Below are 62,237 nucleotides of genomic sequence, written 5' to 3' on the forward strand. Positions count from 1 at the left end.
AAAAATTTCACATTTACTATATATGGATGATTTGAAACTCTATGGAAAGTCAGAAATAGAAATCCAATCATTGACAAACACAGTCCGAGTATTCAGCACCGATATTTCAATGCAGTTTGGCATGGAAAAATGCGCCACTGTATCCATAAAAAGGGGCAAAATCACTGCATCTGAGGGAATTGAAATGCCCAATGGCCAATTAATTAAATGCAAAGAAAATGAAGCCTACAAATACTTAGGCATTCTGCAGTTGGATAACATCAAGCATGGAGAAGTAAAAACTATTGTCAGGCGAGAGTACACCAACAGAGTTAGGAAAATTTTGAAATCTAAATTGAATGGTGGAAATACAATCAAGGCCATAAATACCTGGGCAATACCAGTTATAAGATACACAGCTGGTATAGTTAACTGGACACAAGCTGATTTGGACCTTTTGGACCGAAAAACCAGGAAACTAATGACAATGCACTACAGTTTACATCCACGTGGTGATACTGATAGATTGTACCTGCCCCGAAAATCAGGTGGCAGAGGATTATTACAAGTGAAGCAAACAGTTGAAGAAGAAAAACATGCACTGGCTGATTATTTAAAAGAAAGTCAAGAACATCTATTAATCGAAGTAAAGAACAAAAATCTACTGAAGGCCCAACAGACAAAACAAGAATACAGAAAAGATGTGATAAAATCAAGAATGGAGAGTTGGCAGAACAAAGCACTGCATGGCCAATTTCTGGAAAAAATAAAAGATAAAGTGGACAGTGAACAAACTTGGTTATGGCTAACAACAGGTACATTAAAGAAAGAAACAGAGTCACTAATCCTGGCTGCGCAAGAACAAGCTATCCGCACAAATGCCATTAAGGCCAAAATCGAAAAATCCTCTGATGATGCCAAATGCAGACTTTGCAAAGAAGCTGATGAAACTGTTGATCACATACTCAGCTGCTGTAAAAAAATTGCGCAGACTGATTATAAATTGCGGCACAATTCAGTAGCACAAATGATCCATTGGAATTTGTGCAAAAATTATAATATTAAAACAGCAACAAACTGGTGGGAACATCAGCCTGAAAAAGTCACCGAAAATCAGATGGTCAAGATCTTGTGGGATTTCCGTATACAAACAGACAAAATACTGGCGCATAATACACCAGACATCACACTGGTTGAGAAAAATAAGGTCACAATCATAGACATCGCAATACCAGGTGATAGCAGGGTCGCCGAGAAGGAACATGAAAAAATCGCAAGATACCAGGACTTAAAAATTGAAATTCAACGACTATGGCACAAACCAGCAGTGGTAATTCCAGTGGTAATTGGCACACTGGGTGCTATTCCAAAAGCACTGGAATTACATTTAAAACAGTTAAAAATTGACAAAATCACCATCAGTCAAATGCAAAAAGCCGCACTGCTTGGATCTGTACGCATATTACGAAAATACGTTACGACGTCCTAGGCCCCTGGGTGGGGCCCGACTAGTAACCAATGCCAAATCCGGCGAAACAACTGGCCGCTGTGATACAATTGTACAACAACAACAATAATAATAATAATAATTATTATACAATTGTATCATAGCGGCCAGTTGTTTCACCGGATTTGGCATTGGTTACTAGTCAGGCCCCACCCAGGGGCCTAGGACATCGTAACGTAATTTTCCTAATATGCGTGCAGATCCAAGCAGTGCGGCTTTTTGCATTTGACTGATGGTGATTTTGTCAATTTTTAACTGTTTTAAATGTAATTCCAGTGCTTTTGGAATAGCACCCCTTGTGCCAATTACCACTGGAATTACCACTGCTGGTTTGTGCCATAGTCGTTGAATTTCAATTTTTAAGTCCTGGTATTTTTATTGTTGTTGTTGTTGTTGTTGTTGTTGTTGTTGTTGTTGTATAATCCAAAGGGAATGGTAATCTTCCTTACATGGGTGCCATTCAGTATTCATATCCAATTATACTCATCATAACACTAAACATTGTATACATTAGTAACGTTATCATTTATTTATTTAAGCTATATCTATTATCAATAAATTTCACTGTTTAATTAGTTTTAAATTATATTCTTTCATCTATCAACCTGTATCTTTCCAATAACAAAACAATCTCATACCTTCTGCCATTTGTGGTGCCAATCCTCTAATCATCTTCTTGATCAGCTTTGTATGGACTTCTCTTAGCAGCTCCTTGCTTGTAAGATCTCTCATATAATCTTGATGCCCTCTTTCTGCTTCCTTATTCAGCTTACCTTTGATTGTCAGTAGTGTTATCAATGCTTTTGCTAATAGAATTTTTCTCTTTAAATCCATAGATTCTTTAGTTTTTTCTTCTTCTGTATCTTGCCCTCTGGAATTCATTTCCTCTCCATTTAATTCCTCTTTCAGTATTCCATTCTTTCCATTTTCAAGACAAACCAATCACTATAAATATCATCAGGTTTAATCTCTTTATATTCATTTTCCACTTTGATTTTTTTAGTTTCAACCACCCCGTTTTGCATTTGATAAACATCCTCAATTTCATCATATTTTATTGTTATGTGCTCTAAGTATTCCAGTTTTTTCTCTATTCTTTCATATATATTTGATAATTTCTGTATTTCTGAAAGTATCTTTTGCAAACTTGAGACTTTTATTTTCTTTTAAAATTGTGCCATTCTAACAAAAACAGCTGCTCTGTGTTTAATCCCACCACTTGATTCATCTATTCTCCAATTTAGATTAATTTAAAGTTTTTATAGGCAGTCTCTTTTTAAAACAGTAAAAGTTCCTTACCAGCTGGAAACACTTTCTCTTTCTGTATCCTCCCGTTTTGGAGCCACCCGGACTTTGTCAGCCTTGGCTGGATTTTTTTTCTCTCTCTCTCTCTCTCTCTTTCTTTCTTTCTTTCTTTTTTCTTTCTTTACCTCCCTTCCCTTCCCTCTTTCTCCCTTCCCTCCCTCTCTATATCCCTCTTTCTTATTTTCTCCCTTCCCTCCCTCTGTCCCTCCCTTCCTGTGAAGAACCCCAGAAGGTCTTTGGTAGGAGGAAGAAAAGCCAGACATTTTGAAACTGAGAACATGCCGGTTGATCATCTGACATTCTTAGAGCTTGACTATTGATTACATTAGTCTGAGCAAGGATAGTTAGCCACACTTTCAATAAGCCCTCAATTCAAGCTCCATGCCAGAGATCTTTAAACTTGGCAACTTTAAGACTTTTGGACTTCAACTCCCAGAATTTTCCAGCCAGCAGAGCTAATTTATGGGAATTGAAGTCCACAAGTCTTAAAGTTGCCAAGTTTGAAGGCCTCTGCTCCATGCACTTGGGAATCCTCAAAATGGTGAGTGTTAAGTAAGCTCCCCATTGGGAGAGCAAGTACGTTCAGCGAAGCGTTGTGAGAGTTGTGTTGGAGAACACACAAACCAGCATACAGAGACACTGCAGTTTAAATAGGCTTTTACTTTCATGGAAATAGAGGTATCAGAGTCCATCAAACAGTCCAAGTCATACACGGATAATTCAGTCAGTCATCAATGTCTTTCAGTTAAGGGATAATCCAAATAACATAGTCCAATAACATTAATCAGTTCAGTACACAAAGTTTGCTAGCAGTTGCAAAACTCACAATAACTCATGGCACTCAGATCAGATCAGCCCAGCATCTAACAAACAGAGAGAGAACTAACAGGCATTCTGGCTCCCTCTTATGGCCGATTGAGGAATACAGCACCAATCACATTTTACAGTATGTTTTAAAGAAACAGTTACAACATTGTTACATGATTTATATATTGCCAACCCAACTGTTAGATTATATTCCTAACGTTCTCCCCTTTGGGTAGGACAATATATAAATCTTACAATCTTAATCCATATTCTTCGCAACAATGTTTATGCTTTATATTACCTTGGGCTTTAGTAAAATGACCTGCGATGTTGTCTTCAGACATACAATACTCCAGTGAAACTAATTTACTATTCACACATTCAGATATCTTATATCTGTGTGTTTTGACCTAGTTTTTACAGCAAGATTGGATGGCATCTGAATTGCTGCTTGATTGTCTTCATAAACAACAATAGGCTATCGTATGTCATTTCCCATATCCAGCAGGAGTTGTTTATAACACACCAAATCTGTACATACTAATGACAGATATGAGAATTCAGCCTCCATAATCGATAGACTTAAATGTTTTTGTCTAACAGACCGCCATCCAATTAGTGATTTCTGTGTAGACACATCTGTAGCAAAACTTGCATCAGCATATGCGCTCAAGCTCAGATCATCTCTAGGTTCTAAATACAATGCATAATGCCTTGTTTGCTTAAGATATCTTAGTATCCTTTTAGCAGCTTGCCAGTGCCTTTCAGTAGGTTCAGCATTAAACCTGGCTAATTGATTTACACTAAATTCTATGTCAGGCCTTGATGAATTACAGATAAGATAAACTACCAATTAATGATTAAGAAATACTTTTATCAAACATAGGGCTTTTTACATCATCATCATGGCTAAATTCCAGTCCTATTGGAGTTTTAGCTGATTTACATAGTTCCATCCTGAATGTTCTGAGTAGCTGGTTAATCTTCTCAGTTTGTGAGATTTTGTATCTTCCCCTAGTTTTATCTATCTTTAAACCAAGATAATGCCTAATCTCACCGAGATGTTTTATACTGAACTTTGTTTTTAACACTGTTATAATACTCATAACTTCTTGCTCAGTTTTCGTGATTAATGCTATGTCATCAGTGAACAATAGCAACAATGAAATCACACCATTACTTTCTTTCTTAAACAAACATGGATCAGCCATGCCAGCTTTAAAACCTATTTTTGCTAATTCCTTCACTATGCATTGATCCATTCATAGCCTGATTGCTTTAAGCCATAAAGATTCTTTTTTAACTTCCAGCAATCAGTGTTATTACCAGTGTTTAACCCTAAAGGCTCCTTTAAATATATAGTATGTTGCAACGGTGCATGGAGATATGCCGCCTCAACTTCTAAATGATTCACTACAGTCTAGCTGCCCAAACTAATGATACACGTAATGTTGTAGCCTTTAGACTAGGTGCAAATACCTCACCATAGTCATTGCCTGACTGATCAAACCCTTGTGCTACCAATCTGGCTTTATGGGTAACAGTCCCATCTACACTTGTTTTAATCTCGTAGATCTATTTACATCCTATGGCATGTTTACCTGGGGGTAACCTTACATTTTCATAACTTCTAAGTTTGTAAAGATTTCAGTTCCTTTTCCATTGCAGTTTTCCAAACTATCTGCTCCTCCTTAGGATACAGGGTTAGTTCATGATAAGTAGCAAGAACTTTATCTACTTGACATGCTATAGTAGCTTGATATCTGTCAGGAGATTGTGTTATATGGGTTGAATGTCTAGGCAACTCAGGGCTCACCAGTGGACTCTCCTGTTTCACCTGCTCCCATTCTTCTAGTTCCTTCTGTACCTGCACTTCCTCTTTAATCACTGGTTTTGCTATTTCATCACTAGGGACTACCTGGGTGTCGATAATTACATCATCTATTGGTTCTAATTTATTCCACCCCATGTGTTCTAGAAACCTAGCACTCACGCTACAATGAACCTTAGTTGTGCCCTTCTGCCAAAATCTAAACGATCTATGGTTGGCCTCGTAACCTACAAAAAAGTTGAGCTCTTTTCTGCCCTTTCAGTCTCACTTGTGATAGTATATGCACCCATGCCAGAGCTCCAAATATGTGTAGATAACTTAAATCAGGTTTTCTGCCATGCCACCGAGTGAATGGCAATTCACCAGTTGTTGTATTCACCACGTTATTTAAAACATGGTTACTACACATCATAGCTTCACCCCACAGTGTTTCCAGCAAACCTGAATCAGCTATCATAGTTCGAGTCATGGCCTGTAATGTTTACCCCCTTCGTTCTACAAACAAGTTATGTTGTGGCCTATAAGGAGCAGAACATTTGTGCTCAATTCCAGCTGTTCTCAACATCGTTTGGAATTTATAATTCGTAAACTCCATCCTATTATCAGTAACTACAGTGATAACCTTGGCTTTCAACTTTCTTTCCTCAAACCTCAGCCAATTAAAGAAATGCTGGAATGTTTCTGTTTTGTTTTTCATTAGGTAACAGAAACCGTATCTTGAATAATGATCCATGATACTCAAAACATAACAGGCACCTCCCAAACTGGGTTTCTTAGGTCCTATTAAATCAGCAAAAACAACCTCCAGAGGTTCCTTTGTTTTAAAACCATTCAGTCTGTTTGCAGGAATAACTTTGCTCTTCTCCTGATTGCAAACATTGCAGTTTAAATATTTACTGCATGGTTTTAGTTTTACTCCTTCTGCCAACTTAATAGTTTGTTGCAGTGTCTTGAAATTAATGTGCCCCATACGTCTATGTAGTAAATGTATACATTCGTCATGTGGTTTCACATTATCATAAACTGAGTTAGCTATCTGGCCATCCGGTATAACGTATAAACCATTTGTTAATTTGGCAGTAAGCCTATTACCTTCTTTTTCAATTATACAGTTATTTCCCCTAAAGGTTACTACATAGCCAATATTAACTAGTGCCCTTACTGATAATAAATTAAATTTCAGTTTAGGTACATATAACATTGGTACCTTCTCCTTTAGGAATGAACAACATGCATTACCTTCACCAGCCGCCTTCACCTTCCATCCATTTGCCAAACATACATGTGCCTTGCTCGTGGTCATTTTTACAAATCTTTTTCTATCTCTAGCAATGCACTGTGATGCTCCACTATCAACAACCCACAAATCATGGTTTACTGGTGCATTGCTAGACATAGCCAAAGTAGACATAGCTAAGTTGACATTAGCATTTTTTCTAGCTCTTCCGGCATTCTGTTGTTTTGCCTTTTTACAGAATCTAGCTATATGTCTTTTAGCCCCACAAGAGAAACATTTTCGAACAGTATAGGCAGTAGAAGTTGACTCCTCATGTTGTGGTGGTTTCTCTCTCAGTTGTTCTCTTTCCATCCTTCTTCTTGACTCTTCCAACAGTCGTGCAGTAATGTCAGTCAATGTTAATTCATTTCGGGTTAGGACTTCAAGAGAAGATACAAAAACATCATAACTCTCATCCAGTGAGGAGAGTATGATATAAACTTGATGTAGCTCAGAGAAAATTAATTCTTTTTCATGTAACTCCTGAAAAATCCTTTTCATAAAGGTTAAATGAGCTAACATATCTCCACCTCTCAGAAGATGCGCCCTAAACAGTTTGCGTGTAAGATGTGCACCTACAGTGTCACGCACATAAATCCTTTTCAAATTATCCCATCTTGCAGCAGAATTTTCTCCACGAATGTGTACTAATTGTTGGTCGTTCAGTGATAGACCAATAATACACAATGCCCGTTCGTTGCATCACTGAAAATCTGCTATCCTCTTGGCATCATCATCGTTATCTGGATTCCAAGCAGTTACATCTGGTGGATTCTGTACAGCATCCCATAAACCTTCCCTACGCAGGAGTAGACTACATTTCATAGACCAGGAAACATAATTTGTTCCATCCAACCGGGTTATCATCGATAGGCTTGTTGATGGGTTGCTCGCCATTTTCTCCAGGATAGTAACAATCATTAATGAAAAGAGCTCTCTGTATGTGGTATTGCGTATCAACACCCACTCCCATTTAGCTACATCTGGTACACTCTGGGCCCATAACCAGTGTTAGGTAAGCTTCCCATTGGGAGAGCAAGTACGTTCAGCAAAGCGTTGTGAGAGTTGTGTTGGAAAACACACAAACCAGCATACAGAAACACTGCAGTTTAAATAGGCTTTTACTTTCATGGAAAGAGAGGTATCAGAGTCCATCAAACAGTCCAAGTCATACACGGATAATTGAGTCAGTCATCAATGTCTTTCAGTTAAGGGATAATCCAAATAACATAGTCCAGTAACATTAATCAGTTCAGTTCACAAACTTTGCTAGCAGTTGCAAAACTCACAATAGCTCATGGCACTCAGATCAGATCAGCCCAGCATCTAACAAACAGAGAGAGAACTAACAGGCATTCTGGCTCCCTCTTATGGCCGATTGAGGAATACAGCAATCAATCACATTTTACAGTATGATTTAAAGAAACAGTTACAACATTGTTACATGATTTATATATTGCCAACCCAACTGTTAGATTATATTCCTAACAGTGAGGATTTTTTTCTTCCTTGAAGCCCCCCCGCCCCCCGCAGCCAATTTTTGCTCCCAAGGGACTACAGAGAGACTTGCTAGGTACCCCTCATGCCCTATTTTGGGCCTGAAGGCCCCCTGAAGCCAAAATGGGGCTCCTGGGGATCCTGGAAGGAGCAGGGGAGGGTAAGGTTGCAAGCCTGGTGGGACAATGGGAGGGGGGATGCAGCAAGCTCCAGGGGGTGTGTGTGTGTGTCTATTGAGACTTACTTGTAGACAGGAGGAGGCAGCTCAGTTGGGGTGTAGGGCAGGCACCATGTGGCAGCTTAGGCAGGCAAACCGCCCGGGAGGTGAGGAGTGACTAGGTGGGGTGGGTGGGCAGGGCCAGCAACTAGGGAACCGGTTCAGTGGTGTGGCAGGCCTGGGTCTTGGCTGGTTCCAGTGACAGGCACCAAGTTACTACCTATTTGGCCAAGCCAGTCCAAACTGATAGGAACCCACCTCTGCTGCAGAGGACTAGGAATTCCTTTGATGCCTATCCTTTTGTATTTTATTCTGTCTACTCTTTGTTTATATGATTTCTTCCCACATGCATTTGTTTTCTACTCTTGAATTACAGTACCATAAAATATAAGAGTTGGAAGGGTCCTTAGAGACCAATCCCTTCCCCCTGCAGGAATGTACCGATCCATCTAAACACCTTCAGGGGAAGAAGGCCATTGACTTCACTGTTGAGTAATTTACTACAGGAAATTCTTCTGATGTCAAATCAAATCTACGTCCTCATAATTTTAATTCTTTCTTGTTGTTCCTGGAGTAATTTTGAATGATTCTGCTGTATGACAGTGTTCAGATATTAAAGACCACTAGATTTAGATTTAGATTTTAGATTTTAGATTTTATTAATATTTGTAGGCCGCCCTTTTCCCTGAGGGGACTCAGGGCGGCTCACATAAAATCGGGGAGGGGGAATACAGACGTTAAGATAGGGATATATAATAAAATAGTCAACAACATACATTCATCATTCGGGAGGGGTAACTATCCTTGTCCCCAGGCCTGACGGGCGAGCCAGTTCTTAAGGGCTATGCGGAAGGCCTGGACGGTGGAGAGGGTGTGAATCTCTACGGGGAGCTCGTTCCAAAGGGTCGGGGCTACTACTGAGAAGGCCCTCCTCCTTGTAGTTGCCAGCCGACACTGGCTGGCCGATGGGATGCAGAGGAGGCCTAATCTATGTGATCTTATTGGTCGCAGGGATGTAATTGGCAGAAGGCGGTCTCTCAAGTATCCAGATCCACTGCCATGTAGGGCTTTATGGGTGACTAATAGCACCTTGAAGCGCATCCGGAGATCAACAGGTAGCCAGCGCAGCTCGCGGAGGATAGGTGTTATGCGGGTGAACCGAGGTGCACCCACAATCACTCGCGCGGCCGCGTTCTGTACTAGCTGAAGTCGCCGGATGCTCTTCAAGGGCAGCCCCATGTAGAGCACATTGCAGTATTCCAGCCTAGAGGTCACAAGGGCCCAGGTGACTGTTGTGAGAGCCTCCCGATTCAGGTAGGGTCGCAACTGGCGCACCAGGCGAACCTGGGCGAATGCCCCCCTGGTCACAGCCATTAAATGGTGGTCAAACGATAGCTGTGGATCCAGGAGGACTCCTAAGTTGCGAACCCTCTCTGAGGGGTATAGAATTTGACCCCCCAGCCTGAGTGATGGAATATTGGTCGAATCTTTGGGAGGGAAACACAACAGCCACTCGGTCTTTTCTGGGTTGAGTACAAGCTTGTTAACCCTCATCCAGTCCATAACAGCTTCAAGGCCCCGGTTCATCACGTCTGCCGCTTCATTGAGTTGGCACGGGGCGGACAGATACAATTGAGTATCGTCCGCATATTGATGGTATCTAATCCCGTGCCTGCGAATGATCTCTCCCAGCGGTTTCATGTAGATGTTGAATAGTAGGGGGGATAAGACCGAGCCCTGAGGCACCCCATAAGTTAGGGGCCTAGGGGACGATCTCTGCCCCCCCACTAACACCGACTGCGACCTGTCCGAGAGGTAGGAGGAGAACCACCGCAACACGGTGCCTCCCACTCCCACCTCCCGCAGTCGTCGCAGAAGGATACCATGGTCGATGGTATCGAAAGCCGCTGAGAGGTCAAGGAGGACCAGGATGGAGGAGTGTCCTCCATCTCTGGCTCTCCAGAGATCATCGATCAATGCGACCAAAGCGGTTTCTGTGCTGTAACCGGGTCTGAAGCCTGACTGGAAGGGGTCTAGATAGTTTGCTTCCTCCAAGGACCGCTGGAGCTGGAAGGCCACCACCTTCTCGACAACCTTCCCCAGGAAGGGGAGGTTGGAAACTGGACGATAGTTATTAAGGATAGCTGGATCCAAAGATGGCTTCTTCAGGAGGGGTCTCACCACCGCCGCTTTCAGTGCGGCGGGGAAGTTCCCCTCCCGAAGCGAGGCGGTCACAACCGCCTGGATCCAGCCTCGTGTCACCTCACTGCAGTTAGTAACCAGCCATGAGGGACACGGATCCAGTACACAGGTGGAGGTACTTACAGCCCTCATGGCCTTGTCCACATCCCCGGGGGTAACGTCCTGAAACTCAACCCAGAGCTGTTCTAGTTGGTCCTCCTGTGCCTCGGCTGGAACTGCGGGGGTGGAGTCCAAGTCCGACCGAAACCGAGCAATTTTGTCCGCTAAGAATTGGGCATAATCTTCAGCTCTGCCCAGCAAGGGTTCCCCCGCTTCCCTTTTATTCAATAGGGAGCGGGTTATCCTAAACAGGGCGGCTGGGCGAGACTCAGCGGACGCAACCAAGGTGGCTATGTGAGATCTTTTTGCAGCCCTAAGTGCCCTGGTGTATTCCTTGGTGCAGGTGGTTACCATTGCTCGGTTCGATTCGGACTTATCGGACCTCCAACGGTGCTCTAGGCATCTCCTCCGGCGCTTCATCTCCCGGAGTTCCTCGGTGAACCAAGGAGGTCTCCGGGATCCGCCGCCTCGGAGGGGCCGCAGTGGCGCAATCCGGTCGAGGGTCTCCGATGCTGCCGAGTGCCACGCAGCAACCAGAGTCTCTACCGGACTGTGGGCGAAAGTGTCAGGAATAACCCCAAGCTCTGTCTGGAACCTTGACGGTTCCATAAGGCGCCTGGGGCGGAACCACCTGGTCGGTTCCTCCTCCCTACAGTGGGGGTTTGGCCTCCGGAAGTCGAGCCTCAGTAGGCAGTGGTCTGACCACGACAGGGGTATGATGTCGTTCCCCCTCAGACCAAGATCACAAATCCACTGCTCCGAGAGAAATACGAGGTCAAGCATGTGCCCCGCCGAATGGGTTGGGCCTCGAATTACTTGGGTCAAGCCCATGGCTGTCATGGAAGCCATGAACTCCTGCGCCCCCTCAGAGTTTTCACCGAGCGACGGCAAATTAAAGTCCCCCAGGACCATCAACCTAGGGAACTCAATTGCCAGCTCGGCTACCGACTCGAGGAGCGAGGGGAGGGCTGCTGCAACACTATTGGGAGGCAGGTACGTTAGCAGCAGACCCACTTGACCCTTGAGGTCCAACTTTAACAGCAAAGACTCACACCCGACAATCTCCGGAGCAGGGACCCTACGAGGAACTAACGACTCCCGTATAACAGCGGCCACACCCCCACCCCTTCCCTGGGCTCTCGGCTGGTGTAGCACCTGAAATCCTTCTGGGCACAGCTCTACAAGGGGGACTCCTCCCTCTGGGCCCAGCCAGGTTTCAGTAATACATGCCAGGTCTGCCCTCTCGTCTAAAATTAAGTCCCGGACGAGAGGAGCTTTATGTACGACAGACCTGGCATTTAGCGACAACAGCCTGAGACCAGGGTCCTGACTACTCACGCCATCTGGTCTCGGAGTGGGACTCCTAGGGCCGGAAGGAGGGATCTCTGTAATGTAGCGAACCCTCCTTCCCCGGTAATGGCCTGCCCTAAAGTCCCCGCCGTATCTGCCCCTCCCTGTTACGACCGTAATACCCCGACCCTCTCCCGTGTCTCCAGTCCCCTCAGCCACCCCCATGGCCCCCGCATCTCCCGGCAGGTCCTCCGAATCATGCATACTCATACACTCCCCCAAACAGTCCCCACGTAAAAGTTAAAAAACACAAAAATTTTACAACAATATGATCATAAAAGTGGGACATTCATTCATCTCACGCATATCTCATACATATCCCATACAAAGAGAGAAGAAAAAGATGAAAGAAACACTACCATGTCTCCCAGCGGTTTTCTTCAGTTAAAAATAACCCATGCCTCTCTCATATGTTTTCTTTCTCCAGTCCCTTTTTATCTGGGTTGCTCTCCTCTGCACACTTCCAATTAGTCACTGACCTTTCAGTGATGCAAGTTCAGAACTGGAGCAACATTTTGGGAATGGAATGGAGAGGAACAATGATTTTTCTTGATTTGATACATTAGACTTCAGGCAACTGCTTTATCTTTTTGCAAATGCATTACATGTTGAATCTTCTCCTAGTAGGATGTAGCTTCCTAGGTGCTAGACATTGCTGTTTACCTCATACTTCCTATAAAGGAATAAATTTTCTATTACAAAGCCTGCTTCAATAGACTTTGTGCAGGTTGATTCATCCTCCAAGAATTTGAAATGTGAAGTCAGGCTAAGAGTTTGTTTCTTATCCAAGTCTCACCTCTCTGTGTTCATGGTGCTCTGGGGACTGAATAGCCAAGAGTCATGCCACAGTGGGTGAAAAGCTGTCAGGCCTGCAATTATATTCCTTTTAGAATTTTGGCCTGCCACACTTTCTCTTATTTCATTATGCTGTTTCTTTAGTATAGTTGATGACAGGGGGAATAGACAGGAGTGAGATTGTGGAATGTATTGTTATCATTCTTTTCTAGAAGCTCAAGGTCATCTTTTGTCTCCGTACTTTCACACCTGACCGGAAGCAGCTGGGTATGTATGCCAGCATGGAAGAAGAAGATTGGACCATGTGATGGATTGTGGGTATGGGGACAAGATCATGAACTTTTAACTGGGTGGAATTCTGATGTCATTTCCAGTATTGGGATTAACACAGATGTGCCTAAGATGCCTGCTTTATTAAATTGGAACTTTAAGGATAGCTTTGCCTGGTGTCTGATTTAATTCTACATGATACTTGGAACGCTGACACAGTGGTGATCAGGGGTTACCCAGAGTGTAACCTTGGGTCAGAAGCTCCTTCTGACTGGAGAGACGGGGCCGAAGTCGCGACAACACAATGTGCGATCTCAATGCTCTGAGATCGCAGTCGACACTTTTGCCACTGGGGCGGTCCAAATGGATCTAAACTGTCCTGAAGAGACAGTGAACAGGAAGAATACGTCTTGCTGATCTCGGGGATATCGCAAAATCCCTGAAAGAAGCAAGTGAAGTTCTTCAAGCCAGTGATAAAAATTCCAGCCAAAGGCTGATGAGGTCGGAGCGGCCCCAAAATAGAAGGAATGAAAAGTGAAAGTGTTTCCACCTGGTGAGGAATTTTTATCATTTTAAAAGACTGCCTATAAAAACTGAAAAATTGATTTAAATTGAAGAATAGAAGAATCAAGCAGTGAAATTAAACTTCTAATGGTTCTGGACAGTGGTTATCTCACTTTTTTAAATACTATCTTTATGGATGGAATCTTTACAAGCCTTTTAAAATGGATGGATTAAGTCTTCTTTTTCTAATTTTTCTCTGTGACTCTCTGTGCTTTAAAGACCAAAGCTTTCCTGTTTCATTGCTGTGGGTATTTTTTTTAATTCATTTAAAGATTGGACTTCTTTTTCTAATTTGAAATACAAAATAGATATAAAAAAGAAACACCATAACAGTGCTACGCTGCTCGAATGCTGGGAGGTTTTGTTGATTGGAGCTTTGTGTATTCAAGCGGAACCTTCTTCTTTCTTCACGGTTTGTTTTGACAGCTCGTTACAGAGCAATAGGGGTAAGCCAGATGTCCCTTTGAAGTGTGTTTTCAACCAGAGAAGAAGGGAAAAAATGGCTTTTATGAATTCATGTTTTAACTTGAATAATCTTCCAAGAGAGAGCAGCTGTGCTTGTTAAGATGGCACATCAAGAAAATATAGAGAACGTAATCTTGCAGACAAAATTTTCAGAATTACTAAAATTATCAAATACATATGAAAGAATAGAACAAAAACTGGAATATTTGGAGCAGCTAACAGTAAAATATGATGAAAAAATTGAAGATTTATCAAATGCAAAATGAGGTGATTGAAACCCAAAAAATGTATATAAAGAGATTAAACTTGCTGATATTTATAGCAATTGGTTTGTTTTTTGAAAATGCAAAGAATGGAATATTGAAAGAGGAAATAAATGGAGAGTAAATCTATCTCAAAGGGCAAGATATAGAAGAAGAAGAAAAAATTAAAGAATTTATGGACTATGAAACCTTATCAGCAAAAATATTGATAACACAGAAATGTAAAAGCCAGGAAGTCGGACTGGGGATTTAAAATACAAGACAGATTAAGTTGAAAACTTTTTGGAATATGAGATTTGGACCCCTGGGACTTTTAAAAAGCCTTGAAGCAGATGATACAATTTAAGCTGACAAAAGAGAAAGAGAGAGAAATAGAGCGACATCGACATCTACTGGAGAAAACTGCAGAGAAACAAAAGTAATGCAAGTATGACCTTGACTGTATATTGAAGAAGCTTGTTTGTTACAATAACACTTGCTCTGGCAAATTGTTTATACAAGATAGCAGAGGCAGAGAGTGAAACACTGTAACCTTTTAACAGTTTAGCTCTTTGCACTTAGATGAAAACTAAACAGAGAAAGTAAATAGAAGCTGGGATATAGCAAAGAAGTTTCTTTTTTCCTTCCTGTTTGAACCCCTCCCCTTGGGTGATTTATGAAGCTGGGTAGTTGAATTTTGGGTCTTAGTGGGCCTATGTGGATTACAAATTTAACAAATTTACTAAATCTATCAAGAGAAGGAAGGATTTGGGTTTGAAAAACCTAAAGACTAACAAGGAATTTTTTTCTTTTTTCTTTTCTATTTTCCTCTTGTTTGGACTACATAACAGCAAGTTTGTAACTATTTGAAGATTTTGATGGTGGCTTAATTTGTGAAAATACTCTTTAAGTGGAAATTGGTTGGGGATTGATAAAATATTAGAATATTATTTGTGTTATTACTGATTATTCTTTTTAAATTTTTTGAGGATCTCAAGATTAGTTGAAATGACTGGTACTTCAAACTTAAGCAAAGTAGGGAGAAAAAAATATACCAGTGCCCTCATCAGTAGCATCAGAAGCTGCATCTAGACCAGTAAATTAAAGATCTTTGGATAGCATGTTGCAGCAAGTAAAGATGAACACAATGAATATGATGCAAGCAGAATTGAAATTAATTGTCAAAACATTTCAAGAAACCACAACAAAACATTTTAAAGACATGAATGAAAAAATGGAAAAGATGTATGATAAAATGGAGAACATTCAACAAACAATAATAAAAATGAACAAAGAATGCAGAAAATAGAAGATAATCAGAACAAACAGAGAAGAAAGTGGAAGAGATGGATGATAGACTTACACAGGCAGACAAAAATATTGAGAGAACAGTAATCATGTTGGAGATAGATAAAGCTGAATACTTCTTGAGATTCCAGAATATTGAGGAAGAAAAAGGGGGAAAACTTGAAGAGATAATGGCAGAATTGTTGGTGGATGCCTTGGACAAGCTGCTTGCTGAGATGGACAAAATATTTAGAGTATACACAAGATATACGTCAAGAAATAAACTACTTAGAGAGGTACATGTGAGATTTACTAAGAAGGCACTAAAAACAGAGACATTTCAAAAAGCAAGAGATAACCCATTGAAATATAAAGGAAGAGAAATAATAGTTCTGAAACAAGTCCCTAGGAAGAGATGGAAGAAAACAATACCAATTTCTGACAAGACAATTAATTAAGCGTTTCAGATGGTGATACTTGAAGGAATCCTGATGACCTGGATGGATCAAAGGCATAGACTGGATGCATAAAGGCATAGAGCAGTGATGGTGAATCTTTTCGGCACCAAGTGCCCAAACTGAAATATGTCTGCGCGAACACACATGCATGTGCACCCATGCCGGAGCCCTGGAAACTCAAAGACCAGCTGGCTGGTGCACATATGCACACTGGCCAGCTGGTCTTCAGGTTTCTGGGGCTCCAACACTCGCGAAGATCAGCTGGCCATCACGCATTCACACACCAGAAAAAGAAGAGCAGCTGGCAATAGTGCACGTGCAAAGAGAGGACTTTGCATGCCACATCTGGTATGTATGCCATCAGGGCTATAGAGAAAGCAAAGCAACTTTATGATGAGCAATTTGGATCATATGAAGAAAAAAGAGAGGAGATAGAAACAAGAAGAGGCATCAGGAGGAGGAAGCACAACCAAAGAAAAGAGGCATGGTTCAATATATTAAAGAAACAATAAAAGCAAGACAAATTTTTGCAGATGAAGAGGGAAGAATTTTGATGGTGGAGGTAACAATGAACTATAAGCAAATACTTTTGGTAGCAACATGCATCAAATTATAAACAAGAATTTTTTAATGAAAAACTGCATAAGAAAATTACAGAATTGTAATATGAAAATATTTGTGTGGTAGGAGATTTCAACACAATTGTAGACACAGAATTGGACTATGAAGTAGTAAAGTAAGTAAAAAAGCTAGAAAAATGCTTCCAAAATCTTTTTTTAAATATGGCGGAAGAAATAGGTATTCAAGATGCATGGAGAGAAATGAACCCTAAAATAAATCAATACTCATTTTATTGAAATAAACACCAAGAATAGATATGATATAGATGCCACTGGAATTAAAGTCAAATGTGCAAGAAATAGAAGCAAGCACTTGGGCAAATCATAATCCAATTGAAGTTAAGTGGAAAGGACCAAATAAAAGACAAGGAATTTATACAAAGTATGGAAAACGAAATTGACTTCTTTTTAAAAGAATAGAAAAGAAGAAACCTCATTACAAAATGTATGGGACACTGCAAAGGCATATATTTGGGGACTAGCTATAACATATACAGTGGGGAAAAACAAGAAAAAGAAACAAAACCAAAAGAAGAACACAAGAGACTGGGATTAGAATTAGAAAAAGAACCAAATAGGAAGATTTTAAAAAATCAAATGAAACTAATAAAACATAAAATGAATCTACTAGATAAAGAAGAATTGGCACACACAAAAAATCAAAAATGCTAAACAGAATTTTTTTGAAAATGCAAATAAACCAGAAAGATGGTTGGCATATAAATTGAAAACAGACAAAGAGGAAGAAAATTAATACACAGGCTGGTAGATGAGAAAGGAACTTTATACTACCAAAATGAGGATAAAAATAATAATTCAAAACTATTATGAAAAGCTATATGAGCAAGAGAAAGTTTCAGAAGAGAAATTAAAGAATATTTGGAAAAAACAGAACTAGCTAAAGTACCAGAAAGTGAAAGTTATGTTAAATGAATGAATATCAATGATGGAATTGTCAGAAGCGATTAAGAGACAAAAGACGTCAGGACCAGATGGGCTATCGGCAGAATTTTATAACAGCACATTATAATTAAATAATTAAAGCTATTAGTGGACTTTTTGTGAGAAACTGAAATTAAAAGTTGATTTATGCTTTGATGATTAGATATGGGATTATGAAAATTATGTAGAAAATATTAATCTTAGAGTAAGAGTTTGATATATTTTGTAATATCTGTACCCAAGAAACTTGGAAGTCACTCTTTTTTTCCTAGCCTTTTCTTTTTTTCAAATCTGTTTTTATTTGTTTATCCCTTAGCTTTGAATTTTTTGATGTATGAAGAATCAACTACTTAGCCATTATAATTCTACATTCCGTATTTACAGAAATCATATCAAAATTTAGAATGAAATGCTCTGGGAGCCATCTGATATGAGGCAGGTTCTGAGTCCCTCTAACCAAAAAATGTTTATCCATGGAAGAGAATATTTGTAGCTCACAGTTCTGCACCCCTCCCTCAAATGTTCTTTAAATTCCAGCATTCCTTTAGGAACCTCCACATGCAAACTGTGGTTACTCAACCTAAAATGAATCCTCTTTATCTGGAACATCAAAATTTGCTGTTTGCTAGGAAGATGTGTAGCTAAAAGTCAGTCTACATTTAGTGTACATCTGATTTTGGGGATATTTCTTCATAAACAAAGTGTATTTTCTGTGCAGTTCACACCCTTGCTCACTGGGTCAGTATGTCACAAAGCAAAGCACACATTTTGTAATTGTGCCTCGTTTTGGCTGGCAGAGTGCTGCAGGAAGCTGAGTGTTTTCACGTCCTGCTCACACCCACCTAGCCAGTCATTAGGGCACAGAACTGATTCTAAAGTCTCTAAAACAAGCGCATTTGCTTAAATTTTGTGTGTGTGTGTGTGTGTGTGTGTGTGTGAATGTCAGGAATAATGGAATAACAGAGTTGAAAGGGACTTCTGAGGTCTTCTAGTCCAACCCCCTGCTCAGCAGGAAAACTGAGGATGCCAAAATCTGAGTGGAGGGCCTGGGAAAAGTGTCAGAATAACAGAATAACACTTAGAAGGGACTTGGGGGGGGGGGGAACCCTATACCATTTCAAAGAAATGGCTGGCCAGTCTTTTCTTAAAAACTTCCAGTAATCGAGCACCCAGAACATCTGGAGACAAGTAGTTCCATTGGTTAGTTGTTCCCACTGTCAGGAAGTTTTAGGTTGCTTCTCTTTTGGGCAAAGCATGTGAGCCATTTCCTCTTTTCAGTGGTCCATGAAATTTATAGTATGTAGATGCAGATAATAAAGTCAGAAAAAGGTGAACAACATTTTTACAGAACTATAGATACTTTGAGGCCAGGTGTGACAAGGAGCGGCTGGGAGTGGAGGGGCTGAGTGAGGCGCCCCTTGACATGAGTGATGTCAAGTTGGCCACGCCCACCTAGTCACATGGTCATGACCATCTAGCCACGCCTACCCAATCACATGACCACCTAGCCACGTCCACCAAGCCACACACACAGAACCAGTAGTAAAAGAAATTGAATCCCACCACTGCTTTAGGCCCATCAATGTTGATAATAAAGTATTGATTGATGCAAAGTTACCAAATTTGTGGATAGAAGCAAATATTACTCTAATTCTGAAAGAAGATTCAGATTTAATGCAGATAAAAAAACTATAGGCCCATATCTTTACTGAATGCTGACTATAAAATATATGCTTCAATAATGGCAAATAAATTAAAGAGGTTTCTAAATAAATTTATACATCCAGCCCAAAATGGCCTAAGAGATAGATTAAAAACAATATGAGAATGATTTTAAATACGTCAGAATATTATGAAGCACATCCTGGAAAACAAATGTTGTTGATCTTCTTAGATGTACAGAAAGTATTTGACAATGTGAATTATCAATTTATGCTGTCACAACTAAAATGTATGTACTTTGGTGAGAGATTTATTAACATGATACAATAAACAGATGGTGATGGCAAATGGAGATATGACAGAAAATTTTAATATAAAAAAGGCACAAGGCAAGGATGCCCACTGTTGCAGAAAATGACGGGCTTAGACTTCTCAGGATACAGGAAAAGTTTATTTGGCAGCCAGGTTCAGAAAGCTAGCCCATGGCTTAGCATGCAAGTTCTGAACAACATTAATTATCGAAGCACGCATTCTTATACATTCTCAAAGCCTTGCAACACGGAAATACTTAACACATTTCTTAGTGGTTACCTTGAGGAGAAAACCTTATAAGGAGATGGGGGTATTACTTCTCCTTTTCTTTATGGAGTACATGTCATTAACTTTAATTGAACCTTGGACTTTTGACATCTTGTGGTTAGGCACTGGCTTCCTGTTCTTTTGCAAGTTGCAATACTGCCTATGTGGCTTTAATATAGAAGTAAAGGGTCTCTAAGAGGCTGTCCAGCCTGACCCAGTAGGTTTCACACTTAATGTCCAAATCTCACTTTATGTCTGCTTTACCACTATCTCCTTTACTATTTATTGACATTGGAAGTGTTAACTATAAATATTAGATAAGATATAGAAATTAAAGGTATGGAAATGAAAAAGGAACAATATAAACTACAGGCATTCGCAGATGATTTGGTCTTTATCTTGGAAGACCCACAAGAAAATGGACTTAAACTAATTAGAAAATAGAAGAATATGATGAAGTTGCAGGACTGAAAATAAATAAAGAAAAAACCAAAATAATAGTTTAAAACATTACAGACATAGAAAAAAGAACTAACAAGGAAAATAGATATATAGATAGTCAATAAAGTTAAATATTTAGGAATTCCATTAACGGCAAGGTGTATAATAATTAAATAATATTATTATATACTGGCACAACAAATTAAAATGGATTTGGAGAAGTGGAAAAATCTACAATGATCATTGATGGGAAGAGTAGCCACTATAAAAATGAATATCTTGCCAAGACTATATTTATTCCAAACAATGCCAATAAAATTGGAAAAATATTTTGAAGAATTAAATAAAACAATATTAAAATATATTTGGCAAGGGAAAAAAACAAGGATAACTTTGAAAATGTTGTAAGATTCTAAAAATAGAGGTGGTTTTGGGCTACCAGATTGGGAATGGTACTACCAAGCTTTGATACTTGAGGAGGCCAAAAAAGTGCATCGCGTTTCAGGTGGCAGGCAGTTCCAGCATGTGCTGCTACCTCAAAATGCTTTTCTTCCCAGTTCCCCAGTGCACACTGCAGAGCTGCACACCCCCTCTGCAGACTCGCCTTCTCTTTTCTCCTGGCCAGCACTGTCAGCTGGGGAAAGCAGGGAGATAAGCAAGATGACAGTGGGTTCGGGCGAGGGTGCAGGAGCTGGGTGCATCACAAGGCAGGCAGATCAGAGGCAGTCGACTGATTGCTGGATTGCCGGCTCAGCTCCTGGCCTGGGAGACGGATCTAGCCAGGAGGAATGCACACCCTGTTTTTGCAATCAGGGAGGATAAAGAGTGTTTCAGGTGCTAGACGGTTCCAGGCTACTCTGTGATCCCTATAGCTTGGAACTGCCTCTTTTTCCTCCCTGATTGCAAAAATGGCTTTTCTCAGGATGATAGATTGGGAAGTTAAAACCTGGAATGGGATACAATCAAGCTCCTGAGATCACTTTGCTGCCACCCGAAAATGCTGTTACCGCAATCTCTGCTGCCTGTGTCTCTTATGCCGTACCTCCACAGCACTCCAGCTCATGGAATGGGGCAGGCGGAAGAAAAGCAAAGATAAGCCAAGGAGCCACAAGCTAAGATTGCAGGCAGGCCAAAAAAGGGGTGAGAGAGGAAGGGGGCTGGGAGAGAGAAAATACCAAGCTTATCCTTGCTTCTCCCAAGGAACTCCCGCGCCACCTCACAAGAACACCTGGTTTCAATTTTTTGCTGCAAACATTTGGCTCATACAGAAAATAGAGGATTTAAGAGGAGGAGGAAATGGCTGTGGGAGGCAATGTTAACCAATGCATTGTTACTGTAAATGCCTTTGTACAGGAGGGGGGAACCAATTTTGCAAAGTGAGACTGAGAGAGAGCGTGCAGGGGATAACAACGCTATGGAGCTCATCCCAGGCTACAAGGCGAGAAGTGGTCTGCTGTGCCACCTTTGATGCCACCCTTCACAGGGGTCTAGTGGGGAGAGCAAGTGCCCTGCTAGAGCCCTGCGAAGGGTCTGAGCCCCTGCAGCAGGTGTCCCTCCAAGAGGGCTTCAGTGATCCTGAGCGTCACCAGTGCTGGACCAGCCTTTTCGAGCAGCCAAGTCCCTCTTCTGCCTCCATGAAAATCATCCCCCACCCCTCCCCTCCCCATGCACTCCAGTTAAATCCGCATAGGGTGATAGGGTTTGTTTTAAATGGATAAAAAAATCTGTGCTGCTCATTGTCAAAATCCGAATGGAAGTGAGGATCCCCGCTGCCTGGGACCACCAGAAAATGTGAGGCACACAGGTGGTGATGGTCTGTGGCATCCTGCAGCCTGGAGCAGCTGGTTGGGGGTATTCCACCCTTCAATCAGCTGCTCCTGCTGAATCAGGCTGCTGAACCTGGCCAGGCCATTTGCTATTTGCTGCAAGGACGCTAGCCAGATTACTACCAATGGATGCTGGTAGGCAGAGGCAGAAACTTTCCCCCCTGTTTTCCTCCCCCAAAATTAGGGTGAGTCTTATACTCCGAAAAATTTGGTAGTCGAGATGAAAGTTGGAGAGAAATTCATTGGAATGATTAGAGCAATCTGCTCAAGCCAGGTGGCAAAAATAATTCTAAATGGAGAACTAACAGAAGGATTTAATATAACTAGAGGGGTGAGACATGGATGCTCCCATCCCTCCTGTTTTTTCATTCTCTCAATAGAGCCGTTAATTATACAAATCAGGCAAAATCAGGAAATAAAGGGATTAAAATTAAAAAGGAGGAATATAAAGCCCAAGCTTTCGCAGATGATTTGGCATTTATTATAGAATACTCGTTAGAAAGCGGGGAAATATTATTACAGGAAATAAAACAATTTGGCAAGGCAGCAGGGCTCAAAATAAATAAAGAGAAAACCAAAATGTTAACCAAGAATCTTACTGAATAGACAAATTGAAGAATTGGAGGAGAAATTGGGGATTTCAAGGGCAAAAAAAATAGATATTTAGGAATATGATTAATGGTAAAATGTACAACAATAAAAGAAGACAATTACAATAGATTACTAAAACAAATACAAAAAGATTTGGATAATTGGACTAAACTACAGATATTAATTGACAGAATTTCAAGAATTAAAATGAATATATTACCTTTAATTGCTATATCTTTTCCAATAAAATTAGGCAAAAAACTTTTTGAGCAATTAAATAAAATGGTATCTAAATTTATTTGGGCAGGGGGAAAAAAACACATATAAAACTCAAACTCCTACAGGATAGCAGAAGTAAAGGAGGGTTTGCCCTCCCAGACTGGGAACTCTATTATCAAGCTGCAGCCATGACATGGCTTAATTTTCTATTGAAAAATAAAAGGATACTAACAATAAAAGGCCACGACTTCCAACTTATAAAGTTAACTCATATTTCCAGAGGCACATATTAAGAGATGCCCTGTTAGGTATCTGGGAAAAATAAAATAAAAAACATTATATGAAGATCCCAATTAGGTTATCAACGATGGAGGCAATGATCTACTCAAATACCACAGATCTCAATAAAATGGTGAGCTATTAGACAACAAAGGAGAATTAAAATCGGTCCAGGATCCAAAAAAACAAGGAATTGCAATGGAATGATGGCCTTATTTACTGCTTGTCTCCAATCTCAAAAGAGCAGTAAGAGAAAGCTATAACCCTGATTTGTGAAAAAGCAGTTTGAATTCAGGGAGTGATATGATGAAGCATGAATTTTAGAAAACACAGGTGAAGGTTTGACATTTAACCTATGGGTTTTGAGTCCAGAGGGCTTGAGCAGGTGGCTAGATTTTCCCCCTTCACTAAAATGGATGTGAACGTGGCCAGCGCATGACACATTCGGCCCGCAGGCCGGAGTTTGACAGCCCTGCTGGGTGATGGGTTTCCAATCTCTTCTTGTAAACCTCCAGTAATGGAACACCCACAACCTCTGGATGCAAGCTTCTTCACTGATTAATTCTTCTCACTGTCAGGAAATTTCTCCCTAGTTTTAGGTTGGATCTTTAATAATCTTCCATCCGTCACTTTTTGTCTTGCCCTCAGGTGCTTTGGAAAATAGATAAATCCACTTTTCTTTGTGACATCCCCTCAAAACGTTGAAATTTGATATTCTGGATATTCTTGTAGTTTACTTTATTGTCATTGTACCTCATAGAATGAAATTAAATTCTTACTAAAAAGTAAATTGCGGTCTACTTTGTCAAATGCCAAAGTCCAAGAATATTATGTCCACAGTAATAATGGGGAGCATTATAAAGGGGTACTGGAGGTACTTCATGTGATTTTGATTCTATGCCTCTGTTTATACAACCAAGTATTAGCTTTTTTGGCTGCTGCCAAACACTACTGGCTCATGTTTAACTGATCATTTTAGTACTCCAAGACCCTAAGATGGAACCTTGTGCTACCTCACTACTCATTGAGTACAGTTTGTTAGCCAGTTACAAATTCATCTGGTGGTGATGATGTCTATCCCATATCTTTCTAGTTTTCCAAGAAGTAGGTTGTCATCTACTTTGTCTAATGCCTTGTTCAAGTCCACAGCATTTTGCTAGTCTACTAATTTAGTCACTTTGTCAAAGAATAAAATAAGATTGGTGTCACCTGAACTTGACAGCAACCATCTTTCTGTTACTCAGTTGCCACCAGGGACGTGCAGTCACTAGAGGCAGGGGAGGCGTGGCCTCACCAGTCATGTGGAAAAGGAAAGAATTTTAAAGAATTTTTTAAAAAATAATTAAAGCCAAGGTAGTTGCTGCCAGATTCCAAGTCACAGTGGCTTGGAGTCTGCTTAGTGTTAACTATAGGAGGAGGCAAGAGAACTATGGGCCTCCTGTGCATAATCAATTTTTCATCCTTTAAGAGTTATGCAAGGGTTAAAAAGCAAAAAATTTCATATGCAAAGGAGGCACGTGTTCTCTCGCCTCCTGTAGAGGGCATTTTTAGAGACTTTTTAGAGTTCTCTGGGAGCAACTAGCTCTGACTCAGAGCTCTGGCAAAAGCAGAGTTGAAACCCTCTCTGAAACAGCTGGAAAAGGTCCATGTGTGGGGAGGGGGAGGAATTCAAAAAGTTTGATTGCATGCAGAACCATGTTGCCTTTTCAAACACACACACACACACACACACACACACACACACACACACAGCTGGATAAAAGTATATAAGCCCAGCTTCACTGATTATAAGTTTGAAAAGGCAACAGCTCCTTACAATCAAAGGCTCAGATCGGAAGGCAGCAGGGGAAGGGGGGGGGGTATGGCAGAGGAGCTGCTTTCAAGCCTTTGGAAAATATATCCAATCCAACTTCTGTGTTTGTGTTTGTTTGAGAGTGAGTGAGTGAGAGAGGAATCCAACTTCTCTGTGTGCGTGTGTCTGTTTGAGAGAGGGGGGAGGGAGGGAGAGAGGGAGGAAGGAGGGGGAGGAATGAAGAAAAAGAATGATAGAAAACTTATTTTGCAAGGTGGGAAAATGCTGTCACTTTAAATCAGAACTGAGCATGCCTGGCTGTGGAATTCTGGGAGTTGAAGTCCACAAGTCTAAAAAAATGGCTGCCTCACCAGCCATAAAGCTCACCGCACGTCACTGGTTGCCACACAGAATGGGAAGGGGGAAGGAGGTTGGAATGCCTTACTAGACAACAGAGAGCTTTCTAGTTACAACCAAGATAATCTCTACTGGCAACACATAAGGTTGGAGAAGGAATGCTTGGAGAGCCCATCAATTAGCTCAACTGGCCAACGTGACCTGTGACACTTGGGGTTGGGGTTATTTCCTATTTTAATTATACTGAAACCATGGGAAAGATTTAGAATTTTTTTTAAGCTGTACTGATGTGATGTACTCAATAAAGAAGATGGTTAAGAAGGATCCTAGACTTAGAGTTCTGATTGGCTTGGGTTCATTAATCAGAACTCTGACAATTACGATATTTTTCAGAGTATAAGACCCACTAAGGTTTTGCAGAGGCAAATTTTAAAAAAAGTTTTTGCACTTTGCAAATCTGCCAAAAATGGTCGGTTTTTTTGCAAAAACGGCCCAGTTTTCTTTTTTTTAAAAAGGGCACGAATAGCCCTTAGGAGGCTTATAGAGTGATCCGGGAGGGGGGGCAAATTGAGCAAAAGACGGTCTGTTTTTCACAAAAATGGACCCGTTTTTGTCAAAAAAAGGGCATGGATAGCTATTAGGAGGCTTATAGAGTATTCCTGGGGGCTGGGGGGTCATTTCTGCCCTCCCCAGCCCCCAGGAGCTCTCTGAAAGCCTCCTAAAAGCTATACACAGCCATTTTGGTGAAGGGGGTGGGGTTTTGGGAGGCAAAAATGCTGTATTCAGTGTATAAGACGCGCCCAGATTTTCAGCCTCTTTTTTGGGGGAAAAAGGTCTGTCTTATACTCCAAAAATATGGTAGTTTGGCATGATCTGTTTTTAACAAGCCCATGCTAGCTACTAGTTATAACTTTATTTGTCTCTAGATGTTCACAGATCTATTTTTTTATTATTACTTTTCCAGTATCTTCCCAGATATTGATGTTAGGCTGATTGGTCTGTAGTTTCCTGGATCTGTTCCCTCTCACTTTTTTTGAAGATGGGAACCACAGTTCTTTTCCAATTCTCTGGCAGTTCCCTGGTGTGCCAGGACTTTTAAAAGATATGATACAATGGTTTTGAGGAACATCTGTCAGCTCCTTCAGAACCCTGGAATGTAATCCTTCAGGTCCCGGAGATTTATACTAATCAAAGTCAGACATGTGTTTGTTTATCATTTTCTTGCTTATTTTAATTGTATTTCTAGTCTGTATTTTACTGTTACATTTTGATACATTGGGCTAAAGTTTCTTTTTGCATGAAGACTGATGCAAAGAATGAGTTAAGTATCTCTTTCTCTCTAATGCTTGTTACCTCCTTGCCATCTTTTCTCTTCAGTGGGCCGACTGTTTTCTTGACTTTTCCTCTATATTTCTTCAGTCTATATAAAGAAAACATTCTCAATGTTGACAATTTTGAGTGTATTGGACTTGGACTGGAATTGAGTTACTGTTCCTTTTTTTACATTTTTATTTTGCTGTTAACATATTCCAAGTTGCTCAGAAATAAAATGTTAGTAAAACCCTTTAGTATGTTATTTGTCTAAGGTTAAATACTTTAATCATAAAGCTTAAAGATAGAAGGGATGGAGGAAATAATTTCAAGTAGCAACTCTTTAGCAGCCATTTTTACACATTAACTAGGTTGGTTTAATTTAATTTGATTGAGATTTGAGTAGAGCCATGAGTTGCTTTTCCAACAGGTGAAAAACAATAAGGAAAACATTGTGCAGGAAAAGCATTTGAGCTTGAGCAGAAATGAAGCCAGTAAGCAGTGGCAACCTGGCAACATGTTGGGAGAGATCTATAAATGCTCAGCAAGAAGTGGAAGACACCTCAATGCCATGAAGGATGGGGGTTACAAGATGGTTGGCTGTACTTTAATCTGTGTTCAGATTAAAATGAAGAGTAACACTTACGGAGGGGTGGAGCACCTGAGCTTACCAGGAGCCAAAACTGCTGGGAGCTGAAATATTCGTCTTGGCAACATTGCCCTTCGTGATGCCCATACCCTTTTAAATCTTCCTCGGCAGATGTAGCTCAGAAACTTGAGTACACTGAATGGTCCTCACTGAAATTTTTCCCGAGAACAGCAAGTTTCTTTCCCAAAGATGATCTGCTGAATTCCTCTGTGATCTCTACTGCAGATTTGCCTTTTGTCTCTGGAAGGAATAAGTAGAAGAATATCCCAGAGCCAGAGAGCACGGTGGCAAAGAGAAGGAAGCAAAAGGGACCCAGACTTTCCTGGAATGGATACAATAAACAGCAACAGTCTTATTAGTGTCTGGAGTCATTGAACAAATTACCTCTTTTATCTCCATCATTCCCAAACTTCAAGCTGGAATTGCAGTCTAGTGGAGAATGGCAGTTGGACTTACCTGAACTGCATGTTTCGACGAGAAGTGTGGGAGGAGTAACCATTGGGTATTAACCTAATCTTGATTGCCTATTGGAGATTGAGGAAATCTTTGGAAGCCACACCTCCTGCTGGTCCAGTGGCTCGCCACTTTAACCGAACATCTGAACGGTATCTGAAAGGAAGCAAAAGGAAACAGCCAATACCGATTCTTCCTAGCTGTTGCTTGAACCTGGACGTGCTCAGGCCCTGCTTCACGGCGAAGGTCGCCATAACGGGCGGGAAGTGACTCCTCCCACACTTCTCGTCGAAACATGCAGTTCAGGTAAGTCCAACTGCCAGTTTCCGAAGAGAAAGTGTGGGAGGAGTAACCATTGGGACATACCAAAGTTAGTTGTCCTGGGAGGGAATGGACGGGCCTGAGCCCCCTTGCATGTCTAGGACGCCCTGAAGGACCCTCCTGCCGAAGGCAGCGTCCGCCGAGGCGTAGGCGTCCAATCTATAGTGTCTAATGAAGGGAGACGGGGAGGCCCAGGCGGCCGCTCGACAAATCTCTTCTAGGGGAGCCTGGGAAGACCAGGCGGCTGAGGTGGCAGCACTTCTAGTGGAGTGTGCTGTGATACCCTGTGGGACCTGGAGACCCCGAGCCTGATAGGCCTGAGATATGGCCGCTCTGATCCATCTGCTGATGGTGGCCGAGGAGACCTTAGCCCCACGGGTGGAAGGTTGGAAGGACACGAAGAGGGCCTCTGATCGTCGAAAGGGAGCCGTGCGTTTCAGGTAGATGCGTAGGGCTCTTCTAACATCTAACTTATGCCAGGATTTCTCCCTCTCCCCGGAGGGATGGGGACAGAAATCCGGAAGGATGATCTCTAACCCTCTGTGGAAGGGGGAGTTGATCTTGGGCATGAAAGAAGGGTCGAGTCTGAGGACGACCCTGTTCTCTAGGAAGGTGCAGAGGTCTGCTCTGCTGGAAAGGGCATTGATCTCTGAGACCCTTCTAGCTGAAGTGATGGCTACCAGAAAAACGACCTTAAGGGTCAGGAGCTGGAGGGAAACCTCCTTCAGAGGCTCAAACGGAGCCTTCGTTAGAGCCTGGAGGACTGTGGGAAGATCCCAGGAGGGGAATCGATGGACCGCTGAGGGTTTCAAATTCGCCGCCCCTTTGAGAAAACGCCTGAGAACCGGGTGTTGAGATAGGGGGGGAGCGTTCACCCCCCCTAGGACTGTGGAAAGAGCGGAGACCTGACGCCTAAGGGTGCTGGTGGCGAGGCCCTTCTGGTGACCCTCCTGGAGGAAGTCCAGAACCTGAGGAACCGAGGCAGTTGTAGGACAGATGTCTTTACCCCGGCACCAGTCTGAGAAGGCCACCCACGAGGCATTGTAGATGCGGGTGGTGGATTGTCTCCGGGATGCCTCTACCACCTTGATGACCTCCTTGGAGAACTGAGCCTGTCTCAGTTGTTCCCGCTCAAGCGCCAGACGGTCAGATGGAGCCACTCCGGGTCTGGGTGCTCTAGGGATCCCTGGTGAAGCGTCACCTCCCCTGCTGGTATCCTCCAGGGAGGAGCTGTGGGCAGGTCCACCAGATCTGCCAGCCAGGGGCGGCGCGGCCAAAAGGGAGCCACCATTATCAGATCTGCCCTCTCCGCTACCACCCTCCTCAGAACCCCGGGGATGAGGGGAAGGGGGGGAAAGGCGTAGAGAAGACCTGGTGGCCAGCTGCAGCGTAGGGCGTCCGTGTCCATGGCTCCCGGGGTCGGGAACCTCGAGACGAACTTTGGTAGCTGGGCGTTGTGCGGTGTCGCAAACAGGTCCACCGTCGGATGGCCGAACCTCTCGCAGATCCTGTGGAAGATCGAGGGATGGAGTTGCCACTCTCCATTGTCGATCGTCTCTCTGCTTAGCCAATCTGCCTGATGGTTCTCTGTTCCGGAGATGTGCTCCGCCTTGATGGACGCCAGGTGTTTCTCCGCCCAGTGACCCAGGCGCAGCGCCTCGTCGCGGAGAGCCTTGGAGTGGGTGCCTCCCTGTCTGTTCACGTGTGCCTTGGCCGCTACGTTGTCTGTCAGGACTAGGATGTGTTGACCTCTGACCATGTCCTTGAAGTGTCGGAGGGCCAGGTGGATGGCCCTGAGCTCCAACCAGTTGATGTTGTGCTTTAGATCTGTTGGAGTCCACCGACCTTGGGCGATCTGGTTCTCCAGGTGGGCCCCCCAGCCGAAGAGGCTTGCGTCGGTGGTGAGCGTCATTCTTGGTGGATCTCTGAAGAGGCAGCCTCTGTTCAGAGCTGGGGACAGCCACCAGTGGAAAGATAGCAGCACTTGGGGTGATACTTGGATCTTGAAGGTCGCGTCGCTTGTCCCGGACTTCTGATGTGGTAGCAGGAACCACTGGAGCTCCCTGGCGTACAGTCTGGCCCAGGGGATGATCCCTATGCACGAGATGAACTTTCCCAGGAGCCTGGAAAGAAGAACTACAGGGACAGAGCGTGACTTGCGAACCTCATGAATCATCTTAACGATGCTGTCCTTCCGATCCTGAGAGAGGAACACCTCCCCCGCTACAGAGTCGATAATGGACCCTAGGTGAAGCAGCCTGGTGGAGGGCACGAGGTGGCTCTTCTCCAGGTTAATGGAGAACCCCAGGGATCTGAGAGTGTCGATGGTAGTATTCAGATCCCTTGCAGCTGAAGCAGAGGACCTGGCCAGGACGAGTATGTCGTCAAGGTAACAAAATAAACGGACAGGGAGGGAACGTAGGTGACCAGCAGCTGCAGCTAGCACCTTGGTGAAAGTCCTGGGGGCTGAGGCCAACCCAAAGGGCAGGGCTCTGTATTGGAAATGGTCCCCCTCATGGGAGAACCTCAGAAACTTACGGTGTTCCGGGGCGATCCTGATATGCAGGTATGCCTCTGTAAGGTCGATGGAGGCAAGGAAGTCGCCCGGCCGGATGCCCTCCAGGATGGATCTTAGAGAAGCCATTTTGAATTTACGGTATACCACCCTGGAGTTGAGTAACTTAAGGTCCAGGATGGCTCTCCAACCCCCCGAGCTTTTGAGCACTAGGAAGAGGTTTGAATAAAATCCTGACCCTTTTTCCCCCTCTGGGACCCTCTCGATGGCCCTGATGTCGAGGAGATGTTTAATGGCCTTGGCCTTAAGGGCCCTCCTGTTTGGGTCTGAGGAGGAGGAGAAGGTGCGGAACCTACTGGGAGGAAGGGAGCGGAACTCCAGGCGAAGCCCGAGCCTTACCGTCTGGAGAACCCACTCATCCGATGTGATACGCTCCCAGGCATCCGCAAACATGGAGAGGCGACCGCCGATGGGGTGATCCGGGGGCGGATCACTTGAATCTGCGGAAGGGACGACCGCCTCCTCCACGAAAGGGCCGCTTCCCCTGGTGTTGGCCCCTGAATCTGTTCTGAAATTGTCTATCCCCCTGCCTCTGAAATCTGGGGTTTTGGTACCTCTGGCCTTGGCTGTCTCCTTCAGGTGGTCTGTAGGAGGTCCTCCTAGGGTACGGTGCATGGCGGAAATCCGACCGCTTGTTCATTGACGGGAGGATCTTCCGCTTGTTTTTATCCTCCACAAGGAGAGGCTCCAGCGCCGTCCCGAATAACTTATCCCCGGTGTAATCCACGCCGGTTAGGTGCCACTTCATTCGGGATTCCGCCTGCCAGTGACGTAGCCAGAGTAGTCGCCTAGAAACAACTGAAGAAGACATAGCACGCGACGCATACTTTACCGCGTCCAAGGTGGCGTCCGCTGAGAACTGCGTTGCCCTCAGCATCTTGGAGATGTCCTGCAGGAGTCGCACTTCAGAGGCTGGGGTCCTATCCCTCAGTTGCTCCAGCCACAGGACCGTGGACCTATTAAAAAAGGAGGCAGAGGCGGCCGCTCTGATAGCCCAGGTGATGGCCTGGAACGTCTTGCGCAGAACAATGTCTGCTCTCTTATCCTCAGGCTTGAGGCAGTTAGCGGTGTCTCCTGCTACGACCGTTGAGGAAGATGCCAAGGTTGCCACCGGGTTATCCACTTCCGGAACCTGCAAGGCTTGGGCAAAGGCTTGGTTAAGATTATAAAACCTTCTTTCATTCCCCCCTGGGGTTGGAAAAGACCCTGGCTTTACCCACTGAGATTTGAGCACCTCCATAAACATATCTGGGGTGGGGATTTCTTCCTTAGCTACGGGGGGCCTATGGAAGGGCCCTTTCTTCTTCTTGCTTTTGCCCTTGCCCGAGGACTCAGCTGCGGGTTGGGGATCCGAGGGTGGATCCAGATCAGCTGTGGCTACTGCCTTGCGTAAAAGGGAGCTGAACAAGGAGGGGGGGAAAAGTCCCGCTACGGTGGAATCCTCCTCCCCCTGGGGGACCTCATCCTCCGAAAACCCCACATCCTTTAGTTCCCCTTCCTCGAGGTCGGATGCCTCACTAGCCGTGGATGGGGAGGGAGACCTGGCTTCCCTTGCAGCCGAGGTGCTAGGGCGATCGCTCAGCCCTCTGGGGGGATCCTGGGGGGCCCTGCTCCTGGGAGCCTGTGGCTGCTGAGTTAAGCTAGAAGCCATAACCTGGGCCAAAGCTCTGGCAAACATGTCCTGAAAGCTGCTGGTTAGATCAGGCAGCTGAGGCTGAAGCTCTGGTGGTTGGGAATATTCCCTGGGTTCAGGGGATAGAGGTGCTAGGCGAGGCCGGGCTGGGCTGGCTGCTCTGCGGCCAAAGGGATCCGCTCTCGAATCCAGTAGGGGAGCAGGGGAGAGAGGAGGAGAAAGAGAGCTGTGCCTTCTCAGAGATCCCCCTGGAGAGGCTGGGGATGGAGATCTGCGTACAGCCCGGGCAGAGGCCCTGCGTGGGGAGCGAGATCTGGGGGGGGAAGGGCTGATGGTAGCCCTGTAGTCCCTGGCCGAGGCCTTGGTTGCTCTGGTTTCCCTCCTGGGGGATGGATTCCTGGGTGCACTGGCTTTGTCCCTCCTAGATGGGGATCTGCCTCTGGGAGCAGGGGAAATCGCTCTAGAGGACCCTTCCTCTGGATCCGCACCCCCCGGGGCTCTGGGCCTAGAGTTTTTGCTCCTAGTCGCCTCTGCCATTACTCACGGTTTGTTGCTCACCCACGTGCTCCTTCTGCAGCCGGCTGAAATAAATTCCCTTCCTAGGGATAGGCTCCGCCTCTCTCTGATTGCTTGCAGGCTCTGCTGCTGCCGGCAGGCAACGCCCTGAATTTCCCCCCGGATCACCGGCGGGGCAGAGCAGAAAGGAAGCCTCTTCCGGCTTCCTACGGCCTTGTGAGTGCTTTCAGTGTCGGAACACTGTTTACACACTCCCACGTGCTCCTAAAATGGCGACAATCCAAAATGGAGGCAGCTGGTGCCGTCTGGAGTCTCCTTCCTTCCTCCGGTGGAAGCCTCTTTGCAATCCTGGAAGGGTTCTGGGTTCTCCGGCTTCCCTGGGCTCCTCCAATCTTTGTCTGTAAGTTTTTCTGTGATCCTGGCCCTTCCTTGCAGGCTTCTAATCGCGCGCTCTGGCAAGCCGAGGCTTGATGAGCAGCTGGAGCACAGCAGAAGGCAGGTGAGGTCAATTTAAATTGAAATCCCTTGCTGAGGCTTTTCTTGAGAGTAAAAAAACTCCTGAATCTCGGATGGAAAGGAGAGCAGGAAAATCGCTCCAATTAGGCCGAGATTGAGGTTAAAGTGGCGAGCCACTGGACCAGCAGGAGGTGTGGCTTCCAAAGATTTCCTCAATCTCCAATAGGCAATCAAGATTAGGTTAAAACCCAATGGTTACTCCTCCCACACTTTCTCTTCGGAAACGAAACAGAAACTGCATCTAGAGAAAACTACAAGGATCTCTGGGTCATTAAAAGAGGATGGAGAAAAGGGTGCATCAGAGGAGACTGACTTTCATTTTCCTTCACCTTGGACCTGCAACTTCCTGCAAGCTTCCCCAATGGCTTTTTCCTTGCAAGCTTACCTTGCAAGCAAAGTCAAGGGGGGAACCAGCATGCATGGGAGGGAGGAAAGGATGAAGGATTATTTTTGATGCTCCCATCCAGCTTCCCACAAGGAAAGTCAATGGGAAAGCTGGCAGGAAGCCAGAAGTTGCTCCTGCTTCCCCTGCTTTCTTGTCCACTCATAGTTCTGCTGTTTCTTTACCTAGGTAGGAAATATCTCTGAAATGATGACCCAATAGAGCAGTGGGTCTCAACCTTCCTAATGCCATGACCCTTTAATACAGTTCTTCATGTTGTGATGACCCCCAACCATAAAATTATTTTCTGTTTTTTCTATTTTTTTGAAAATATGTGTTTTCTGATGGTCTTAGGCGACCCCTGTGAAAGGGTCATTTGACCCTCAAAGGGGTCCCGACCCACAGGTTGAGAACCACTGCAATAGAGTATGTTGACATTTAAAAATATACAGAACATGGAATAAAATAGTTGGAAAGGACCTTGGCAGTCTTCTAGTCCAGCTCCCAGCTCCAGCAGGAAACCATGTACATTCTGGACAAATTGTTGTCCAATCTCTTCTTAAAAACCTCCAGTGTTGGTGCACATACATTTTCTGGAGGCAAGTCATTCCACTGGTTAAATGTTCTCACTTGTCAAGAAATTTCATTAGTTCTAAGTTGAATCTCTAATGAACTTCCACCGATTACTTCTGGTTCTGTCCCCAGATTCTTTGGAGAATAGGTCCCCCCCTGCGCTCTCTTTGAGAGCCCCTCAAGAACTGGAAGACTGCTGTCATATTTTCATTTCATTTCATTTCATTTGTCTTGTATGCCGCCCACTCCCGGAGGACTCCGGGCGGCTCACAAGGGAAAGGGGATAAATTGACAAGACAACACTTTAAAAAAAGACGCAACATTCACAATTTCCATGTGGCTGGATGTTTCACAAGCCCCCCGGCCTGCTGGAGCAGCCAGGACTTGGTGGCTTTGCGGAAGGCCAGGAGGGTAGTAAGGGTCCGGATCTCCACGGGGAGGTCATTCCAGAGGGCTGGAGCTGCAACAGAGAAGGCTCTCCCCCGGGGAGTCGCCAGCCGACATTGGCTGGCAGATGGAATCCGGAGGAGACCTAACCTGTGAGATCTTATCGGTCTGAGGGAAGTAATCGGCAGGAGGCGGTCTCTCAGGTACCCAGGTCCGATGCCATGTAGGGCTTTATAGGTAGCGACCAGCACCTTGAAGCAGATTCGGAGACTAATGGGTAGCCAGTGCAGCTCGCGGAGGATAGGTGTGACGTGGGTGTACCTAGGTGCACCCACAATCGCTCGCGGCTGCATTCTGGACTAACTGAAGTCTTCGAACACTCTTCAAGGGCAGCCCCATGTACAGCGCATTACAGTAGTCCAGTCTTGAGGTCACAAGGGCGTGAGTGACTGTCTGAAGGGCCTCCCGATCCAGGTAGGGTCGCAATTGGTGCACCAGGCGAACCTGGGCAAAGGTCCCCCTGGTCACAGCCAACAGATGGTGTTCTAAAGTCAGCTGAGGGTCCAGGAGGACTCCCAAATTGCGAACCCTCTCTGAGGGGCGTATAATTTCACCCCCCAGCCTGAGAGATGGAATAGTTGGCCAATCTTTGGGAGGGAACATCAGAAGCCACTCACACCTAGTCCTTATTTTCATTAGATAGACATACCCAGTTCCTTCAGTCATTCATCATATGATTTAGCTTCCAGCTAAATAATAATAATTATTGTTCTGTATTGTTGGCATTATTGCTATTTCTAGCAGCATCAGACACATTTAAGTGACTGCCCTGGGCTGGCTGAACAACCAAGATGGGACTTTATGTGGTGCAACTCCCTACCTGCAGCCCAACCCAGTGCCTGGAATTGTTCCCATTGTTGCCATGTGGAGGCAACTTGGGAGAGAAATGGAGGGCTGGGAAAAACTGACCTCAGCAAAAGGGAAAGCGATTCCGATAACAAAGAGGCCTGCCCAGTTTAGACAACCACCGATTGTGAACGCTGCTGCCCTGGCGGACTGGCTGAAAATTTCCATCATAATAGAGAATGTGGCTCCATCTAAGAGGGACAACATAGAGAAATATGTTCAAATGCAGAGAAACCCTTTTTAACCCAGGATGAGCAAGAATTCATTTATCTGGAGAACCATTAGCAGTGGCATGGTAATCCATAGCCTTCTTTGGGCCTATAAACAAAAACCACCAATAGTAACATCCAGAAATGAAAAAACCCTAATCATGATAATTCTATCAGATGCTAACTTTCATTTAGCTCAATTTAATGGAGTATTGGGGGCAAAGAGTGTCCATTGGCAGCCAAATCTTAATTGGGGTAATCTGCAAAATTAACTTTTACATCATTTGTATCAATCTAGGTCATTTCTATAATTGATATTTGCCTTATTTGCATCCATTTATGTCATTTTCTGCAATTGATGCAGATGACATTAAAAGTCTCTCTGAACCCAATGGACTGTCAACTGTCCAGTTGGCATCCCCCCCCCCCCCAAAAAAAAAAGAAACTCCTGGGACATAATTTTATCAGGAGTGTAATACTTTATTGGAACACTACATTGGCACAAAAGAAGGGAAACCAGCTCTGGATTTCCCATGCAAATGCAAGCATAGTTATTTCCCTATGCCACCTCTGCAAAAGACAGAAATTCAGCCCAATTATCTGGAAACTTTAGTTGGTTCAAAATGAAGCAGCTTGACCAGTTTTGCACAAGCCCAGATTTGTGCAGGTGTCACCTCTTTTGCAAGAGCTACATTGGGTACAGTTCAAGATGCTAGTTCTCACTTTAAAGCAGCTTGGGGACAGGTTATTCAAAGGACTGCCCCTTCCCAGTTATATCTAACCGATGCAGGTCTACCCAATGAGAATCCCATCTGACAGAGAAGTGCCTCTGGCAGGACCAAGAAAAAGAGCCTGATCCTTCCCTCAGAGATAAGGTTGCCCCAACTTGCTACTTTTCTGGAAGGCCCAGAAAATGTTCTGTCTGCAGGTCTAGGGACCCCTGGGCTGATGTGAGCATATTTGTTGCTGCTGCTAAGGTGGGGGAGGGGGGATATGGGTTTATGTTGCAGATTTTTAATAGCTATAAGTGGCCTAGAATCATTTGTGTGGGTTGGGTAACCATATAAATTTGTTTAATAAATGAATACATTAATAAACAAATAAATACATTAATAAACAAATTATAACAACTATTAGAAGTTACAGCACTATATGGCAATGGTGTATGTGTGAAAATCAATAGTTGTGCATCTTTATAGTTTTTACTGATCGCCATCAAGCAGCTCTATTTAGGGCAGAGGTGGAGAATTGGTTTTCCCCAGGGGCCACCTGAGAAACTAGGACTGCCCTGTGGTCCTAGGTTTCCCCCTTTGGTTTAAATTTTTTTGGTTTTAAATAATTTCTTAACCACTCAGAATCACTGGGAGCTCATTTAATATCTCTCTCTCCCCCCCTCTCTCTCCCTCCCTCCCTCCCTCATTCTGCCTTTATTATTTTTAATAACTCAAGCCTGTGCATATACTTAATATCCATTGCAGAAAAGGTGGTAAAATTGGGTTGGTCACATGAGATACAAGCTGTGGGAACCACCACCCACTCTTAGAGGATGAAATATTTGGGGGGATATTAAAAAGAGGCAGAATATTATATTTCCCCCAAAGGAGAAATGGGGAAACATGTTCTTAAAGGCAGAAAGCAGCCCCGGTATTTCTTAATAGTTCCAGCGAGCCTGAAGTATTTAGAGATGGATATTTTGTGCCCACTGGGCCGTCTTATTCACAAAGGAAACACCTTTGTGCCTCCAGCAATAGGATTAAAATTCTACACCCAAATTCTAAGAACAGGACTTTAGGACATAATAGGATTAAAACACCACCACCATTAGAATAGAAAAAACACAAAGCTCACTAAATTGCACAAACCCTAGGGGCAATTCAGATATTGCACAACCCCCAACAGCATCACAGAAACCTATAAAGATCCATCCACTCATTCAACCAAATTGTCAGCTGTCCCAGAACCACCAATAGCATAAGCTTTCTTAAGCAGACCCCATTTTATTCCCATCTTGGAACTGGACCTTCTTCCAAAAAACCATTTCTGTTCCACCAGTGGCACTTTATTCTTATTCAGGCCTGCCCTCCCCATTTTCTGCTTGGAGTCCCTCCGTTCCTGCCTTTATTTCTCTCCACCAATACTATTGCTTGGCAGGACCCTCCCCCTTCCACCCCCTCCATCAGGCCTCTTTCTCTTTCCACATTGCTACTCTGAAAGGACTTGTATACTCACTTGGTCCAACTCCAAAGAGGATGACAAGCAAGAAAATCAGGATGACACTGCAGAGAGACATCCAGGGGAGGCTTTTCTGGAGGTAGGAACAAGACAACAGGCAGTCTAGAAGTTTTGAAGACTGGAATGTGTAGCAGCCCCCACCCCCAACACAGGGCTCTCTGGTCAATTCATCCTTCTCAGAAAATGGGATGTTTCATCAAGACTGAGGACCTTGCCTGGAAGAAGGTTCAAACGGCTGAAGCTGTGCCTGCATTCCAACTACTGCTGCAGGAGTCCTCCTTCCTATCAGGAGCCCAGGTTGCTGTGTTCAGTCTCATCAAGAGACAGATTGGGAGATTTGGTCAAAAGTCAGACCTGTGGATTTGGAAGGGCCATTAGGCCATCAAATCTGACACCCTATTCTGGGCAGGAATCCCAGGACAAACATCCCAGAGTGAGGAAGTGGTATGTGGGAAAGTCCTTGGGAGAAAGGAGAAGGGATGCTGCCTCCAGAAAGGTTACAGAAGAGAGCATGGTCCAGAATATTGAGTGGAGAAAGAGGCCCAGGAGGGACTGTCCTCAGAAAGTGTAATGGCAGGATAACTCTTGTTAATGTAACCTTATAATAAAGTGGAGTTAGTTAATGTGTCTGTGTTTCCTATCTGGTCTATCTTGCAAGCTTGACAACAGCCAGCTTTCCCCCATAACCATGACTGTAAACTTTTCAATAAATACAGCAAGGAATGACTGAGAAAAGAGAGAAAAGGGGGGTTCTGAAATAGCCAAGTCAAAGCCTAGCTCTCAATTCCACTAAGATGCTGTGGGGTGATCATCTATAAAGCAGGGGAGCAATCTGCCTCCTGGATTTATTTTGATGCAGACGATTTTAAAAGAGAAGGTACAATTGGCTTTTCTTTTTTGTTTAATAGACAAACAAATTGAGTAATCTCCTGGATCTTTGCTTTTATACATGACAATGGCACTGAGATTTTTAAATGCCCGAAGGTGGAAGGACTTGTAAAAACATACAATGGAACAGAGGTGATATTCAGCAGATTCTGACCAGTTCTGGAGAACCGGTAGCGGAAATTTTGAGTAGTTCGGAGAGCCGGCAAATACCACCTCTGATTGGCCCTGCCCCCATCTATTCTCAGCCTCCCAAATCTCAGCTGATCAGGAGGGAATGGGGATTTTACAGTATCCTTCCCTTGCCATGCCCACTCAGCCATGCCCACAGAATTGGTAGTAAATTTCTTTGAATCCCACTACTGCAATGGAGGAATGGATGGTGAAACTGATGGAATTGGCAGAGATTGCAAAATTGACAGCCTTGATAAACTTTATTTCTGCTTGGAAGCCATCATTGGCCTTTTTGTGGAAACTGAAAGAAGATTTTAGGATTTGATCATTAGAATTCTATGGGACTATCAAAACAATGTAGACAAATATTCACCTTAGTGAAGCTTTCATTTCCTACAGGAGATGAGGCTAACTAGGCTGCCTGCTTTGCCAAAACAAAGAATTTCCAGGCAAGCCTTTTCTTCTTACCTGCAGAGAAAGCGTCCCTGTGAGGAAAAAGAGCACCAAGGCCATCGACCCACAGCCTTTCCACAGCAACGGCCTCCTTCCATACTGTTCAATGGTAAATATCTGGAGAGGGGAAATAAGAGAAACACGGGCAGATTTCCAGGTATCTAAATTCAAATGATAGGTGTCAAGCAGAACCTTTATATTTAAATTCAAATGACACTTCAGTCCTTTTTTCCTTTTGGAGAATTCTGGACCAAGCTCCTCCGGTCTCTCAACTCCATGGAATTGCATGGTCAGAGAGCTCCATCCAGACTGGGGTTTAGCCCAGGAGTGTGGACCTTTTCCTCCAAGGGGTCCAAGGGGAGCAGGCCCTGCTAGGATGTCCAGTATGAAAGGACCCAGGTTGGCCATAAAGCTTTGCTGAACTTTGCAGGCAGTCAAAGTGGTCCTAGCTAGAGTTTGGGCTTGCTACCTTGTTCTCTAAGCAGAGATGCAGGCTGGGTTTCTGGGGAATCATGGAGGAGGGTGTGAGAAGAATAGTGACCAATGCAGAAGAAGATTCATAATGGCAACATAACATTGGGAGAGGAGTGAGGTTTTCAGAGTAAAATGAACTGTTTAGAAAGGTCTTACACAGATGAAAGATGAGAAGAGCTCAGAGAAGCCGATGCCCAGGGCGATGTAGGGGATAAGTCTCTCTTCTAAGCCTGCATTCTGAAGCACTTCAAAAGCATAGAAATAAACCTAAGTGGAAAAAAGAAGATGATAATAATTGCCAAGAAACAGTGAAGATCTGCCCCTGCCTCAGAAGCTCAGTGCTACAGTCCCTTGTGAAGGCCGGCCCCCCACCCCCAATCTGCTCACAAGTTTCTGCAGCTCAAACTCGCACACTGAAGGGGATCGGAGAGGATGGATGGGGGGAGCAGCTGAAGGGCAAATGTGCCAAATCTGGCCAGGCTTGTTAAGCAAGGCTGGTCCTTTCTCTACAGGGCACTGAAGTTATGCTACCCACCGAGGTGGCTGGTGGGCAAAAGACCCCTCACCTCCCAGACTGTCGCAAGATGGGAGATGGCTTAAAGAAGTGACATTTTCCCCTCTTGAAATCCTTGCAGGAAGAGGAGGAGACCTCAGGAGCGGGGGGGGGGGGGGGACAACTTTGTTAGCCCTGAGGCAGAACTGCTGTGGAATGGGATGACGTGTCATGGTTTACTTGCCACAGACAACTCATTTAAGGTGACCAGATTTTCAGATTGGTAAAGAGAGACACCTTTGACCGGGGGGGGGGGGGGGGGGCTTGATTAAAAATTTTATACGGAGCAACAAAAATTTTCATACAACGCAAAAATAGTATTGTAATATTTTTTTAATTTCATCATAACTACAATTTACAAATATAAATTGTAACTGTTGCCAAACATCAAAATTTTGATCGCGTGACCATGAGGATGCTGCAATGGTCACTAAGTGTGAAAATGGTCGCTAAGTGTGAAAAATGGTCACCAGTCACTTTTTTCAATGACATTGTAACTTTGGTCACTAAATGAACTGTTTGAAAGCTAAGACTAGCTTGCATTATAATGCCTTATGCTAGCTTACATTTTCAAGAGAGAGAAGCTAAACTCCTTATTAGAATTGAAATAGAAATGAATAGAGTAGAGTAGAGTAGAGTAGTTTATTAGCCAAGTGTGATTGGACACACAAAAAATTTGTCTTTGGTGCATAGGCTCTCAATGTAATAAAAGAAAAAAATACATTCATCAAGTATAATAAGCTACAACACTTAGTGACAGTCATAGGTTAATAATAAGCAATCAAATTATACTAGGAAACAAATTATTGGATTTTTAAATTATTGGATTTTTTTTCAAAGAAACTCAGTATGTGCTTCCTGATTATTAAAAGTGCAAATTCAGTGTCAATGACTCCTGAATATTTAAAATATAGTCTAAGACAATTTAAAAAAAGAATCCAGAGAATAAAACTATTTTAAAAAATCCTATGCACAATAAATAAAATATTATTTTAAAATACATTAAAAAAATAAAAGAAAAAAACCTGGTTCACTTACCAGCAGGCAGGCACTCCAAGTCAATCCAGAATGATATAGATGATATTATCTGCGGACCACCAAAATTTTCTCACAGATAACCAGTGGTCCACCATGGACCACTGGTTGGGGACCACTGCTTTAAAGCAGAATCTGCAGAGGGGAAGCAGGGAGACGGTTCCTAAATAGAACGCCCCCTTTAAAAAAAGTAAGTTTTTTTTTTTAATGAATCAATGCAGTCAAGTTCATTTTATGGCATCATGCAAGCCTTGTCACATCTTATTATGCCATCTTCGCTAAATCTCTTTAGAAAGTCTACATGAATATAGTTTGTAAATCCCCCTATATTGCTCCTTTCCCATGACTCCTGATGCTGGCAGGTAGACTGCCCTTGCCCACAGAAGCTCAAGAGGAGAAAATTGGATAAAGCACACCTGAGCCATGCTGGATGAAAATTTAAATTTCTAACTTGCCTCTTTTTTGAGGGGGAGGGGGGGCTTCAAGGCTGCCCAGGAAGACCAGCAGAATAATAATTTTTAAAAAAGAGATAGACTTAATACGATAATTAGAGAAATGTGTAGAGAAATGTAAAGAATGAAGAGGGATGGAGGAGTTTTTAAGAGACTGGGGCTGAAAAACGGGGGTTATTAATCTGTGTGTGTGTGTGTGTGTGTGTGTGTGTGTGTGCAGCCTTCATTCCTGCTCACTTCACACTGGATGCACAAAAAGAGCAGTCAAAATGTGTGTGTGTGTGTGTGTGTGTGTGTGTGTGTGTGTGTACGATTTTTACCAGCAACAAAAGGGGAATTGCTAGTAGAGTCTTTTATTTGCAGCTGTTAAGTGAGAGATCACAAGGTAGGAAAGGGATAGATTAAAAAAATAAGAGGGGATCATACGCCCCCACCCACCCACTCCCAACCCCATCCGACAGAAGGAGACCAGAGAAGAGCAGCGGAGAGAAGGAAATCTCCTTTATCCCCCCGCCTCTTCCAAATTTTACACACAGACACTGCCCTCCCCATCCCGCAGCCCCAATTCCAGCCGCCCCAATTCAAGCTCCCAGATCTCTCTCTCTCTTTTTCCTCCACTCATCCCCCCCCTCAACCAAACAGCTCTGCGAGCTGCACTGGCTACCGATCGGTCTCCGGATATGCTTCAAAGTGCTAGTCATAACTTATAAAGCCCTTCATGGTATTGGACCTGGGTACTTGAGAGACTGCCTGCTGCCAATTACCTCCCATAGACCCATTAGATTGCACAGGGTCGGCCTCCTCCGGCTTCCGTCTACCAGCCAATGCCATCTGGCTACCACCCGAGGGAGGGCCTTCTCTGTAGCAGCTCCGGCCCTTTGGAATGAACTCCCCGCAGAGATTCGGACCCTCACCTCTCTCCAGGCCTTCCGGAAAGCCGTCAAAACCTGGCTGTGCCGGCAGGCCTGGGGTTGATGAGTTCCCCTCCCCTCTCGACTTGTATGGCTGTATGACTCTTGTGTATTTTAATTACGAGTATTGTGTTTGCGTCCCCTTTTCCCCTTCTGAGTTGTTCGCCGCCCTGAGTCCCTCCCGGAGAAGGGCGGCATACAAATAAACTAAATCTAATCTAATCTAATCAAATGAGCAAAGGAAATACAAGAAAAGCAACTTTAAATAAATAAACAAACAAACAAACAAACAAATAAATAAATAAATAAATAAATAAATAAATAAATAAATGAAATCCAAGGCACGGGAGGAAAATCCCCCTTTCCCTAATTCCCACTCCCCTCCCCCATCCCACCTCCCGATCCATTTGGGGTGGATTTCTTTATTTGCAATAAATCCTGGGTCCCCCCCTATTTTTAAAGGAAGGAAAATGACAGATCTTCTCCCCCCTTCCACCCACCCCTCACCAAAGGAGACAGAAGAAAAGCAATCAGATTGAAAGGAAGGGAGATATGATCGGAAGAGCAGGAGGGGAGGGAGGGCTGCGAGCAAGCCGAGTGGAGGGAGGAAAACCACTGCCCTCTAAAGGCCACATCAGAAACGACACTTCAGAGAAATAACATTTTTTTTTAATGGCATCCTTTTTAAATCGGGACTTTTTGAACACGCAGCGGGACACGGGACAAATTTTGAAAAATCACGACTGTCCTGCCAAAAGCGGGACGTCGGGTCACCTTAAACTCATTGTTTGACAATTCAACACTTTTATTATTTAAAATAATTTAAAAATTATTTTAATTTTGGTCATTTACATTTCATTTTGTCAGTCCCTGTGTAGCCTTTCTTTAATGACCACCATTTTTCATAATAACCCTGCCCAAAAGGCACCGCGGACAGAGCCTTGGTAAAATGCTCTCTGAAAGTTTTCCTATTTTTTATCATTCTCTGTAAGTCACTACAGATTTCATACTCAAGAGACCAACTACTAAGCATCAAGCAATGTTTCTTCTCTGATGAACATCTTTCTGTGACATCCCTCCTGTCTTTACAAATTCAGAAGAGTTTCTAACACAGGGGAATTATAAATAGACTAAGAAAAAGTGGGATAAAAACCCCTCTCCCCTCATTCTTTCTGACTATACTTAACCGCATTGATGCCACAGAACTGCACAGTAACAATGACAGCCACTAGGATGCTCAGCTGCTGGCGAAGTGATGCATCGTGGAACAGCTCTCCTGGCCAAAGCACTTTGCTCCTTTGCCCTCCTGGGACCATTTCTTTCTTCAGCTCCTCAAGCTCTTCCTTGTGATCCCCTTGACCCCACAGCTGGTGCATTGCTGGGGAAGAGAAAAGATGCAGGTTACAAAGATTAGCCAAGTCAGCAGCACCCTTTCCCCACAGCCAGAAAGGCCCTATAGGCCACGAGAGCCCCAGAGTAGCAGTTGGGGCTCTAAGGGAAGGCAGCTGCCCCAACCTCTAAGCAGTAACTAGGAAAGGAGCCCACTTGGACGGAGGAAGCTGCCCCCTGGCTTGGTCCTGTAGCTCCGTGTTCCCCCCCTGCAACTTTATGATTTGGGGCTGAGGAATTCTGAGAGTTGAAATCCACAGATTTTTTGGGTTGCTGAAGTTGAGATCCCCTGCCCTAGCTCACAGCTTGCTAAGGATTGGGCTAGTTGGATAGAAAAACAGAAATGTCTGAATTGATTCTCTGTCAGGTTGGCAATGGAGCTTCCAAACTTATGACACTGGGAGATTTCACCTGCCTTCCCTAGCTGTGGCAAGCAGCCTTAGTAGAGGACAGAGGTTCAGTTTGTTTTTTGTCTTGAGCCAGTGGCAATGTGATCTGGAGATATTAATATCTATCTCTTGTCATGATTAGATCACTCTTTGATGGTTTTGTAGTTCTCCACAGCTGATGTAGGACCTTGGAAACATTCCTTTGGTCCACTTTGGGTACCTCATGGACCATGCTGGTCCTTTCAAAAGGACCTTAGGATTGTTCTTGAGGGTCTTGTACTATGAATGAGGCCTTAGTTACTGCTTGGAATGATGGTGGACAACAGCACCCTTGTACCAGGTTATTCCTGGGTGGCCCCTCCTGTTCATAGATCTTGTTTTGCATCCTGGCTTTTAGAAAAATTCCAGGAATTGAAGCATCCCAAAAGGCTCCACAAGGAGTGCATAAAATAGAGAAAACATATGTAAGAACCTCTCTTAAGGATGACCTTGTGGCAGCAAGAACACCAATCACCACAATTTTTCTGTTCTTATGACAGCCACAGATTACAGGCCAGCAACTCTGTTCAATATGATCCAGGTGAGTGAAGGCCCAATAGGAGGATTGTTTAAGGATTATGTCCCATGACTTCCCTCTCATATTACATTGATCAGAATTCTGCCAAGTACCCCCCATATATATTTAGTCAAATAAGCCACTCTTATTGCCTTTCCCTTTAACCTTCACACAACAGCCTTATGGCACAGCACATTCTCGACCCTTCAAAAGAAGCACTGGATAATGACAATGAGGAAGATGACGACAATGATGCAAAGATTGGCAGGGAAGCTGAAGTCCCTACCATCTCCAACTCCTCCTTAATCCTGGCCAGTCAAAGGTTTGGAAAACACATTTGCCAAGACCATCTCTACTTTGGTCATTCTGAGGTGAGACCAATTTTTTAAAGGACAACTTACCTTTCAGGCAGCCTTCCTCATCTCCCTCCTGGATTAAGAGATAAGAAGGAGACTCAGGGAAGAAGGGCAGGAGGAGCAGCTGGAGGAATGCTGCCACACCAGGAAAGGCCAACAGCAGAGGCCAGGATGAATCAGTTCCCAGGAGTTCCCTGGAGAATAGGAGAATGGAGGTTGGAGGTGGAGGAACAGCCCCCTCCCTCTTTTCTCATCCTGCTCCTTCTGTACCTGAGTCCCAAGATTTGGCCCCAGCATTTCCCCAGAGACCAAAAGAATCCTGAGGTAGCATTTGCAAGTCCTCGCCACTTCTTGGGGGAAATTTCTCCAGCGTACTGACAATGAATGGCCTGGCAGAGGCCTAGAAGGAAAGGAAGGGGAAAGGAAGGACAGACAGAAACCAATGAAATTTGAAATAACCACACAGCCCCAGGGGCAGAATTGTTTGCTGGCTTATGCAGATGACAAGAGCTGCATCAAATCACTGGGGCTCCTGGAGGTTTTTCAGTGGAGAGTCCATAGAATATTCATGTCACAAGTTATAACAACTTTTAACTTTAACTTTTAACCTTTTCTGATACAGGCTCCTTTGTTGCAGCAATCATTAGCCAATTGCCCAGTTTATCAGAGAGGGATCTTGTAGACCTTGTGGACAATCATTTATTGCAGTGTGTGCTAGCAGCCAAAAAAGCTAATGCAATCCTTGGCTGCTTAAACAGAGGGATGGAGTCAAGATTACATGAAATATTAGTACCACTTTATAAAACCTTAGTAAGATCACATTTGGAATACTGCATCCAGCTTTAGTCATCACATTATTAAAAAAATGTTGTGACTTTGGAAAGAAAGCAAAGAAGAGCAACTAAGATGATTTAGGGTCAGAGACTAAAATATGAAGAACAGGAATTGGGTATGTCTAGTCTAGAGAGAAGGACTGGGGAGGGAGAAATGATAGAATCTTCCAGTATTTGAGGGGCTGCCAAAAAAAGAGAGGGGAGTGGAGTCAAACTATTAGCCAAAGCACCAGAATGCAACACAGGAAACAATGGGTGAAAACTAATCAAGGAGGGAAGCAACCTAGAACTAAGGAGAAATTTCCTGTTGGTGAGAACAAGCAATCAGTTAAATGGCTTGCCTTCAGAAGTTGTGGTTTCTCCATAATTGGAGGCTTTTAAGAAGAAACTGGACACCCACTTGTCAGAAAAGTTATAGGATCACCTGCTTGAGCAGGGGGTTGGACTAGAAGACCACCCTTCCAGCTCTATTATTCTGAAAGTTGGAAGGGCCGAAGAGCCCTGGTGGATGCAACCAATGGCCCTCTTCTTCCAAAGGCTGAACAGTTAGTTGTCCCTATGACAATCAGTGGATGTGGGCACAGCAAAAGTCCTGGGGTTCCATGGCAGGTTGGCTGGCATGTAGCAGGAGACTGATTTGAGTCCCTGGGCTTTCTTCAGGGAATATAAAAAGCCACATTAAAGCCCAGTCTTCTAAGGTTTCTTACCAGAACTTATCCCGTAACCAAATCGTCCAAGCAGAACCATTTCAAAGCACTTGGCTCTCTTGCTGCAGATCATGACTATGGTCGTCAGGATAACTAGGAGGTCTGTGCTCAGCTGGCATTTCTTTCTGTGTCCATGGGCCAAGAAAAAGTGTAGGAGAGAAAGTAACACATTAGCTGGCTCACTGCCTTGGGCTGCCTTGCCTGCAAGCCTGTTTTGTAGGGCTGGCTTCATCCACTGCATCCACAAATCACAAGTGTGGGAAAACAATAGCAATAGCAATTAGACTTATATACCGCTTCATAGGGCTTTCAGCCCTCTCTAAGCGGTTTACAGAGTCAGCATATTGCCCCCAACAACAATCCGGGTCCTCATTTTACCCACCTCGGAAGGATGGAAGGCTGAGTCAACCCTGAGCTGGTGAGATTTGAACAGCTGAACTGCTGAACTGCAGTCAGCTGAAGTAGCCTGCAGTGCTGCATTTAACCACTGCGCCACCTCGGCTCTAAACAAGACTTAAGAGTGAATCAGGGTGATTTTCTAAAACAGAGGCAGCATCTTCGATGCCAGCAGGGCCAATGATGAACACAAACAGTTCAGGAAACATCCCTTTTAAAATCCCTTTTGCATTTACATTTTGAATAAGCCCATTGATTTCCTTCATTTATTAGACCAAAATAAAGTTTATAAAACAACTGAAGCCTTGCAGCTGTTTTGTGGCCCTCCTGCTGGATTTTGGCTCTCCTGTTTTCTCTGGACCAGCAGCCCAATGGTTTCTTTTGCAACTGAGGGATTCATTTGTTTCTCAGCTCTGCCCCAAGGAGGCTGCCAGGATTCTGGTATCCATTGGGCACACCTACTTCCCATATTTCACAGTCAGGAATCCACTGCAGAGACATCCCAGTAGGCCTCCTACTCCATAGACAGACACAGCAAATGACCACAGGAAGATCAGCATCTTTTCATTGAGGGGGGCTCCAGTGCGCTCCAGCCAGGATTCATTCATGAACCTCTTGATGTACTGAGAACAGAGGGAAGAAGAGATGCCAGCCAAAAGTGTGATGATGATGATTCTCCAGACTAAATTACTGTTGAAATTCCTCAGCAATACAGGAAACTTTTTGCTCCCCTCCCCCTCCCCCTCAAAGCTGTGGCTGGCTGCATTGCACATCTGCACATCCTATGATGTGAAAGTGTCTGAGCAAGCCTAGTATAAAACTAAGGCATGCAGATGAAGTGAGCCTAATTCCCGCAATGGCAGGAGATGAGTAGGACTAAATGGTCCATCTAGTATTTTTAAGCAACACAGATCCATAGTTACAGATAATATTAAAAAAGCGACAGTACCATCTGTAGTTTGAAAAGGAATTTGTAGCATTTCAGTCTGAGGCTCCAAACTCAAGAAATTATCAACCTTGAGGCTGGAGAGTTGGCCTGACTATTGGGCTCTTGAAGCAATGAAGCAGTAGGCCTGCCTGCCTCCTGGGGTTGTGTGGGCTCCATCAATTTGTTCAGGGAGGCAGAATAGAATACAGAATAACAGAGTTGAAAGAGACTTTGGAGGTCTCTTTCAACCCCATTTTAGCATGAGATCCTATACCATTTCAGACAGATGATTGTCCAATTTCTTCTTAACAGCCTCCAATGATGGAGCAACCAAAACCTCTGGAAGCAAACTGTTCCACTGATTGTTGTCAGCTGGATTAGAAAGGCCCCTTCCTGAAAAAGGAGGAGCTGACGTCGCGATGACACAACCTGCAATCTCGAAGTTTCCAGATCGCAGTTGCTACTTTTGCTGCTGGACGATCCGTATGGACCTAAACCATCCCGCAGAGATAGTGATCGGGAAGAATATGTCTTGCTGATCTCAGGGATCTTGCAAAATCCCTGATTGATCCAAGAGAAGCTCTTCTAGCTGGCGACAAAAGCGCAGCCACAAGCTGATGAAGTTGGGACAGCTCCGGAATGGAAGGAAATGGAAAGAGAAAGTGTGTACAGCTGGTGAGGAAATTTTACTGTTTTAAAAGAGACTGCCCAAAAAACCCTTAAAACTAAATTAAATTTGAGAACAGAAGAAATAAGCGGTGAAACTAAGTTACATTGGATTGCATTGGACAGTGTGTTATCTTTCTTTTTAAATGCTATTTTATGGATGGAATTTGTGCAAAGCTTTTTAAAGTGAACGGATTAGTTTTTCATCTACTACTTTTTTATTTTTGTAATCTATGGATTGAAAGCCTTTTTAAAATTTCTATATGAGTGTTTTCCTTTTTTCTATTTTGCCTTATTTAAAAATTTTACTTCTCTTAAACCTGGAATACAAAAAAGATACAAAAGGAATACAAAGAGGCTTGTAACATTAGAGGGAAAGGAAGCAACACTGCCACTTGGAGGCTGGAGGTTTGAGCCTTGGAAACATTGTACTTTCACTTCACTCTTTGATCATTTCGACTTTGTGCTTTAAGACCTTGCAGCTTGTTTACAGAGAGTGATAATAAGAGCATGGAGTGTTTATACAGGTGTTCTTTTGAACATTATTGCCAGCTGGAGAAAAGTGAAAACAAGGTCTTATTGTGAGAGATTATAAATGAATTTATGGTTAATTTAATAGAAAGCTTTGAAAGCCAGAGTGGCAGTGTTTACCAGTTGAAAGAATGGCACAATATCAACATCAAAAGGAAACTTTAATGTTGCAAGAGATAATGTTTGGAATTCAAAAACCACTAGAAGTATCAGAGAGAATTGAGAAGAAACTGGAAAACATAGAGCATATAACAGCAAAATATGATGGAGAATCTCAATTGGAAAAAGTGAAGGCTAGAGTCCTAAAAATGGAAGAGAAAAATGAGCAGAAAGACAAGAAATTTATTGACATCTACAGTGAGTGGAGTGTGGTTGGAAATGGAGAGAATGGAATATGGAAAGGAGAGCTAGATGGCCAGGAACTCTACCCCAGATGGCAAGAAGAAAAAAGAAAAGAATTGATGGATTTAAGGAGAGAAATCTTATCAGAAGCACTGTTGATGACCAAAGATATGCTGATTAAAGAAAAAGATGGAGGGTATCGAGATTATATAAGAGATGCAATAAGCAATGAGCTGCGAAGAGAAGTCCACACAAATATTATCAAGGAAATAATCAGAAGATTAATTCCACAAATGGCAAAAGACATAAGATTGCATTATTACTAGAAAAATACAGGTTGATATATGAAAGCTTATAATAAAAAATTAGTTAAATTTAGTTAAATTTAGAGCATTATGTAAAAAATGAAATGATAATCGATATGGTTAAATAACTAATTGACAATGATAATAATGTATGGTTTGATAAGAATTAATTGGATATGAATGGTAAATGGTGACTATGAAAGGAAGATTAGAAATTTTGTTATGACATAAAAGCTAATAATAAAAAATTAAATTAAATCTAGTTAAACTTTGAGTATTAGGTCAAAAAATGTTATGATAATGGACATAATCAAATAAATGATTGATAATGATAATGATAATAATGTATAAATATATATGTGTGTGTGTGTGTATGCGTGTGTGTGTGTGTGTGTGTATTGGCTTAATAAAAGGAAATCGAATATAAATTGTAAACAGGGATTTGGAAAGGAGGACCAGAAACTTGGTTACTAAATATTTTTGATTTTTATTTAGAATCGGTTATAAGCATTTAATGTTATTGGATGATATTGGAAATAGCTAACAAAATGCCATTATGTGGTTATGTCTTAAACTTTGGAATATTCTATGCAAAAGGACATTAAAACAATTATAGTCAAATGAAAATTGAGGTATGATGATAGTAATATCTATAAATATATTTGATTTAAAATATATGATTTGATATGAATTATAGGTGATGACTGTGGAAGAGATGCACAAAAGCTTTTTGTAACCAATTGACACACTTTCTATAGTATGTAAAGAAAGAAAGTGTTGTGTTTGTTTGTGTATGTAAAAATAAAAATTTTCAAAGAAAGGAGAAAAGAAAGGTCCCTTCCAATCCTAAGATTCTATGCCTTTGTTCTAGGATCAGGCAACCCTTATTGCAAGGTGACTTCCCTTGAGGTGCTTCTGAATTGTTCCTTCTTAATTTGCTTCAATTCCAACCACTACTAGACCTGAAGCTCCAGATTAGTGCTTTGGGTCAAAGTCTTGGTCAAGTCTCTCTAGCCATATCTGGCTAACTGTCCAAATAGACATGCCTGTCTGTCTTTGCTTAGGCTCCCTGGCATTGGGCACCTTCTTGTAAGAGAGGGACTCCAGAGCCCGTGTTTCTCTGCCAAGGAAGACGTTTGAGGGAAGGGTGTGCTTCCAGATGAATTTATGAATGCTTCCAAACAATATTTTTCTTTGCAGCTGTGCTGTTTCAGATCTATACACAGGTTTCAGAATACAGGAGTAGTCATCTTTAATTTGCTCTCCTCTAGGACTTTTCCTGCTTCCTTTTTACTTATAGAACAGAAAAAACTGGAAGGTGAACACTATTATGCCTAGCAACAGGTAAATTGGCCTCATTCTTATGCCCTGCTTTTTGTAACACAAAGATATAGTCTAATCACTCCCAGGAGGGGTTCACAATATATGGCCTCCATCTCATCCAACTAAAACAGTCTTCTCCCAACCAAAGTCTTGCCATATGGCTGGTGATGGTGCAGAGGACAAAGTTTAACTGCTTAAGTCTGTTGCTGGACATTTTGGCTTGCTTGGGAGAGAGATGGGACACTTATCTTCTGCAGCCTATATTGTAGTTGCTGCTGTTATTGTTGCCTTTAACCAGGAATATCTCAATTGTCATGTGGTTGGCTAGGAAGTGCCCTGAGTGATGTTGGAACCTGTCTGAGTCCCAGCCTTATGGGCAAGTGGGTCTTTTAGTTTGCTTCCTTTGGATGGGCACAGATCCTCGTGTCCATTTGGGCTTGGCTGCAAGAGAGACAGGGCATCTGGCTTGCACAGAGCAGGCCTATCAGCCCAAAATGTATTTATGAATTTATTTAATCAAAGCACTAGTGCTATTGGAGGAGATTGATTGAGTCATGTGGGAAATAAATAAATAAAATTCTGGCTTGCAGCTGAAGTGATTGGGATCCATGCAAGTTCTGGGCTGATCAACACATATTGTTTGCAAAATAAAAATGGCAAAGAAAGTGTTCTGGCTGAGCAGTCAGTGGAACTTCATGGAGGAGCCAAATGAAGTAGGAGGGAGCCACTGATCCAATTGGCAGATGAGCTTCTCAGGGCAAAAAACAAAGATTAAAAATCCTCTGGCTGATTTAGATAACCCATAATGGGCAGTAGAGAAGCTGAGCTTTGGCGGCAAGACAGCTTGTGTTTGCATGCTTTTCTGCCAGATCATGCTGGAAAAATGCATGCTACCAACCATGAGGAAGAGCCCAAGAGGCCCTGCTTGAAGCATGTAAGGCTCAGGACTGGCTCCATCCTAGAGTTAAGGAAAGGGTAGTTTGTGGAAATAAATTCAAAGGGAAGAAAGAGAATTGTCTTAAATAGCAGTGGGGTTGGAGGCACACATATGGTGGCCTTCTGAACCCTAACTCTACCAACTGAAAGTATCTCTTACCACAGAGGGATAATTGATCACAGAAATCTGATAGCCAACGATAAGGTTCCCACCAATCCCAAGGACAAAGATCATTTGAAAGAACTTCTGGTAATGACCCTGTAGAGAGAGCAAAACATGAATGAGAACTAAAACAAAAGTTGTCCCTAGTCAGACTCTTTCAGAAGGTTTTCTGATCTTGGGAAACCCTAAAAATATGTTGTGGATGGGTGGGGTAGGGAGAAAACATGAAGGGACTCTGGGCTAGAGAATCCCAATCCTGTGATTAGTAGAAAACATGTTCAGAAGTTGCTTAGAATTGCTTTCCATGAGAGGAACCATGATGGGTCATTAAATATAATATAATTAATAATCATAATATTTAATATCATAGTGATGATGGATAATTAAAGAGTGATCCAACCTAGAACTAAGGAGAAATTTCATGACAGTGAGAACAATTAATCAGTGAGCAACTTCCCTCTAGAAGCTTTGGGTGCCCCATCACTGGAGTACCCAAAGACTGCTTCAGTGTCAAAAAGACTGTCCAGCCATTTGCCCGAAATGGTATAAGATCTTCCCTGGGAAGATATTGGACTGGAAGAGCTCCAAAGTTCCCTCCAATTCTGTGTTCTATTTTGTATGGATTTTGATGATTATGATTATAGCTTACAATTATTTTTGAGGTAAATGATTGAGCAGCAGGAAGGGTCTACAAGAGAGAAGAAGGGTAAGTGTAGCAATGTAGAGTAGGTCCATAGGACAAGAGAACCAAGTAGGATGGTGGGCATATCTCTTAGAACCAACCAAACAAATACGAGGCCATCCACCACATGCTGGGCAAAGCCATAAAGCCTCACAGGAACATGCCATCCTGGCCTTGGAGCAGTTGACCCAGAGGTGGACTGTAGGGCTGCACAGGATGGACCAGTAAGCCTTTGTACTCCATGTGCCTCAGCTGCAGACTGCCACATTTACTGTCTGCCTACTCACCAGATTGGAGAAAAACCCCTGCATCATCCTGTAATTCCTCTTCACCAAAGAGCTTTGAGTGAGGAAAGTCAGCTGATTTTCATTCTGTTGAGCTACAGAAACCATGACAGCAGAGTGATCATTAACCTTGCCTGTTTCTGTTCTTCTTGCTCATTGGGTAAGATGAAATTGTTGGATAATCCATCCATTAATATATGCAGAATAAAAGAGTGGAATGCTTGATGGCAGAAAGTTAAAACTCGTTTAGGCATGAAATCCAAACCTACCAGCCAACCCTCATCCTTGCAAGGCTAGCTATACTTTTTGGTTCTAATTTGTTGGAAGTCCAAACCTCATTTGATTCCTTGCCACTACCTGTCATTACCTACTGACTGCCACTACAGTCATTACCTATTGATCTTTAGGGGACAGCTGACGAGGGGATTTTCATTGTGCTCCTTCTGTGTCTCCCAATGTCACTTTCCTTCTGAGACACGTGAATGGACACATACTCAAGGACTCTCCTCATGGGAGGATGGGCTGGCCAAATCTTACTATACATTTCCTATAAACAAATCTGCTTCCTTTTCTAGTTATAAAATCCACTCACTAATCCTTGTCAGTTTGGTTCAGGAAGGCTCACAGCTCCAAGATACTCTCCTGCCTGAATGTAAAATATGGATTCCAGTTCACGTGAAGATCAGAGCTGTCCTGAATAACAGAATCACAGAATTGTTGAGTTGGAACATACCATAAAGAGCATCTAGTCCAAACTTCTGCAGTATGCAGGAAAACCCTTTAAACCAGGGGTCCCCAACCCCAGGTCATGACCCACTAGTGGGCCATGCTGGACAAGTAGCGGATGAGCATGCACATGGACGTTTAGCTCCATTTGCGTAGCGATGGGTTCTCATGCTCACATGTGCCCACCATTTGCAGAAATGGAGCTGTGTGCACTCTTGTGCATGCCTACCACTCACACAGATCCATCTCATCCACCCCCAACACCTGGTCGCCAAACTGGTAACGTTGGGTGCCACTGTTTTAAACTATACATGAAAAATGGCATCTTCTTAAATGTTTCCAGAGATGGAAAATTCACAACCTCCCAGAGAAGGCTGTTTCACTGTTGTATATTACTATCAGGAGTGTTTCTCTTATATTTAAGTTGAATTTAAGTAACTTTGCAAAAGGCCAGAGAAAATCCTTTATGGCCATCATATTGAATTTTTGCATGCTATTTCTGCAAAAGGGAGCAAATCAGACCAATTTTCTTGTTGCTAATTGATGTAACACCCGAGGTACTGCTTCAACACTCAGTTAGTCTGAGGGGGATGTGAGGAGCTGAGTTCTTCTGTAGTTCCTAATAATTTTAGGAACTCTTCCCAGAATTGGAAAGTGAACTGTACCCTTTGGTTGGAGGTTATCATTATCATCAGCCATATGTAGGCGATAGATGCGTTGTGAGGATCATGCAGATGGGATCTTGAGACATACCACAAAATGTACCTGTTCTGAGAATAGATTGGTGGTGATCCAAATTACAGTGTGTACTGAGCTTTTCAGTAGTAGAGTCCATGAATATCTCCTTCCAGGGTGCTGTAGAACTAGCAACTGGTTGCAATAGTCCAGGGCTGTCAAACTTGCAACCCATGGGCCAAATGTGTCACATGCTAGCCATGCCCATGCCTGTTTTAGCTAATGGGAAAAAGTAGTGATACATCATGTGTTGTTGCTGTGACAATGTGAGTTTGACACCCCTGCAATAGTCCTTGCTGCTTTCTGGCATGCCCTTTTGCAAATGAACACACAGGGCGACGACCTTGTTTTCCCCAAAATAAGACCTCCCCAATTAATAAGCTCAAATGGGCTTTTTAGCATGCACTCAAATAAGCCCTCCCCCCAAAATAAGCCCTCCCCAAAAATATTGCAACATAGCAGCAGCCATGAGGTGACCATGTAAGCTACCTCCTGCACCTCAAAAATAATAAGACCTCCCTGAAAATAAAGCCATGCGCTTATTTCATGGGTCAAAAGAAGTACATGTTGGCACATCTCTCACAAGAAAAAATATTTTCAGAGCTAGACCTGAGAGAGGCATATTATTGAATAAGAATAAGGGAAGGAGATAAGTGGAAAATGGCATTTAACACATCAGTGGGCTGCTACCAATTTAAGGTACTCCCTTTTGGATTGCAAGGAGCCTTCCATGAATGGCGTATTAGAGCAATATTTAAGGTGTTTTATTAATTATCAACAAGTTAACTGGACTGAGCCGAATGTCAACTCACTAAGCAATCATGGTCTGCCCTTGAGTTGGTCTTGGCAGGAAGGGAGGGGGAGAGAAATGATGGACCAGTTCAGCAGCCACGTTCAGAAGCAAATTCCACGCATACCTTCCTCAAGGTCAGATCTCAGATTACCAGTGCCAGCCTGAAGGACGAGGGGAGTTTATAGCCCGCAGAAGTACCTCATTGGACAATGTGATTAATGACACACTCTGGAAGGAGGGGGGAAACAAGGTCACAGTTGAACTGTAAATCACGTGCTGCAGAATTGACCTCAATCGGGAACAGTGCTGACATGATGCTCCTAATAAATAACTGGATTTCTTTTGAAATTTGGCTCAAGGCTCATGAGTTAATTAGGGCATCCATCAGAACCCTGACATTATTACCTTTTGCAGAGGTGGCATTCAACAACTCTATATACTCCAGCACAGGCTACACCCTTTTTATAGTAGTTACAGGCCAAGATTTCACCCCCATGCCAGAACTACCAATGGAAACACCCACCCTCCCCACCCTGAAGTAATAGATGGAAACCCTACAAAACACTTAGAGAAACATGTAAATACCAAGCAGACAAGAAGAGAATGCAACCAAAATCTTTCCAAATAGGTGACAGAGTATACTTACAGTATTCACAAAATTATTGCAAACATTACAACCCTCAAAGAAATTAAGCCCAAATAGAATCCATCAAGGGAAAACCCAATACCTGGTAGCATGGAAACACCTACTCTTTTCCCAAAACGAGTGGGTGGACAAAAACACATCACCCCCACACTCTTAAAGAAATACCACACCCAATACTCTTACAAAACTTGCTAAAATATTATAATGGATTTTTTTGTGTTTATCTCTTACAGCTGGATCTATCTAAGGGCAATATGTCAGATTACCAATGTGATACTGCCATTCAAATGGAGAAAGCGGGGAGCATGGAAATAAGCTGTATTTTTATAACCTTTTTCCTGGTGCCAAGTGCCCTGCAGTGTTCTCACCTTCTTTGAAATGTAACAAGGACTGTTTCAGTTTGCTGAAAGTGAAAGAAGCTACGTATCTCTTATCTGTTTCTCAAGACAGCCATTACAATAAACATCTTCACACCTGTGGATTGGCTAAATCCACATCCGGACTGGAGGGAGGGGATTCTACCACCCTATTTCTAACTGTATAGTTTGGGAGGGAATTTAGAATCTGCTTCGCTATTATCCACATTCCATGTCCTCTTTCCTTCCCTCTCACTTCATTGGCAAGTTGAAAACCATTAAGGTTTGAAAGAAGCAAAATGGTTCAATTTTGACATAGAATTCCAATTCCTCTCCTAGGTCAGGGCTCTCATAGCTGCCCTCTGGTTTGGCTGTGGTGACGCTCCATGTCTGCTTGGTCTCTGCTGGAGATTGAGATGGTTACACAATCCCCAGGGTAGGTTGGTTCTCTGGGTGGATTAACAATGCAGTTCTGGCTTAAAGACCTGCTTCAACTTGAGCCTCTAAGAAAGAATGTCAGCGTTCCAAATAGCATCCAAAAGTAAATCAGAGTCCAAGGCAAAGTATTGCTCAAAGTTTCAATTTATTGAGAGAGCCATGTTGGCACATCTGGGAAAACCTGAATCGAAAGCTTCCTGGTTTTTCCCACCTAATTGAAAGTTCAAGACCTTGCCCCCACACCCACACATGTCCAATCTCTCACTGCCATGTTCCACCCTTCCAGTTCTGGTCAGATGCAGAGGTGCAGAGACAAAGGATGATCTTGGCTTTCTAGAAATAATTTTGTTGTGGCTACATAGTATGTGACTCCTTACAATCCCCCCTCTCATTTTCCCACAATAGAAAATGCATAGCAGAATAATAGAAAGTATGGCAGGCCAAAGACCCAAAAGAAAAGACGGCTGCAGGCCTGCTAGTAATCCACATAACAACGCATGCATTGTTCCAGCATTGCATTAGCCTTCTCTGCTGCTCCATTCATGCTCAGATGGAAAGCCGAGCTAAGCCCTTGTGTTAGGAATATAATTCTAATGGTTGGGTTGGCAATATATAAATCATATAGCAATGTTATACCTGTTTCTTTAAATCATACTGTAAAATGTGATTGATTGCTGTTTTCCTCAATCGGCCATAAGAGGGAGCCAGAATGACTGTTAGTTCTCTGTTCCTTGGATGCTGGGCTGATCTGATCTGAGTGCCATGAGCTATTGTAAGTTTTGCAACTGCTAGCAAACTTTGAGTTCTGAACTGATTATATGATACTGGACTATGTTATTTGGATTATCCCTTAACTGAAAGACGTTGATGACTGACTGTCTTATCTGTATATGACTTGGACTGTTTGATGGACTCTGATACCTCTATTTCCACAAAAGTAAAAGCCTATTTAAACTGCAGTGTCTCTGTATGCTGGTTTGTGTGGTCTCCAACACAACTCTCACAACACTTCGCTGAACATACTTGCTCTCCCAACGGGGAGCATACTAACACCTTGCATGGACCCAATGGACCTCAGGAACTCTCTCCAGAACCTGGCAGTGAACAGAACTTTGCGGTCTGAGATGATTCTCCTGGGTACTCCAGCCTCAAGTTTGCAGGAATGTAGAATTTGGATCCTTTCCAGGGTAAGCCATCTCTCATCATCAGGGTGTCTTTGATGTCGTTGAGCCATGGGTCAGTTGGCAGCGCCAGTTCATTGCTGTGGTCAGCTTGTCCTGGCTGAGGGTAGGCTGTCATTTGGTCTGGCCTCTGGTGGTGACTTGAGTTGCTTTTTGGTTGCAGGGAGTGATGGGATGAATCACTTCTTCCCTCTTACTGTCATACTACAGTTTTCTCAATAAGGCATCCACCAGCAAGTTCTTCCCTGCAGGGATGTGCTTCAGTTCGAATTTAAACCTTCTGAAGTATAGTGCCCAGCAAACTTGCTTTGGAGACAGTTTCCTGGGACTTTTGAGAGCTTTGAAGTTTTTATGGTCAGTCCATACCTTGAATGGCTTGTCTGCTGCTCTAGGAAATATCTCCAGGTGAGTAGGGCCTACTGGATGGCATAGGCTTCTTTCTCCCAAATGGCTCACCTTCTTTCTGTGGCAGTGAGCTTTTTGGAGACATAAGCGCAAAGCAAGAGTTGTTCCTCTTTGTTCTTCTGCAGCAGCACTACCACTACAACCACATCACTGGCATCTGCCTGGATTATGAATTGCTGTTCTGGGTTGGGGTGTTGTAGAATGGGTTCTTTGGCGAAGAGCCATTTTAATTTTTCAAACACTTTTTGACAGTCTATTGTCCACCCAATATGTTGACTTGGCTTTGGCTTTGTCAGGGATGGCCCTGTTTTTAACAGTTCAGTCAAGGGCAGGGTGACTTCTGCAAAAGCTGGGATGAATTGCCTATAGAAGTTAGCAAATCCCAGTAAGCTTTGTAGATATTTACGGGTTACGTGAGGGTTGCCAGTCTAGCACTTTCACTTTTCATGGGCCCATCTCTATCCCCTCGCTGGAAATACGATAGTGAAGGTAATCCAGTGAGGTTTTGTGGCACTCACACTTTGATCATTTAGTGTAGAGCTTGGCCGCTAGAAGTTTTTTCAGGACTTGCCACACCAGCTTTATGTGCTTTTCTAGGTTCTCAGAACTTGAAAAGGAGTTAATCCAGTGCTGCTGTGGAGTGGGTTGTTGTACGTGACTTTGGTGAAAGGTAGCAAATCTGACCAGTTGTCTTGCTGGTAATCCACATAACAACGGATGTATTGTTCCACAATTGCATTGGCTTTTCCCTGTTTGTACTCAGATGAAAAGTCGAGCTCAGTCCTTGTGTGGACTCAATGGACCTCAGGAACTCTGCAAAAGCTGTGATGAATTGCCTATAGAAGTTGGCAAATCCAAGGAAGCTTTGTAGCTGATTGCGGGCACTTCGGGATTTCCAGTCTAACACAGCTTTCACTTTCCTTGAATACATCTCTATCCCCTCGCTGGAGATGTGATAGCCAAGGCAATCAAGTGAGATTTTGTGGAATTCACACTTTGACAATTTTCTGTATAGCTTGGCAGCTAGAAGTTTTTCCAGGACCTGTCGTATCAGCTTCATGTGCTTTTCTAGGGTCTCAGAAAAAAACAATGATATCATCAAGGTAAATGAGCACTCCTTGGTATAGGTAGCACCTCATTTATGTATTGCATGAAGACTGCAAGGGCCCTTTGTAGCCCAAATGGTATAATGTTGAATTGAAAACTGCCAAGGGGGCAGTTAAAGGTGGTCTTCCAATCATCTCCCTCCCTGATACGTATGTGGTAATATGCTTCTCTCAAGTCCAGTTTGGTGAACACCTTGCCTTTAGCCAAGTGGTTCAACATGAGGGGTATGGGATAGGTGTTTTTTGTGCAAAAGTCATTTATCCCACACAAATCAATGCAGAGATGAACTCTGCTATCTTTCTTGTCTTTGAAGAGCACAAGGGCTGCTACTTCTGACTTAGCTGGTTCAATAAAGCCTTGCTTCAAATTGATGTCAATGTACTTCCTTAATTCTACCATCTCTTTAGGAGTCATGGAGTACATTTTTGGCTTTGGTAGGGTAGCCTCTGTTATGAATTCTATTGCACAATCAGTGGGCCAATGAGGGGGGAGATAGTTACAATCTTCCTCACTGAAGACCCCTGCCAGGTCCCAGTACTCTTTTGGCACTTGCTGGATGCCTGGGGGTTTTGTGTCTGTTGCAGGGGCTGCAGGCTCAGGGTTCTTTATTGGGTTCAAAAGTCCCTGGGTGGCCCTCTGGCTTCACAGGTGGTAGCGGTCCAAAGCTTATGATCAATTTCCGAATGCTGTCCTCCCACTTTATAGTAGGTGTCCACTTGTCCAACCATGCAAGCCCCAAGTTAATTGATTCATGCATCTTTGGAGCTATGATGAATCTGAGGAGTTCATAGTGGCACCCTATCTGCAACTTTACCAAGTTGATAATTAGTTTGGCCAGGGCCCCTCCAATTAGCATCCCATCTACCTGCTCAAATAGAATGGGATTGGCTAAGGGTCTTGTGTGTATGCCTAGCTGCTCCATGATAGACATGCTGATTAAGCATCGGCAGTTTGTGTGTGTGCTTGTGGGATTGGGGCCGGAGCCAGGTACTCCGATGCTCTGTGCTCATGTTGACCACACCGGTAACATTGTATTGCCCCCACTGATCGGAGGGAAGGCTTCTCAGCTTGCTTCATCTGTGTTCAGTGGCCCAACGGTCTTCTAGCCAGTTTTTCTGCAGTGGGCTTCCAATGGGGGTGAAGATCGTGATCCAGAAGGACTGTGGTGGTGTACCAATTCTGGATCTGTTCTGGAACCCCCCATGCTGCATGCCTTTCTCAGTTCAGGATCTAAGGCATTTTTGAACATGTGCACCATGAGTCTTTCTGGCCAGTCTTAGTTTTCCAGCCTCTCTCCTAAACTCCCAAACTAACTTCTTCACAGGATGGCCAGCCCGTCGCAATCCCTGTCTCTGCTCTTCTGCTTCCATGTGTTGGGCCGCATTGTTGAATCAGATTCGCATCAGCTAGACAAACCCATCTGCATATTCTAGTCAGGAGCCCCCTCCTCATGGATCTCCGCTATCCACTCTGCAGCTTCTTCCTCATTCATTCCATCTGATATTGCCGAGATCAATTCTCTATCGGAAAGGTATTAATCCCCAAATTGATCAATGTGTGCCCACACTTGATTTAGGAAGTGCTAGCTTTCCTGGGGTCCCATCAAATATTGCATGAGATCAAGGGGGTGAGGGAGCTGGTGGAGCTGGTGGCTGGATTTGAGTGGATGCTTGGGCACACGCTTGCGGTGGTGGCCCCCCTTATTGGGCTGCTTCCTGCAACTGAGGTTGGACAGGAGCCATTGCTGCTGGGGGCTGCCCCTGAGGTGGGGCTGGAACTGATTGGGGGTTCAGTCCCTGGGGTTGCCCCAGCCCAGTTATCTGAAATAGTGCCATCTGCTGAGGAGGCGCATATGTCCATTGATATTGTGCCCATCCATGGCCTGGGAAGAAAGCCCACTCCAGTAGATATTCATGGACAAGTGTGGCAAAAAGCAAATCAGTTCGTGAATTCTCCACCAGGCTTAAAAGACCTTTAGCCCTGTAATCCCAAATAAGCAGGCCCA

At 43.5% G+C, this 62,237-nt stretch overlaps 1 protein-coding gene across 1 annotated transcript; it reads right to left on the minus strand.

Annotated features, from left to right (window-relative positions):
* Positions 1 to 26,473: 26,473 nt before the first annotated feature.
* On the minus strand, positions 26,474 to 60,646 carry LOC116516819 (solute carrier family 2, facilitated glucose transporter member 11-like). The gene is made up of 13 exons (XM_032229447.1): positions 60,382 to 60,646; positions 59,810 to 60,193; positions 53,849 to 53,940; positions 52,877 to 52,975; positions 48,148 to 48,308; positions 46,020 to 46,149; positions 45,795 to 45,822; positions 44,247 to 44,437; positions 40,265 to 40,375; positions 39,650 to 39,751; positions 38,120 to 38,195; positions 35,745 to 35,872; positions 26,474 to 27,741 (listed from the first exon to the last, which is right to left on the minus strand). Exons 1-13 carry the CDS (start codon positions 60,644 to 60,646, stop codon positions 27,538 to 27,540), a joined length of 1,971 nt encoding a protein of 656 aa, XP_032085338.1. The 3' UTR covers positions 26,474 to 27,537.
* Positions 60,647 to 62,237: the final 1,591 nt, after the last annotated feature.

Source organism: Thamnophis elegans, chromosome 13 (assembly GCF_009769535.1).
Source record: "Thamnophis elegans isolate rThaEle1 chromosome 13, rThaEle1.pri, whole genome shotgun sequence".
NCBI classification, from domain to species: domain Eukaryota; kingdom Metazoa; phylum Chordata; class Lepidosauria; order Squamata; family Colubridae; genus Thamnophis; species Thamnophis elegans.

Coding starts and splice junctions, on each gene's coding strand:
- LOC116516819 (XM_032229447.1), bottom strand. CDS start 60,646: ATGACTCCTAAAGAGATGGTAGAATTAAGGAAGTACATTGACATCAAT. Junction 52,976..53,848: donor AGGGGTTTTTCTCCAATCTG/GTGAGTAGGCAG, acceptor CTCTCTCTACAG/GGTCATTACCAGAAGTTCTT. Junction 44,438..45,794: donor TGAGGAAGGCTGCCTGAAAG/GTAAGTTGTCCT, acceptor TCTCTTCCCCAG/CAATGCACCAGCTGTGGGGT.